General features: G+C 36.2%; 2 pseudogenes; both read right to left on the bottom strand.

Moving 5' to 3' along the window:
• Window positions 1-3,484, bottom strand: part of LOC140516656 (ras-related protein Rap-1A pseudogene) — a 14,577-nt pseudogene extending 11,093 nt beyond the window's left edge.
• Window positions 3,485-29,843: 26,359 nt separating this feature from the next.
• LOC140525107 (proteasomal ubiquitin receptor ADRM1 pseudogene) lies at window positions 29,844-31,232 on the bottom strand (annotated as a pseudogene).
• Window positions 31,233-72,089: the final 40,857 nt, after the last annotated feature.

The raw sequence follows: 72,089 nt of genomic DNA on the forward strand, positions 1-72,089 counted from the left end.
CTTACTTTTTTGAAAAATCTGTAGAATTATCTAACAAAGGATAAACTAGAATAAATATGTGAAGACAGTTAATTGTTTTATTATTTTAATTTAAGGGAAACAGGAAGAAGTTTTAAGTACATATTCTTTGCAGTGTAAGGAAATATTTTGTAAGGAATGAATGATTTACATAAGTGACTGAATTCTTAGAAAAGGCTTCTGGTGACACCCTTGTCCTCAGAGGATTGCTGCCTCTTTCCATTTCAACCCCAGCTGTTGGTCTATTAGAGAAAAATGCTGAAAGTGAATGATATTAGTTTCTTGCCCTTTTGATGATTGATATTGCGTCTCTAAACCCATGCTGGAAACAGCAATTCTCTGGAAGATGATTAGAAATGACAAAAGTGAAGGTTTGCAATTCTCCAATTCTCTCCTAGCTAGACACATACTTACAACATTGTTTCCACAATAAATTTTAGTTGGAATCTTCATTTCTTTCACTTACTCTTTTTCTCCTCATGCAAATAAGGCAACAAGATAGAGAATAAGCACCCCACATCTGTGTAGACTTTTTGAAATAGAATTTCTAAATAAATCCTTTAGAGAAGGGGGAAGAGCAATGACTGCAGCAATATACAGGATACTCTGAGACACTTACTTGGGGCTGATAGATAAATTGGAAGTATTAGGAAGTAGCTCTTCAACTTAGTGTTATATAATCAGAAGAGCACACAAATAACAGAGAGGTTGAGTAGACATATAATAGTGATCTTGAAATCAGAGCATCCATACCTTGTTGTAAGCTGATTAAAGTACTTGAAGATGAGGCCAAGATTGAGATTGAGCCTGTCATGTTACATTCCATGTCTCTATGTTTCAAAAGAGACCAGACTTCTGGTTGTAGAGTCAAGATGGTTGGGTAGAGGAAGCAGCTGAAGTCTCCCGATATTGAAGTCCAAACAACTTTAAAATAACACCTCAAATTGAATCAAGGAGCGGTAGTGATATATACATACACACACTCATACACATGTACTATTGACAGAGTTTTGAGCTGACCCGAACATTGCATAGAACAGTTTGAAACTCTACCCAAAGAGCTTTAAAACTCTATATATCCTTTGAACCAGCAATATCATTGCTAGGACTGTATCCCCAAGAGATCAAAGAAAAGAGGAAAGCACCTATATGTACAAAAATATTTATATATAGCTGTTTTTATGACAGCAAAGAATTTTAAACTGATGGGATGCTCCTTTTGGGAAGTAGCTGAACAAGTTTGAATACTGTTATGCTAGAAGACTTGATGAACTGGATGGTTTCAGAAAAGAAACATAGAAGACAATAACAGATGCAAAGTGAAGTGAGCAGAAACAGAACATTGTACATAGTGACACCAATATTGTAATAATGATCAACTCTGGAAGACTTAGCTACTCTTATAAAGACAATGACCCAAGATAACTCCCCAGGATCCATGATGGAAAGTGCTATACGTTTCCAAAGAGAACCAATGAACCAAAGTGGAGACTGAAGTACACTTTTTCACTTTCTTCGTGTTTATTCCTTTTTATTTTTTTCAACATGTATAATAAGGAAATCCATTCTGTGTGGCTTTTCATGTGAAAAAATGACCAACAACGCAGATATCTGACTATGTTTATGACAACTTTGTTACAGAGTCAGACAGAGAATTGGAAGGGTCCTACATTGGAAACAGTCTCATCCCTTTATTTTCCAGGTGAAGAAATGAAGCTCAGTGTGATTATTGCTTCAACACCATGATATGGTGAACACTTATTAAGAGTTTGCCAGCACAAAACACAATGCTAGATCCTGGAGGAGAAACAAAATTTACCTATTAGATGTATCTTGTTCTAAAGGATGTAGTAATCTACTTGACTGAAAAGACTCTGATGTAGGTATTATGCATAATTTCATATGATAAGAACAATAGGAATTTAGAAAACAAAGAATGATCTGGTTTCAACCTTTGAAATTTTCACGAGTTAAATTCCCAAAGAAAATTATGCTCAGGTTCTTGGACCCTTTTGACATTTTGGTGAAGTGTATGGACTCTTTTATATAAACATATTTTGATGCATACATGAGATTACAAAGGAAACCAAAATATTAAAATATAGTTATCAAACTATAAAAAGCCCACAGACTAAGATTAAAATATTTTGGATAAGAAAATTTCAAAGATTCTTCTCAGGATTAGATTTCTGATTTTTAGCATAGCCCCAGGAACCTACTGGGCAAAAGAATGGAGGTGAATCAAAGGAACTCCATCACCTTAATGGAAAAATAAACTGATTCATAGTAGATGTTACAAGTAATAGGTTAGGAACATTATTCCTGCCTTTTAAGCGTACCACATTAAAAAAAATCAAATCACAGAATCTGGATGAATTCAAATACAATACCTAAGTCAAATCCCTGACTTTTTAAATGTGGCACACTTTTAAGGCAAGGAAAATATTTCTAAACTGTTACCAATAACACATACTGTGTATTTTTTGGTTTTCACTAGGGATTATAAAGTTCCAATGATTCATCCTCTTCCTTTTTGTAGGGATGGATATTGAGCCTATATGTGCACACTCAAAAAACAAAAAATTCATTTTTAAAAAGTGAAATAAAAAATTAGTAAAGTTAGTGTCTTAAAGGAAAAATATCTTTCCCAATTCCACACATTTGAGTCCAATGACCTACTTTTACATATGAGTAAACTAAGGAAAACAAAATTAAATTACTTATATCAGGCCAAACAGCTAGCAGGTGTAAGGTTAACAAAAAGAAAATATGATTACTTTTTTCAGAATATGAATATATAAATAGCAACAACAACTGTTTATAATAAACAGGGAAAAGATAAATGGGAGATATACTAGGTTTAAAATTTACCTCTAAGAAGTTCCTTTTTTCCACTCAAGGTAATTAGAAGCTATTGAAAATTTGTAAACTGGGGAGTGACAGAGTCAGACTTGTACTTTAGAACCAATGTTACAGTAACTTAGCAGGTTAGGTTCTTGAAGTTTTTTTTTTTTTTTTTTTGCATATACGGTGTACAATTTTCTGCACATTGTGTTATTGTTTATCATTTATTTTTGAAGAAACATTACAGGTGATGTCTTGATTTACAGGTGAATTGAATTTATGAGGCAGAATTGCCTAAAATTGTCAGCCTCACTCTCTTTTCCAGAGTCATTGAAGTCCAGTGGAAGGACAAAAGTCAAGATGACTGGCAATGGTGCAAGATGTCGTGGATGATCTTGGCATCCTCAATGCCTCACCAAGCTCTAAGTGCCTGCTGCAGCCATCTTCATGGCCTGTGGAACAAATTGCTGTCTTTTGCCAACCCCATTCTGCCAGAGGAAGCTTTCACACACTTGGGGCAGAAAACCCCCTATTTCAGTGATGGGTCCAGAGCCTCTCAGTTACCCTCAACCTGGTTTAGCCAGTCTGTTGAGACAGTTTTAATGAAGTGTGGTCGCTGCATGTGGGACAGCTTCTTGAAGTCACAGGTGAGAATTGGGTGACAGGTGGACACGAAAGGTGGATGAGCAGCCCTGAAAAGGGCTCAGAAAGCTCTCACACCAGAGGTATTAGTCCTGCCTGAACATTTTAACCTCTGTTTGCCTCAGTTTTCTCATCTGTAAAATGGAGATAATAATAGCCTACCTCCTAGTGCTCTTGTGAGAATGAAATTAAATATTTGTAAAGTGCTTAGCATAGCGAGAGGCACATAGTATTTCCTATGTCAATTTTATCTGTTGTTCTTGCTATATACAAAATCTACAAGTAATTTTGAGAGTGGAGTTACTAGTAGCTATTCATTCTCTACCTGTGTTTGGGCAGAGAGTATACACGGGGGAACATGATCTTTGTGTCTATCCAACAAGAACATTATATTCTATAGATATTGGTTATTATCATATTAGTTTCAATCTACTGAGGAGTCATTACAACAGGCATGTGAATTTTGTGTTTTGGTTCATCAAAGTACAAGACTACCGATAAAATACAAAATCTTTAGCTAACAATATAACACCTTCACCATCTGGCTATATCCTACTTTTCTATTCTTTTATCCTATCATTCCCCTTCATGTACTAGATTTCCCATACACACCTCTTTGCATCTCTTACTGTCATGCCTTTGCACAGGTGGGTCATAGCTGAGATGTACTCCTTGCTCCTCATCTCATCATTGCTTCCCTCAGACATAATATGTGTCACTAACCCAGTACAGAAGCATCATTCATTTTCTCAGACGCCAATATTCTCCTTGATCATTAAAAATCATCAATTCCCTTCTTTCCATCCTTCCTTACCACCTGCCTCAATGTGGAAGCCTGTCATTTCTAGGGAAACCAAGGTTTCTATCTGACTATATCCCTATTAAAGTATGACTTGACTCTGTAGATTCATAGAAGGGTGATATTCAGGTAGAGGAAATGAAAAGCCAGATATTCTGAGTTTGGACATTGTCTTTGGGCCATCTTGTTTCCATTTTCAGACATAAGTAAAATGTGTTGACCATTAAAAGAAAAAGTATTTACTTAGAGATCAGATCAATGTATGTCTCATCTAGAATTTCTATTTCTTTTTGAGGATATTGAGCAACGATAACATTTACTCATTTTTGTTGTTATGACCTACCCTAGGCCTATTTCCATACCTCATCAATGTGCACAGATGATCCTGAGTTCTCAGAACCTATGCCAAGGGAGAATAGTCTGGAAGGTGACAGAATCATAAATTTAAACTTGCAAGAGACACTAAATCAACTCTCTCCTTTTATAGATGAGGAAATGAACATCAGAGAGGGAAAACACTTGCCCAAGGTCAAACAGTAAGTAACACGAGGTTAGATTCAAAATTGGCCCTTCTGACTGTGCATCCTGATTTCTTCCATACCCAGGTTTATTTTTACATAAATGGCCTCTGACATCTCCTCCAGCTTTGAGATCTGTAATTCTGTGACCATGCTAGACTACAAAATGCAATAAGGCGTCATTGAAAGAAGATTGGTCACACCAACTCATAAAGGTAACCATACACAATGTGTTGGATTTGCTGTCTGTGTTGGTGCAAGTACATCTGTTAGAAAAGCAGCAACAACAACAAACCATAGCAACAATTGCAATAATAACAGCCAGTATTTATGTAATCCTTTGAAGTTTACATTTTTTTTTACAAATGTCTCATTTGATCCTCACGATAACCTTGTGAAGATGGTGCTAATATCATTCCCATTTTATGGATGATGAAACTATGTTTGAAAGAAATTAAATAACTTGCTTAGAATAACATAGCTAAGAAATCTAAAAAGTTTACAATTTTGATAAAAAAATTTATCTAAACCTAATTTCTAACTAAGGTTAGGTTCTTTGTATTCAATACATAGTTTTTATTTCCCTACTTACGTATAGGTTTTCTCTCCCATCAGAATGGGAGTTCTTGAGGGCAAAATCTGCTTTTTTTTTTGGGGGGGGGGCTGTTATTGAAACCGTAGCTTTACTGTAGTATTTGACATATAGCAAGTCCTTACTAAATGGTCGTTGATTGATTGATTTAATTCAAAAGATCAAATAAGAGATTTGTAAAGTAGTGTATGACACATAGTAGGTGCTATCGAATGTTAGCCATTATTACTATTATTATTATTTAAAGAAAATCCAATGTAAAGTCATTACTAAAAATGCAAGATATAATAAAACCAATGTCATATTTTGGGATCCCCAACCTGAATGCTGACTAAGCAGCCACCTGGAAATGTAAGTCATGCTCTCCAACAGTTTATCAGCCTTCTTGCAGTCTTGCTGATTTCCCTTTCCAGGTTCCTGAACAACTGACAGTAGAGGAACATCATTTCTACTTTAAAACCCCATGGTAATTGGAAATGAGCGCTTTGCTGCTCTTGTCATTGGAACAAGTGACTGCGGAGCCATTTGGGGCCTCGCATCAAGGCTTCTGACAACATTCTGTTAGATGGAAATTCTCCACAGTGTTACTGCTGTACTTTTCCCTGACTGCCCTGGGCTCCAAGTCAAACTTCTTAGCTCTTGACAAGGAGAAACTTTCCCAATATTGACATTAGCAATGGCATCAGTTACTGAAATGAAGTGAGAACTAATTTTTTCATGTGTGTTGGCTGAATTATTTTTTTTGATTTATCAAATTAACTTCAGATCCCTTCCTTCAATTGCATGGAAGGATACCAAAGTAACAAGATGCTGAACCTCTTAAAAATATAGAATTACACCAGAACTTTATTTCAATTTTGAATGGCAAAAGTTTAATATGATCATAAATCCAGAGCTATAAGGAACAGCTAGGTAGCACAGTGAGTAGAGTACCAGGCCTGAAGTCTGGAAAACCTTATCTCAAATTGGCCTTATACAATTATTAGCTGTGTGATCTGATCTTGGACAAGTCGCTTAACCATGTTTGCTTCAGTTTCCTCATCTGTGAAATCAGCAAGAGAATGAAACGAGCAACCCCTGCAGTATTTTTGCCAAGAAAAATCTAAATGGGCTCACAAAGATTCAAACACGACTGAAAATCAACTGAACAGCAACAGAAGACACCTTGACCAACATTGTAATTTGACAAATCTGGAAACTGAGAACCAGAGAGATTTAGGCAATTTGACCAAGGTTACCAAGGTAATAAATTACAGGACCAAATTCTCTGTCTCCTAATTCCACACTCTTTTCATCATGCTACACTTTTCAGAAATCTTGGTCCTGTAGGACAAGAGAAGTGATCCTTGTATTCCTTCACAATGGATTACTGTGAATTGTAGAGGAATAACCTTGCAAAAATTTCCTGTTTAGGATAGAAGTTACATATGGCTAAGATGTGTCTCATGTAATACCATTTCTTAGAATCATAGAACATAAGTTTGTTGGGTTTTTTGTTTTTTTTTGAGAGATCTTAGAGGACAATCTATTCCAATTTGACCCTGGACAAGAATGTTCTCTACAATATGCCTAATCATTCAGTATTTGTCAGACCTCTAATAAAAAGGATTTCCCTATTAACCTTGGCCAGTCCATTCTCTACCTCTCATTTTTAGGAATCCTTCCCACTCCTATGCTATCCCTCCACACAAGAGAGCTTTTTGTTGTTTTGTCCACTTATTATTGCTTGCTCTGTCTCTTGGAATCAAACAGAGGAAACCCAATCCCTCTTTCACATGCTAACCTTTAATATATATATTAGAAAATGTCTGCTAGATTTGAACTATGCGAGAGGAGTTTTCCTAACTCCAGGTCTTGGCAGTCTATCCATTGTGCCATCTAGCTACCTTGATTTCTAATATATCTTTTACAATGAAGTAAGAATTCTAACTTGGTTTTTGATGGGTGAAAAGTGGCTTAGAGTTTTAATTTTTTATTCAACAAACAGATATCCTATGTACAGTACTAGAGACAATTAGGGTTGGGCATCACTCAATATTATTTTCTTATTTCAGTATTTCAGAGAAATGTAACATTTTTAGTATGGATATTATATTCTTTGAAATGGTGACTTATACCTTTAGACCCGGAGAGATCATTAAAAATTATTATGGGCAAAAAATACATGTGTCATTTGGCAGCCAAACTGGTGATGAGCCAACCAAAACTTAGCTAAGCTGTTTATCAGACCACACACTTACAGACCATTAAAAGAGTAATTGATAATTATGATAAATTATTATTATAACATAAAACACTTTATGGATTACAAAGTTACATAAGTATATATGTAATATATATATGTATGTATATACATGTATACACACAGTCTCTTTTGATCCTCATTTGATAATTTATTCTATTATTATACTCACTTCAGAGATGAGGGAAGTGATATGAAGTTATTCTCCAATACTAATACAAATAATACCCAAGCAGATTTTCCTAACTTCAAATCTCACCCATTCTCCACTACATCTAGCTGCTTATATTCAAACAATGACTTTCCAGATTGATAACAACTGCCAGAGTTTGTACATGACTGGCTTATGTATCCTATAATCCATCCCCATGTCATGGTAAAACACAAATGTATAGTGTTAACGATTCCTGCCCCTACACTTATTCGCTATAGAGTAAAATTCTGACGTCGTGTAAAATATCCTGGAGTTATCATGACCCAGTTTGTTTATGTCCTAATTAACTCTTTGGTAAAATGCATTGTTGGAATCAAAGGCCCGTAAGATCTCAGCCAGATTTAAGTCTGTGATTTCCAGTATTTTTAAGATTTGCAAAAATCAGTACAAAATAATATAACACATGATGTGAAAAAAAAATGTGAACCCATTCTGTTACCACATTCAGAGATTAAGGAATTTGCCATGCAGGGGTTTGAACTTGAGTTAAATTTAATCAGATGGGTAAGATGTGAACAGGCATGGGGGAGGGAAAGAATATCAAAGGTCTAGGAAACAGTGTGGAATAAATTCAGAAGTCAGAAGTAACTTCACAAGTATAGGAGGAGAAGAAAAATAAAGTGGTCAGATTGCGAAGGGCTTTCAATATCAGTACAGAGACTTTGAAATTTATTCCACAGCTGAGATGCAGTCTTGGGCAGGTATTGAGCGAAGACATAGGACAAGAAATATCCCTCTCTAATACAAGGTCAGCTCCTTGAAGGCAGCTGACTCATCTTTCTATTTGTACCTACTATATGACAGACCCTGTTCAGGGTTTCTTACATAGCAGATATTTAATAAATACTTATTTGTGTCCATAAACTGGAGAATGACTAAAGTAATAATTGAGTAATGATACAAAATCAAATCATTTCAATGAATAATAGGACAGAGGATTCTCTCTCTTTCTCCATCTCCTAAATCCTCTTCTCCTCTTCATACTTGTGTCAAGAAATGGCTTTTCTTTCAAAGAGATGTTTGTAGGTAACAGCAGTACAAATAACGACTCATGGTTCTCATGAGAAAGGTTTATTCAGGTCTCTGCAGGAGAGGGAAGTGCAGGTTTCAGGGTAAGTGAGCCCTCTCTTTGAGTGTAGATAGGCATATAGACAGCAGATCAAGCCAGAGGCAACCACGGCTCCTCAATGGAACTAAACTGGGACACTCCACAGGAAATTAAATGAAGGATAAACCACCCTGCTGGACTTCTGAGCTGCCAAGTCAGCCTTTCTTCTTTAGGCCAGGGGCTTCTGGAAAGGTTTTTGTCTATAATGGTTCTCATTGACAGCAAGTATTACTCTCCTGAGGATACACATTGTAACAAAGGCCTCTGCCTCCAGAGACACTCTACTTCATCTCATATGGTTCTTTAGAAAGCATAAAAATGATCTAAATAACAATTTTGTGCTAGGATCAAAGATAAAATTTTAGGATTATCTCCTAAATCATTTGTCTGTGTGATCTCTTGCTAAGTACTTAATCTCTCTAAGACTCAGTTTTCTTAGATGTAAAATTTAGGAAGCTGGACAAAAATTTAGTGGAACTAGATTAATTATTATGAAATAAGTTATTAGTATTTGAATGTGTCTTGGTCCCATTTAGTTCTCTAAGTTCCCTTATTACAACAGTATATTTCAACGTGTGAAATAACATGCATTAAGTTAGAAAGGAATCCAATTATACTAAAATACAGTTAGACAGACAAGCAAGTAGACAGATAGATAGATAGGTAGGTAGATAGATAGATAGATAGATAGATAGATAGATAGATAGATAGATAGATAGATAGATAGGTAGGTAGGTAGGTAGGTAGGTAGGTAGGTAGGTAGGTAGGTAGATAGATAGATAGATAGATAGATAGATAGATAGATAGATAGATAGATAGATAGATAGATAGATAGATAGATAGTTCAAGGATCCCTGATTGAATGAGCTCTAAAAACTGTTTTCCTGGTCCATGATTTTTTTTTAATTCCTGGGTGATATCATTTTCTACTCTCTTCACTTTTTCCTTTATTCATGGGCTCAGATGTCTAGGGGTAGAAGAGATCTTGGAGAATATCAAGTCCATTTCCCTCTTTTTATATATAAAGAAATTAAGCAGAGAAAGATTAAGTGATGTGCTCAGGACAAACAGCTAGTAATTTTCTGTGGCAGTGTGGCAGAATCTGAACTCAGGTCTTTCTAATTCCAAGTCCGTCATTCTATTCACTAAGCCATAAGCCATATAATTGCCTATTTCTCCCCCCCTCTCCGTCTCTCTGTCTCTCTGTCTCTCTGTCTCTCTGTCTCTCTCTCTGTCTCTCTCTGTCTCTCTGTCTCTGTCTCTGTCTCTCTCTCTCTCTCTCTCTCTCTCTCTCTCTCTCTCTCTCTCTCTCTCTCTCTCTCTCCCTCCCTCCCTCCCTCCCTCTCTCTCTCTCTCTCTCTCTCTCTCTCTCTCTCTCTCTCTCTCTCTCCCTTTTCTCTTCAGAATTCAATACCCTACAACAAAATAATATTCAGGTTAACTTTGCACTTTACTTCATGAACCACACAAATATGTCTCTTCTATCTTGTAGACATGTTCTGGGTTTTCTTTTCTCTCCTGTTATTTACATCATCCTCTATGCCTTCCTATTTCCTCCAGTCTGGTGAATTCTAATTCTTGCATTTAAGTCCAACTTCAGTATCTCTCACTGTAGTTATGAAGAGTGCCCAGATCTACTACATTAAGTAACGATGTAATATGTAATCTATATTTTTCCCTAGAAGTTCATGTGACATGGAATCTTCAGTTTGTATCCCTTATAAAGTAATACTTCATGTAAATGGATCTTGAAGACAAATATTCTTCCTTTCTTGCTTACTTCTTTCCTCTCTTCCTCCTCCTGCTCCTCCTTCTCTCTCTCTTTCTTTCTCCCCTCTCTTGTTAAGAGCCAGGAGAACAATAGATCCTTCATATTTTCTGTCATGTTCAAAAAAATGTCCCCTTCTGATGCCGTAGTTTCCAAGGGGGACGAAGAGGAGGTAGGGCAGCAACTCCTGTCATCACCCCCCATTTTGCTAATGAAACACACATTCCATCACTGCTTGTCAAGGTAGAAAGGTATAAAATGTTTAAACACTTTAAGTGAAACACATAGTCCACCACTGCTTTCTAAAGACCAGTCTAATACTGATCAAAAAAGTTCATCTCCAATCTGAGGGAAGAATGATGAATTTTTAGGAATCAAGTCCATTGAACCCAAGGCATTTGAACAGGAATTTCTTATTTATTTTAATTTTAATTAATTTTTTATAACAAATACACAATAAGAAAGAAAAAGAAATACAAGTTTAAATATTAAAATATAAATACAAAATAAGAAAAGGAAAAGCATTGTTAAGTGTATAACAGAATATAAGAGAGAATTCAAAATATGCAGCAAAAAATTTCCATTTCAAGAAAGCCTATATTATAAATACAACACATTGTGTTCAGAGATGTCAATCTTTTCTTTGCTTCTTTGTAAGTTTTCTTTTGTTCTTTGCTGTGCGTTTCTTACCTTGCTCTTCCCCCCTTCCTTAAGAAGGAAATCTAGCCCATAAGTGCCGTTATCTTTTGCAGTTTCAGTGATCAAAATTTACATTCCTTTGGGCCTGGTGTTTGCAGATAAGGGTATGATAACCTCTGTGGACAGAGGGAGTGGAAGAAAGGAAAGGAAGGGAGAGGAAAAGGGAAGAGAAAAGAAGGGAAGAGAAACGAAGTGAAAGGAAGATAAAGAAGAATGAACGAAGGAGTTGTATTGTCTAACAGGAACTGGCCAGTTGGGTCCACAGAGGGACAGCTCTCCTGCTTCTCAAAGGTTGTTGTTTGCCCTTTGTTCTTGAAGAGAACCATGACATAATGAAGGTGATACCGTGACTTGCAAATAATTGGATTCATGTAAGGGAGAGCTGTGTAAAATCATGAGCCTCACTTATTCCTCTGGAGCTATCTGGATCCAGTGGCAAGATATAGATCAGGATAACAGGAGATGACTACCAATGCATTAGAAGAGCATGGGCTTTTTAAGCTAAGGTTTTTCCCAGATCTCGGATGACTGAGGCAATTCCCATTCAGAGACTAAGGCTAGGTTAGAAATGAGACAAAGAATGGCCTCTCTTGCTTAGTTTAAAATAAAAAGTCTGGGAGAGGAAAACCCTCAGAAGCAGCTAGGTGGTACAGTGGACAGATCACTGTGCCTAGAGTCAGGAAGACTCATCTTCCTGGTCTCAGATATTAAATATCTATGTGATCCTGGCAAGTCATTTAACCCTGTTTTCTTAAGTTTCTTCATCTGTAAAATGAGCAGAAGAAGGAAATGGCAAACCATCCCAAGAAAACCACAAAAGAGGTCCAAAGAAGTCAGACAAAACTGACCAAAAAATTTCACAGATTAGTAAACTGAGCTCAAGAAAAGTTGAGAGACTTGCCCAAAGTAAAATAATTAGTAGTTAACGAGGTAGAATTATACTTCATTTCTTCCTGACATGAAGGCAAGAAAATTGAAACATGGAAGGGGCCATAGAGACCATCAAAACCATCCAAAACACATTGTAGTAGTAGTAGTAGTAGTAGTAGTAGTAGTAGTAGTAGTAGTAGTAGTAGTAGTAGTAGTAGTAGTAGTAGTGGTAGTAGTGTAGTGGTAGTGGTAGGAGTAGCAGCAGCAGTAGTAGAAGTACTAGTAGTAATATCAACCATATGTGTGTGTGTATATATGTGTATATACATATATACATATGTGCATATATGTATGTGTGTGTGTGTGTGTGTATAGGGGTGGGGGGTTATATAACTATTATATGCCAGGCACCATGCAAGAGCTTTACAAACATCTTAATTGATCCTCAAAACAACCTTGGGAGATAAGTGGTATTATCATTCCCATTTTGCAGATAAGGCAACTGAGACAGAAGTTAAGTGACTTGCCCAAGGTCATATAGTTAGTAAATGTTTGAAGCTTTATTTGAACTCATCTTCCTCACTTCAGGCCCAACATTCTATCCACTTCATCACCGAGCTTCTCCTGAACGAACTGAGCTCCTAGTAAGTTATATGATGTGATCAAAGTCACTGTACAGAAAAGATGCGATCGCAAATTCTCCTACTAAAAACCCAATCTTATATTCAATGTAATATATTGCTTCATGGCAGGTGGGCTATTCTAGGTGTGAAGGTCTCAGAAATTGCCTTGATTTGCCTTTGGTTAGAGGAAGGGGCCCTGGCACCAACTTCCCTAATAACTTGTCACTATTGGCTTTGTTTTCTTTCTCCAATTCCCCTGCTTTGCTCTCTTAGGTGTCTTTACTTAATTCACATGGCCAGCCTTTGAACATATCAAATACAAGGAGTGGGTTTGCTTTCTGCACTGACTGACTTCTCTGAATTCTCTCTAAATTCCCTTTGAATCTCAACAATAGAGAGCAATAATTCCTATGACAGTCAAATTCATCATGACTGAGGGAGGTCAATAATTGAAAAACCAGCTGGATACACCCTTGACAGTCAACCATCAAAATATATCATATGACAAAATATTTCAGACTTAAATTTCCCAGAATTCAGCAGCTCACTCCCTATGCATGCATATCTTGGCTTTGAGCTGTAGCCCTGGGATTCAATTACACAGACTCCTAACTTACTGTTTGTTGCCTGATAGATTCTGATTGTTTATGCTCCTTTAAGATATATTAAAGTGGACTTCTCTTGACCTTCTTTCCTTGAAAGAGGATGTTCATCATTTCCTTATTGGTTTTACTCTTCAGTTGTGCCAGTAGACATGCATATAAGCTAATTAACTCTACATTGCTATAGGAGGCAAACAGATTCCTAAATCTTCACCAATCCAAAGGGCACTCTGCTATTTTCTCTTAACCACTCTGATCTGCTTCTCTAATTTCATAAGGGGAAAAACGCCCATCTGAGTGCCATACAGTGCCTAGTTCTTCCAGTGCTTTGAATAGACTAGATTGTTTCCATAGTGTGAATCACATCTAATAAATGCATATCCTCAATGATTTTCACTGGGTTGAAAAAAAAGGAAACTATTAAAATTGAGTCTAATGACTACATAGTGCTATCTCTATTACAATTTTTTTTCATTTATTTAACCTTTTAGCATCTATTCTTCAGTACCAGAAAACACACTAATTAGTACCTACTATTTTTAAAACAATGTTCATTTAAAAACCTGGCCAGCTCTGACTATCTTGATTATGATCCTAACAATTAACATAAGCTAACAATGTTATGAATATAAGGATGATAATAATGATGGCAACATAAGCTATTAATAGCTAATACTTACATAGCCCTTAATATTTGTCAGGCACTGTGAAATATACTTTAACAATTGTTATCTGATTTGATCCTCACAACAACCCTGGAAGATAGGTGCTATTATTGTACCGTTTTGAAGATGATAGAACTAAGGCAGGCAGAGGTTAAGTTATTTGCCCATGGACACACAGGTTAGATTGTGGCTGGCTTTGAATTCAGGTCTTCCTGACTGTAGGCCTCCACTCTATCCACTTCACTACCTAACTGTCCCAATGATCAATCTGTCATGGATGACAGTAGAGTTAGTGATACATGGCCTTGATCACCAGAAGGCAATATCTAACAGAAAAAATGAGAAATACCAATACCCCACTTATTAAAAAGCTGCTTTGGAGGTGGTGGTAACTACAAAATGGACAAATCACAACAGCCTATGAAATGTGTTAAAGATATAGATATTATATGCCAGTATGACTTCAGATAGAAGTTGAAAAGATATCTTGTCAGTTGTCAGCAAGGACTTTATGCTATGTACAATATCTTTGGATATTTTGTATCATAGGTCAATGCAAGGATATAGTTAAGCAATAACTCCATCCTTAAAGTTAAAATTAAAATTAAAAGAAATTACTACTATTTGAAGAGGGAGAAATTGAAGCAGATAAAGTCATTGAAAATCTTCACTTATGCCAAACTCTAAAAATTCTACCCAAGGGAAAAAATGATCAGACAATGTAAATATGACTTTTACTTGCTACTGGCTAAGGACTGCAAGGATCATTCTTTGAGATCCAAAGGACTAGTGAGTCATTGAGATGGCTGGTGAGTTCATATTGTCTTAGGCAAATTTGCATCTCTTTCTACCATCTCTCTTTTGATACAGTCTTACAAGCTCTTGAATAAAAACTCTACAAAGTGGCATTTCTTAAAATTTATGCAGAGAAGGAGAATAGTGCCAGACTCAAAAGTGAACTTCTTGTAGGCACCATGTAATCATCCCAGATTTCATGCCAATTTCTTTTGGAAAAAAGGGAATTGTGACCATTATATGAAACTTTAAAAAATTGTGCCAATACTGCTTTAAAATCATATATTACTAAACAGTCTTTGGTGCAAGATTAGGAGGCATGGAATCCTCATGGACATAAACTAAAATTGAATACTGACAATGCTCAAACACTGAGAATTCTAAGCTCACAGCTCGCAATGCACAAGAGAGAAATGTGTATCCATATGGCACTGGTGAATACGTTGCCGTTTTGTTTATCTTTTAAGTGGTGTGACAAACATAATTATACCATGTAAAGATTACAGAAGAAAAGATAGGACTGAAGAAGGAAAGTTGAAGTATTCAAGAAGTATTTCTAAGGATATTCATTAAACAGCACAAAGACTGAACTGATTTGAGAAAGCTATTGAAGACCTATAGAAAATAATGGGACATTTCATCAGTCTTGACATTAAAAAATTTGAATCTCAAAGGTTAACAACAACACCAAAAGAAAGATATGGAACAAAATCTGGAAATAGAAATATAAGAGAATTTCAAGAAAATTCTTAATCAGTAATTGAAAATGAAAGTCAAAAAAATTAAGACCATCGAAGGAGACAAAGTGTGAAGACAAAAATTGAACTGAGGAAATCATAAGAAAGACATTGACCCTGATGTAGAAGGAAGTGGGCATTTCCTTTGTTCTATATGGTCAAATAAAAACGTAGTTGAATGTATAAAGTGAAAAGTCAATTAACACATTCATTCATTAATTTATTTAACAAATGACTTATCAGTGGCTAATTTACTACAGAATCTTTTGCTGAACTTTTGAGGAGATATTAAATTTAAATAATTTTTAGTCCTTGCCTTCAGGATACATGTAGTTTAGTCAAGGGTTAAGACATAAGCACAGATTACTGTGAAGTACAATATTAATAAATACATTGGAACAAACAAGTTTATTACCTTACTTGATCCTCACAACAATCCTGGAAGGGAAATGATATGATTATTCACGTTTTGGTGTTAAGGAAACTGAGGCAGACAGAAACTAGAAGGTCACACAGCTAGCAAAAGTCTGAGCCCAGATTTGAACTCAAATGTTACTGATTGCAAGTCCAGTGATCTATTGGCTACCATTTTTGTGCCCCTGTAGGTGAAACTAGGTGGCACAGTGGATAGAGTGCCTATCCTGAAATCAGAAATATTCATCTTGGTGAGTTCAGTTCTTGGCTCAGAAACTTACCATCTGAGTGACCCCAGACAAGTCACTTAACCCTGTTTGTCTCAATTGCCCAGCTGTGAAAAGAGCTGGAGAAGGAAATGACAAACCACTCTAGTGTCTTTGCCTAGAAAACCCCAATATGGTTAGGTATGACTGATGCTTCAGCGAGTTACAAAACAAAAAAGTAGGCAAATTTAAAGAAAAAGATTGTTGCTAATCAAGAGATCAAAGGTTTCAAGTAAGCAATGATGTTTGTGTTAAACCATAAAGCTTGGATATTTATCAAAGAGGAAAAGAGTGAGAATTGTTCCTATCCAGAGGAATAAAAACACCTTGAAGATATGCACTGTTCCGCATGCTTGGATACTATTTCTCATTTTTTAAATTTTTATGGGACAGAATTTTATTTGATTGGAAATCACCCCGCATCCCCACACACACACCTCACACACTGAAATTTAGATCTTTTGGTGGTTCTCAAGAGCTGAATTTAGCAATGAAAGGAATGATGCATATACAATGAGAAGATGAGCCTTTCCCATTTGTAATCAAAGAAATGAAATGTTTTATTAATTCATACCATGAGAATTAATATTTTAAACAGTGTTATAAAAGGTGACAAACATAAATTATACAGAGCTAAGAGAAAACAACTATTGTTTATACAATTGTAAATTATTCATTGCAATCACAATCTTTAATTATTGTAATTGTTTTGCATAAGGTTTTGTTTAATGCTAAGTCAGGACTATGAAATTTGATTTTTTGCACTTTTTCTTTTTTGTAATTGACAATCCAAAGAAGCCGCATGTTATAATTCTAACTTACTAATGGATTTTCTAGCTGTCCTATAGGATTCAAGCCAACCTTAAGGTTTTCTTTCCTTATTTGTTCTCACTTTGTGTCTCACAGTACTATTACTGGCATCTAGTGTTTATTGTTCAAATCAGAGAGCAAAAGGAATAAATGTGAAATAATACAGACTTGACTATCTGTAAAACTCTCCTCGGCACCCAGAACATATTTCATATGATCTTGTTGAGTCCACTTTGATTACTTTAATCTTTCATAAATCCAAAATTTCTAATTGATTCAACACTCATCTATGAAGGGCTTGCTATGTTCTACTCACTGTGTTAAGATCTTCACATATAAAGACAAATGAAAAATACATGTCCTGAAGGAGCTTAGGTGTTATCAGTAAGGAGACAACATTGAGCTATTTCATTTAACTCAAGATGGGTCAAATATATAAAAGACCAATTTCTGATTATACATTGAGTTCTTCTCTTCTAAATTCTAAGTATCGATAGAACACACAAGTTCATCCTTTTCTTGTTTTTCCCTTCATCTTTAAGGAGTATTTTATATCCTCAAAGAAGCAAATATATTTTGCCTGAATGTTGTGAATACTTTGCAACCAAATGTCATTTAAAATTCCACAGGGTGCAAATTAGATACATCTGAAAATGAATTTCATACTCATGAGTGGTAATGGAAATGAAAAATGGCATCCTTGTCATGTGAATCAGAGCATGATGTAGTGGCTGAAGTGTTGGATTTGGAAGCTGGAAGAATTAGGTTGGGATTCTACTTTAATCACTAGTAGAGTGACTCTGGGCAAGTCATTTAATCTCTCTTGTCTAGATTTCTTTATCTCTAATAGGGAAAGGAAACTGTACCTACCTGTCAGGGTTGTTGAGAAAATCCAGAGGCAATGCATATGTGCATTGCAAATCACAAAGTACAGGAATATTAATCAACAACAGTCATTTAACACACATGTATTAGGCCTCTACTATATACCAAGCGCTTGATAGAGCAGTACCAGGTAGATTTCTGTCTTTAAGTGCCAGTTTCTATCACATGGTAACTGACTCAGAAAGACATGTAAGTCAGAAAATTATATGTCTCCAATCAAACATTGTATATGATACTGTTACCAAAATATTTCAGAACCTGATGGCCAAGATAATTCTACTCAATGGACCTTTCTGTATTAAGTGAGATGAGTACTCTGATTCCAGAAAAACAGTTGATCAGTGATTTCATTCAATCCAATCCAGAAAAAAAGAGCATTCATTAGCACTTCATTTATGACAGGTATCTTGAAAAGTTTTGAAAACACACAGGCAAAAAAAAATGAAAGCAATTGTGACTTACTTGAAACAGGGAGTAGGTGAATAGGGTTAAAATTTAGAAACATGACCAGAAATGAAGAGAATTAAGATTGCAAACATATTTTGGAAGAAAAAGAGAAGTAAATATTCTATTCCAGAGGTAGTAGGGAGCCACTGGTATTTCTTGACTAAGGGAATTACAGACTCACACCTGAGCCTTAGAAATTTCATTGTAGCAGCTATGTGGAGAATGATTTGGAGACAATAGGAGACAGGAGGCAGGGAGACTAATCAGAAGGCTCTTGGAACAGTCCAAATAAAAGATGATAAGGATCTGAGCTAGGTAAAAACACTGGAGAAAACGGCAAGAAGTGTGGGGGAGATTGATGAGACATGACAGCTGACCAAAAATAAGAGAGTAAGAGGAAAAATTCAGGATGACTTTATTCTGTGAACTCAGTTGCATGGAAGAATGGTAGTTCCCTGGATGTAAAAAGGGAATCTTGGAAGACAGGTGGTTTTTTGGAGGGGAAGTTTATGAGATTCATTGGAAAAAAAGGTACCTTTATTCAAAGCTTTTCTAGCATGATTCAAACTTACTCAAGGTTGTGCTCTAATGACATAGATTTGTGAAGTCAGTGTCAAATCCATACCTCAGTAAAACATTGTAGTACTATTCCTTGGAGGGAATAGATTTTTTTTAAATTGCAGACATAGAAATCTGTGCATACCTATATCCAAAGAGGCTTTCACACAAAATTTTTGGTAGTCAGTCATGTCTTTAATGTCATCCTGAAAGAAAAACTCTGGAGAATATAGGATACAGCTATGTTTACTATTTATTGATTTTTTAAAGTAACTGCAAACAGAATATATACATATATATGTGTGTGAGGGTATGTATATATGTATATATGGGGCGGCGTCTGTGTGTACACAGAGACACACACACACGCGCACACAGACACAGACACAGACACACAGACACAGACACAGACACACACAGACACAGACACACACGCGTACACAGACACACACACACACACACACATACACACACATATATATTTATGGAGAGAGAGAGAGCCTTAAAAGATGTCCCAAACAAAGGATCTCTCTTACATACATTAATCTTAAGATTCAATGACAACTACCAAGCTAACTGTTCCACACACTGCTGACTACTTGAATCAAACACCATGTAAAACAGGAAGGTATATACTCCCCTGAGGTCTTTTCCAGTATTATAGTTATTACATTAAATTACATTAAATATTAGATATTAATTATATTGAATATTAGCTATTTCCAGTATCTAAACACAGTGTTTACTTGCTGCTCATGAATTTCCCTAAATAGTCTCAGTCAATTAAAGTTTTGGCCTTGGAATCGGGATAATCTGAGTTAAAATCTTGCCTCAGATACCTAGTAATTATGTGACCCTTAACCTCTGTCAGTCTCAGTTTCTTTATCAGTAAAATATCAATAATGATGATACCTACTCCCTAGAGTTCCTTTGAAGGACCAATGAAATAACACTTCTAAAGTATTTTAAGAATATTACTTATTATTTTAAGAATATTCCTACTGCTGCTGCTGCTACTACTGCTACTATACTATGATAGCTGCTACTGTTGCTACTGCTACTACTGCTGCTACTACTACTACTACTACTACTACTTCTACTATTAATACCACTACTACTACTACCACTACTACCACAACTACTGCTACACTGAGCTATGAAACATTTCAACGCTTCACCAGAAAAGTCATTGGCCTAATTATCCACACTGCACGCACATAGTCACTACATTTTATTTCAGGTCTTTGTCATGACTCTTCTGGACTATTGAAATAGCATCCCAATAGGCTTTCCTCTTTCTAGCCTCTCCAATATCTATTTCATATAGCTTTCAAGGTAGTATTCCTGAAACAACAATCAAAGTCATCCTTGTACCCCTAAATTCTCAATAGTTCTTTATCTTTAGGCAATAATAAAATCTATACTCCAGCATTTAAAACATTCTCTAATTCTGCCTAATTTTATTTAAAATTAATATCACATATACCACCTCCATTACAAATATACAATTAATAGAATATGATATAATGTAATGTTTTTGCTATGTTATATTATGTTACACTTTGTTATAAATGATAGGATAGGATAGGATGGGATGGGATATTTATTATCTTATCTTGTCTTCTTCCACCATAGTCCATTTCCTGCCTCTGTGTATTTGCATAAGTGACCCTCTATTTCTAAAACATCTTCCTACCTCATCTTGGCTTTTTGGAATCCCTCACTGACTTCAAATCATTGCTCAGGTGTCATCTCCTATACGGTTGCAGCAAACTTGTGTCTCTTCCTTAACCTTGTCAAGATATTTGGAGATACCCTGTTTCTTAGAGCTAAGGTCGAGCAAGCAGGCTATTGGCATAACAACAATCCTTTGTACTCTGGATGTTCTCACCCTCTGGTAAAGTGTATTGCTTGGACCAGAACCAGGTGATCACTGAGGGATTTATACCCCCTATTTCCCAAGGACTTGAGGGCCAATGTGTTGTACCCTAAAGCCATTCATCCCCTCTCTCCGTAGACTCACAGTCCTCATGCTTCTAAAACAGTTAAGTGAACTGAACCAGATACTGCACTCCACATTAACTCTAGCTCTGCATGTGCCATGAGACAGTCTCAACTCTGAGACTGCATTGTCTGTGAATGAAGCAGCCATGGGAATTGCTACTCAAGACCTAAGAATGATTATGTCATTGTCCAGCCCACTTATGTACATAAAGTGCTCCCTTGTCCTCATATACTAAGCCCTACTTATTAGGAGAGGAGGCTTCCACTTGGAAGCATTTCCTCACTTTAAAATTATGCTTTTATTTGTGTGTTGATTTTCTTGCCTCTGGCCTGCTTTGTGTGGCTTCAGCCACCCACAGGTTAGAGGCCGGTTCTGGTACAGATGGCAACTCTGAGGTTACCCTCAACTTAAAAAAAAGATAGAGGTTGGAGTGGCTCTAGAGCCCAATTACTTTAATCTGCCCCCCTTTTATAGATGAAGACACAGAATTCCAGAGAGGCCAAAGTACAAGGTACACAGATTAAAAGTAACGGGTCAAACTTCAACCCAAGTTCTGACATGAGTCAGTGATTTTTTTTTCCTTCTGTACTATGTGTAAGCAGCTTGCAACAAATTACCAATAAATTAACCAATTAACAGTTATTAAGCATCTTATATGTGCCAAGTAATATTTTAAAGATGAGGAATGTGGTGGGGAAAAAATTGGCCCTGCCTCAAAGAGTTGGATACAAAGGCAAAAGTGACGTAACACCCTCAAGAAGTTTACATTGGGGATATAATATATACATTTATAAGGATATTACAGAAATATAGTCTGTTTCAGAATACAAACATGTATATAATCAATCAATTTATAGTTTCTACTTGAAGATTTACAAAAGATTTTATATCTAGTATCTCATCATTTAAGTGTCTATTATATGCCCAGCATAGTGCTAGGTTCTAAAACATAAAGCCAAAAGAAGACACAATTCCGGTCCACAAGATTTTCTTTACTTAAGTGAAACCTTATGTATCTACATCTATCTATCTATTTCTACACACACACACACACACACACACACACACACACACACACACACACACACTATATTCACTATAAATAGTGAATTTATACATAATTTATATACATATATTATATATCATATATGCTATATATTATATATTTTCAAAATATGTGTGTGTGTGAAAACAAGATAGTTACAAAGTCAAAAATATTTTCAAGAAATAAGCTACTATCTGGGGAAGTAGGAAGAACCTGTAGGACACAATACTTTAAAGGGATTCAGATGCTCCAAAAAGTTTAAACTTCTAAAGTCCCTTGCAGCTCTATATCCTGTCAGATCATTTTTCCCTTCGTCACCACAGAACCAATTTCCTACCATGCTAAAAATCTAATGCATTGTCTTTTTTCTTTTAATGCCATTTCTTATCCACTGTTTTTAATATAGAATTTTATGCATTTGAAAATAGAAGGGATTTGGGGCTTATATGACTAGTATAAGTATTAGACTTGTACAAATTCCCAACCAATTACTATCCAGTCTTAATTTGAAGAACACAAATAATGGGGAACTGGCCATCTTTGCATTTCTCACTTTCTTATGCTACTTTGAGACTTCTCTGACTAACTTCTCAATCATGCCCCCTTCTACACCCCCCATGCTTTTCAGCTTCCTTTTGTGTTTTGTCTTCCCCATTAGATTGTAAGCTCCTTGAGAGAATATCTATTTTTCTATATATATATTTTTATATATTTGTATCCTAAGTATTTGGCCCAGTGCCTGGAGATAGTAAGTACTTAATAATTGTTTATGAATTATTGACTTAGGCAGGAAATTGGTCTTTCCATCCAATGAGCAAAGATAAAGACAAGCAAAAAAATTATCAAGAACCACTGTGATTTGGAATTAGCTGAAGAAAAAGAAAACAGTTTCTTTGGTCCTGATTACATGTACCTAGAGATGATCAGTTTTCCTCAAAGTATTATGTGGCAACCCCTATGCAATTTTGAGAAGAAATAATTTATTTGAGGGACTATCAGCTGTGGTGGAAAGCACACAGATCCGTATTGAAATGGCATGACTGAGAAACGTTTGTAATTTATTAGTTGCATGAAACTAGGAGAACAGTTGTTGAGACTCTATATCCCATCTTCCTCATGTGGCATTATTTACAGTATTTACCTTTCAGGGTTGATGATGGTTGACTAAATATGATGGTGTAGGTTAATGCTCTGTAACTATTGAAGTAACAGGTAAGTGTGATTAGTTATTCTCTGTCATTATTAGTGAAAGATCACTGGATAGAATGTTGGTCTTAAAAAATGGAAGACAAATTCAAATTTTGCCTTAGATATTTACTGTAGGTGTGACCTGAGGAAAATTGACTCAAGACAAAACGGGGTTTACACTTAAATACAGAATCATAGATTTAGAAGTCATTTAGTTTAACCCCATCATTATACATATATTTCTATGTATTATACATATATGTCTATGTACCATACACAACAATATTATACACACATATGTATAATACATACATGTATGTGTATATATACATGCATACATATATGTATACACACATGTGTGTGCATATATGTATGTGTGTATATATAAAATGAGGCAGACAGGATAAGTGGCTTGGCTGGGATTACAGAGCTCGTAAGTATCTGAAGATAGATTTGAAGATTTGAACACAGTCCTCCTGACTATAAATCTACTTCTCTATTTATTGTATCATGCAGCTTCTCTTCTTGTCTGGAGAATTAAGAGAGATAACATCTTTAAAGTGTTCCATAAACCATAAAGTAGACAGACTTCTGAGGAAAATACCAAGATGGTGAAGTAGAAGGAGCACTCACCTGAACTCTCCTTGTATTCTCTCCAAACAAGTTTAAAAAATGCTTGAAATAAAATTTGGGGGTGGTAGGGTCCACAAAAAAAGGTCAGAGTGAGACATTCTTCCAAGATAACAGGACTTGAGAGTTTAGAAAGAGAAATTTGTGGTACTGGGTTGGGGGCTGATCCTAAGGAAATGTGGATGAAATAACAATGGTGAGACTAGGTGGTGACAATAGAAGCAGCAACAGCTTTGAGCACTCTAAAGCCAGACAGTTAGGGAACCTGGCAACTGGTCAGAATAAGATTATAGGGGTCCGCTGTGTGAGAATTGGATGCAGGAACAGAGGTTGTTTCACAAACCTATTTCCCATACTCACTCCTGGATCATAGTTCAAAGACAGAAACTAGCACTTTTGGTCAAGAGCGAGTGAAAACCTTGGGAAGCTATATTGCTTGCGATTACTGAGGAACAGTTATTATTTTGTTGCCAAGGGATCAGGGACCATGAGGAATTTTGTCACTTCTGGTCTTTAGGGAACAGGAACTCTGAGGTGCAGTGTAAATACAATCCCAAGGGATCAGACAACCTTCCTGGGCAAGGAGCACAATCCAAACCAAGAAAACAGTGAACCTCTCTCTCCCCACATCATACCACCTTTGTAATGCCAAAAACTTCTAAAACTCCAAACTAGCTCTGAAAACAGCAGTGCAAAAAAGTCAGAACCTCAAGACCCCTCAACCTCTTACACATACCAGAAACAGAGCCCAACTTTAACATTCAAAATCAAGAAATGGGGGGGATGAGCAAAAAAGGGAATATGATCATTAAAAAGCTACTGTGATGATGGAGAAGATACATAAAAAAAAGCAAATTCAGAAGAAGATGATTAAGTCAAAATATTTGCGAGCAAAGTCTCAAAGGAAAAATAAGGGAATTGTTGATGAGCCCAATAAGAGTTCCTGGAAGAGCTGAAAATGATTATCAAACTCAAATAAGAGTGGTAGAAGGAAAATAAGGTAAAGAAATGAGAGCAAAGGAAGAAAACTATGAAAATATAATTAATAACTTTATAAAAGTATACAAAATATACTGAAGAATATACCACATTAGGAAAATGGAATTGACCATATAGAAGAAGAGGGGAAAAAATCCATTGATGAAAATCACTCCTTAAAAAGGACAATTATCCAAACAGAAAAAAGAAGTATGAAAGGGCAGAAAGAGAATTCTTTATTTAAAATTTGTTGGAACTATGTCCAAAGGACTATGAAAGCATGCATAACCTTTGACCTAGCAATACCGGGTTTATATCCAAAAAGAGATAAAAATAAAAAGGACTTATATGTACAAAAACATTTATTGCACCTCTTCTCTTGGGACAAAGAATAGGACATTGAAGGGATATCCATCCATTGAGAAATGGTTGAACAAATTTTGGTATGTAATTATGATGGAATACTATCATGCTATACTGTGATGAACAGATATTGTGTTATATTGTCATAAACAGAATGCTTAGAGAAAAACCTGGAAAAACTTAAGTGAGCTGATGTAAAGTTAAATGTACAATGTACAAAATAAGAGCAATATTTTAGATGATCATCTATATTCTCAGCAATACAGTGATCAAAGACAACTCTGAAGGACTTGTGATGAAAATATTCTATTCATCCACAGGGAAAGAACTGATGGTTCTGAATACAAACTGAAGTATATTTATTTTACTTTATTTTTCTTATTTTTTGTCTATGTTTTCTTTCACAACATAACAATTATGGAAATGTTTTGTATGACTACCCACAAATAACTTAAATTCAATTGCTTGCCTTCTAAATGGGATGAAGCAAGGAAGAGAATTTAGAACTCAATGTTTTACAAACAAATGCTAAAAATGTTTTACATGTAAGTGGGGGAATATAAAATACTAAATGAATTTAAAAAAATACAATTGGACAAGTGGAAGTTAATGTTTCTATGAGACATCAAGAAACAAAACAAAGTCAAAAGAATGAAAACTTGGGAAAATTTGTGAAATATCTCATTGTGGAAAAATTATCTGAAAATGGATGAAAAAGAGATACTGTAAGAATTACTGAGATACTTGTAAACCATGATCAAAGAAAGAGCTGAGACATACCATTTCAAGAAATTATTAAGGAAAATTCTCCTGATATTCTAAAACCAGAGGATAAAATGGAAATTGAAAGAATCTACCAATCACCAACTGAAAGAGATCCCAAAATAAAAGCTTCTAGTAATATTATTGCTAAATTCCAGAGTTCTCAATTCAAGAAGAATATATTGCAAGCCATTGGAAAATACTACTCAGATATTATAGAACCACTCTCAGTATCACAAAAAAGATTTAGGAGCTACTACTTTAAAGAACGGGAGGGTTTGGGTATGATATTCTGGAAACAAAAGAGCTAGAATTATAGTTAATAATCACCCACCCAATAAAATTGAGCAGAATCCTTCAAGAGAAAATAGACAATTAATGAAATATAGTACTTTCAAGCAATCCTGATAAAAGGCCAGGGTTGAATAGAAAATTTGCCCTTCACATACAAGACTTAGAAGAAGTATAAAAAGATAAACATGAAAGAAAAATCATACGGAATTCAATAAGGTTAAACTGTTTACTTTTATATGTCAGAAGATGGTACATGTAACTTCTAAGTACTTTGTCATTACCAGTGGAGAAAATTTCTATGTAGAAATAGGGTGCAAGAGTGAGTCAACTAAGTTGGGAAAATGTATAAAAATGTATAGGTGAGAAGGGGCAAGGGAAAGGATAAATGAGTAAAATTATCTCACATCAAGGAGGCACACAAGGAAGAATTATTACTGTGGAGATGAAAGGGAGTGTGCAATGCTTGAATGTCACTCACATCTAAATTGGTTTAAAGAGAGAAATAGATACATACATACTTACATATGCATACATATATAGAAGATAGATATATAATCTACATCTCATTGGTAATAGAAATCTATCTTATTCAACGAGGAAATAGGAGGAGAAGGGGGAAAGGAAAAATGGGGTAACGGGGCAGTGATAAAAGAGAGAACATATAAAAGCAGAACAGACTTTAGAGCAGGGACAGTTTAAAGGGAGAGAGAGATAAATATAAAATGGAGGTTGGAGAGAAATGTACAGTTAGTATTCATAACTGTGAAGAAAATCAGGTGAATTCACCCACTGAACCCTAGAGAATCTCTTAAAATTTAATTGAAACAATCAACAATTTTAGCAAAGTTCCAAGATAAAAAATAAAATTACATAAATCACTGCCATTTCTATATACTGTCAACAATATTCAGCAGGAAGACATAGAAAGAGAAATTCTGCTTAAAGTAACTACTGACAATATAAAATACTTGGGAGTGTACCTGCCAAGTCAAACCCAGGGATTATGTGAAGACAAAACACTTTTCACAAGCACAGACCTAAGAAGTTTGAGAAATGTTAATTGTCCATGGGTTGTCTTTTTGTTGCTGTTTGGATATTCAATTGTGTCTGACTGTGATCTCATGGACTATAGCAAACTAGATCGTTCTGTCCTCCACTATGTCCTCAAGTCTGTCCAACCTTACGTTCATTGCTTCCATGATGCTATCTATCCTTTTCATTCATGCAATTTTCTTTTCACCTCAATCTTTCCCAACTTTATGGTTTTTTCTAGAGTCCTACCTTTTCTTTATGTGGTCAAAGTATTTAGGTTTCAGCTACAATATTTTCTCTTCCAATGATTAGCCTGAATTAATTTAAGCATTGATTTGATCTTTGTGTTCTTCAAGGGACTCTAAAGTGTCTTCTCCAGCAGCAAAATTTGAAAGTGTCAAGTCTGTGGTACTTAGCTTTCATTATAGTCCAAGTCTTGGAGCCACATACATATTGTGACTAGAAAAACAACAGCTTTCACTGTACAGACCTCTACATTACAGAAGATAATGTCTTTGCTTTTTAATATGCTGTCCAGCTATAGCTTTCCTTCCAAAGAGAAAGGGTGTTTTAATTTCATGGCTGTAGTCACCATCTGCAGTGATCTTTGAGTCCAAGAACACAAAACTGACATTGCTTCAATTTCTTCTTTCTGTATTTGCCTGGAAGTGATGGGGCCAGTTGTAGAGAACTTAGGGTTTTTTAATTTGTTTTTGTTTCTTTTTCTTTGCTTGTTTTTAGATATTAAGCTTTAAACCAGATTTTACACTGTTCTTCTTCCCCCTCATCAAGAGGATTCTTAATTCATCACTTTATTCCAGCAGAGTGGTATTGTCTGCATATCTGAGATTGTTGATGTTTATCTCAGCACCCTCATTTCTGGCTTTTAATCCATCCAGTCAGGCATTACACATGAAGTACTCTGTATATAAGTTAAATTAATGATATATACAATACATAATTATAGGAAAATATGGCCTTGATTTATTCCTTTTCTGATCTTAAAATTAATCAGTTGTTCCATGTTTGGTTCTAACTGTTGACTTTTTGTTCACATGCAGGTTCTTCAGAAGACTTGTAAGATGATTTGATACTCTCATTTCTTTGAGGACTTGTCAAATTTTGTTGTGATGCACATATTTAAAGACTTGTAGTCAATGAAGCAGAACTAGAGGTTTTTCTGGAAATCTCTTGCTTTCCACAGAATCAAAAAAATTTTCTCTCTAATTCCTCTGCCACTTTAGAAACTAGCCTGATGCTCTGGTAATTTTTGCTACATACGCTGCTGAATGCCCAGGTTGTGGAACCATGCATAGTCTTGCAGGTATATGAAATAAATGCAAATATTAGGTAATTTGAAGATTCTTTGACATTGCCCTTATTTAGAGTTTATAACAATTCAAGAGATTGAATCACAGGACGTAAAATGGATAGTTTGGATTACATGAGATTAAGTTTTTGCTCAAACAAAACAAATTTATCCAAAATTCAAAGGAAAGAGGAAATGGGTAAACTAGATTTACAGCAAGTTTCTCTAATAAAGGACTCATTTCTCAAATAGGGAACTAAGCCAATTTTATAAAAGTGGGAGTCATTCCTCAATTGATAGTCAAAGGATGTGAACAGACAGTTTTCAGAAGAACAAATAAAAACTATCAATAGGTATGTAAAGTGTTCTAAATCACTACTGATTAAAGAAATACAAATTAAAACAAACAACTATGAAATACCACCTCACATCTATCAGACTGGCTAACATGACAGAAAAAAATCACAGTACTGAAGGGGATATGGAAAAATTATGACACTAATTGCTGTTGGTGGAGTTGTGAACTAGTTCAGCCATTCTGGAAAACAATTTGGAATTACTCCAAAGGACAATGAAACCATGCATACATTTTTCTCTAGCAATTCCACGGTTAGATCTGAATAACAGAGGTGAAAGAAAAAGGAAAAGAGCATATTTGTACAAAAATATTTAAAGCAGCTCTTTTTGTGGTGTCAACAAAAATGGACATCATAGGCATGCGAACAATTAAAACTTGGTTAAACAAGTTGTGGCATATAATAGTAATGGAATATTTTTGTACTACAAGACATGATGAGCAAGATGGTTTTTAAAAAAGCTGGAAATATTAATATGAATGTATGCAAAGTGAAGTGAGCAGAATCAGGACATCATTGTACAAAGTAAGAGCAATATTTTAAATACTATCACCTGTACAAGACTTAGCTACTCTCCTTAAAACAATCATCCAAGATAAATCCAAAGGACCCATAATGAAAAATGTTATCCATTACCAGAGAGAGAACCAATGAACTCTGAATACTGATTGAAATATACTTATTTTACATTATTTTTCTTTTTTCTTGTTTTTTTTTCTTCCTTTGTAACCAGGCTAATATAGAAATAAGTTTCCCATGACCACATTTTTAATTTTTATTTATTTATTTATTTTTTTTATTTTTTGGCAGATAAAAGAAAAGTCCTTTATTTTGTGGGCTGAATGTAGGTATGAGTGTATGCAATAAACTAGTGACACTACTGTAGTCACTTAATTACTAAGAATTTCCAATATCTTAAAAGACAGCAAATAATTTAATCTAAACTCATATCTTCCTCTTCGTCTTTCTTGTCCTTTGCATCTCCTTCCTTTTGGTCTGACTTGACATTGTTCTGCATGGCTTTGGCAAATGCTTCAACATCAGCCTTATTTGCTGCATCTACAGCTTCAGTTGGTAAACCAAACTGACTCATAAGTGGGCCCAGCTGTCCTGAGGCTAAGGCAGCACTGAACATACTTAATGCCTGCTGAAACTGAGGAGAGGTCAACGTGTTCTGAGTCTCTTCTGCAGTCTGTGGAAGAGATTCTCCAGAGGGAAGATAAGGCAGCAACCACTCTTGGACTTCAGCATTGGCCAGAATAGGAGCCATGATCTCTGGAGTTAGTACAATGGCCAAGTCAACTTGCCGTCCGCCTCTTGCCCCAGATGGCACATTCATAGTAGCTAAAATGTTCTGAAGGTCAGTCAGTTGAATGGGCTGGGTTGGGCTTGTTGCTGTGCTGGTTCCATTACCTGAACTTGGTGCAGGGCTTGGACTAGTTGCAGAGGCAATTGCTTGAGCACTGGGTGCTCGTGTAGCATGAGCAGAAGAAGAGGTGGAAGATGGGGTTACAGAAGCTGACTGGCTCCGGGAGCTTGACAAAGAGCTGCTCGTTGGAGGCCCTCCACTCCCCAGTAAGCTAGCCAGACCTGGACCTGTCAGTGCACCAAGCCCACCAAGTCCTCCCAAGCCAGTTGGTCCAATAAGTTCCATAAGCTGGTTATGACTCATGTTACCCAGAAGGCTCTGCAAACCACCTTCACCTCCAAGTGCTGAAAGTTCATGGCCTCCACTTCCACTTGCACCCAGAGCTCCTGGCATAGGTGGATTATTCAAATATTCATTTACTTTCCTGCAATGTTCTTCATCCTTCTCAGTCTTAGGCTCCTGCATCCAAAAGAAGAGTTGCTTTGATCCTGCCTTGAATTTTAGTACATATACTCTACCAGTAGTGCACTGAGGTACTCTCTTAAATTCACAGTCATCAGGAAAAATAATTAAGTCATCTTCTACATTCCCAGAAGTCCTATCCTTCCAACACAAATGAATGAGGAAATCATCAGTTTGCTGAATGTATACAAGCCCTTTCCGTTTATCTGGGGTAACTGTAGTTCCTTTCAATGACATTTTTCCTGCTTGAAACTCCACCAAGTATTTGCTGGATGAGCCCCGGGAGCCTGGGACTATGCTTAAAAGAAAGCACCTGAAGTCATTCTGAAACTGGAGCCTGGGGCATGGACCGCGGCAGGAGCAGCGACTACGGCTCGCTCTTCCTCCTCTGCAGCTGCAGGCCCTGACCACATTTTTTATTGATTTCAAAATGCCTTCTCATGGAGGAGGGGAAAAAGAGAGGGAGGTTGATGATTTGAAAGTCAATTTTTGGAAAGAAATTAATGTTAGCATTTTTTACATGTAATTGGGAAATTTTTGCTATATATACATATATAAATTGAAAGTGCTATATAAATTCTAGTTATTATTTTTCACTCAACTAATAACAGAGGGAAAATCAGATAGAACACATAACTGAGATTCCTCTCTTTGTAAGGGGGTACCTCCATGGAAGGTAAGCATAGTAAATGTATAACTGCTTGTTGTATGAATGAGCAAACGTTAATTAACAAATTGCAATAGGGATGCCTCTATCCCCCTCCCTCACAACAAAATTACATAACATGCCTCTTTATTTTGTTCTCAAGCACTGACACTATAAGAGGTTTTACCATAAATCATCATCGTATCAACTGGTTTTTGTTTCTCCAGCATCACTGGAGACTAGTGATGGATAAAAGCAGAGATAATAGTGATTCATTAAAAGGTAGCTACCATGTCCTTATGTAAAAATCTGTAAGCTTTAGGTGGAGCATAAATCATATGGAATCTTGGCACAGACATATTAGAAGGCCATTTTGAGTCACATGCATTGGCAATTGTTTTTTGCATCAGCCATAAAGTTTTATATATGCACCTATTTCTCATGCAAATAAGAACTTAGACTATCTATTTGAAACTACCTTGTGACCAGGGAAGACATTTTTCCACCTGCTGCCTGACTGGTCCTTCTCATTACAGTGGCATGTTGCATAAAGACTTTGTTGGACATAGAAAAACTTAATCTTTTAATAATGGTAATACTGAAAGAAATTGCTTTCCTGAGTCTATAAAAAATGGGGAATTGAGTCTGTAGTACTGTGATTACTTCCCTGCTGTTTAGTTTGTGTCTCCCTTACTCCCATAGAAGACAAGTTGACATTTCCTTTCTATTTTCTTTTACTCTTGACAAGATATGTCGCCAGTTCCAATTCTGTTTAGTGACTGGTGTTCTGTTGGTGAATTAACCTAATTCTTTTTTTTTTTCTTAACCAAGCAGAAGCAACCTTATTATGGTGCTTGTCCTAGAAGATATTTTGCAGAGGGTGGGGAGGGGACACAATTCTAACAAGAGCCTGACTTAGTTTCATACTGAGTAATATTATAGAGCATCATTGAGAAAATGATATTTTGGATTGTTGATGATGACAATGTTGCTGCAGCTGTTGCTGTTTTCCTTCAAATAAACAGTTTTCAAGATCATCAAGTGGATCCATGCCATATATTCCCAGTAGAATGGGACAGTGGAAGGGAAGATCCATTTTCTTTTCCTCTAAAATATGCAACGTTCATAGGAATCAAAGATCCTGGCTTTAATCATGGGATCTCCCACTTGCTACCTATAGGATCTCAGATAATATAACCACACAAAAGTAGAGAAGAGAGGAACTTGGTTCTAGGGTGATGTACTAAAATATAGGTAATTAATAGCCCTTGCAGTACTTCAGCAGCCTGGAAACAAACAAACACATTAATGCATTAGGAAGAATACATAGTTAAAATAGGAAGCTACCAGATACTGACTATGGGCAACTGGGTGGTATAGTGAATAGAGTGCCAGGAAGGAGTCAGGAAAATTCATATTCCTGAGCCAAATTTGGCCTCAGACATTTACTAGCTGTGTTATCCTCAGCAAGTCACTTACCACATTTTCCTCAGTTTCCTCTTATGTAAGAAGAGCTCCAGAAGGAAATGACAAAACACTCTAGTAACTCTGTCAAGAAAATCTCAAATGGGACCACAAAGGCTAGGGCATAGCTGAACAACAAAAAACTACAGATTCTGGCTCATATAAGCTGTCTTACTTTATCCATACCATGGTAGTTTATCCAACACTGGTCTTGCACCAGTTTCATGAGGTTGTAAATGCTTTGCCCTTGAAAAAAGAATATGCTTTTTTTTTCTCTCATGAAAAAGGAATTTGTTGCATTTTCTTTGAGTGTGAGACCCTTTTACCTCAAAATTATCCTTTAGACTTCCAGAGTGCTCAGTCTCTTTCTGGCAACTGCAGGGTTAATGGTTCCATTAAGGAATCTGAGGATGAAGTTAGCAGTAACTGATTTTGTCATGAAAGAATGAGTTTGTTGACTTTGTCGTATGTGAAGATGGAAGGATTTCAACTTGAGGTCTTCCTTCATTTTCATCTTTCTTTTCTTTTATTCTTTGTCCTCTTTTCTTTGTTCCTTCTTCTCCTTTCCATCTTTATTTCCTTGCATTCTTGGATTCTTTTTTTCCCCCATCCATCCTTCCTTCCTTCCCTTTTTTGTCTAATTGAACCCAATTGACAAATGATTTTTGATTATGTGAAAGAAGGTAATTAAGTACTTTGAGCAGATATGGAACAACTTTAGAAGATTAAAAAAGCGAGTCAGACTATGAATTAAAGCACCACAATTTGCTTGTTATGCAGAAAAGACAATCAAGGTATAACCTGGTTACCAAATTACCCACAGATACCTCTTTGGGATCATAGGTTTGTATAGTTGGAAGAGACTTTCAGATCATCTTAAGAATACCTCCTTTGATTCTATTACAGACTCTAGATTTCCTCAGTGTGGACACTTGCTTTGCTCATTTACATTGATGCTTTTCATGCTTTCTCAATTTGTCTGAGAAATAGCCTTTTTCCCCTACTTATCTTCCATCCATAATAGTAGAAAGTTTCCTATGTATCCCTTAGAACCTTGGGAAGAAAATTATAACTAGAATAATTCAGTGGCAGACTTATCTAGGATGTCAAATCTATTTATTTATTCATTTGTTCTTGGTTAGTCAATCAGGGTGAAGTGACTTGTACAGGGTTAGACTACTCTTAAGTGCCAAACTTCTGAGGTTGTATTTGAACTCAGGTCCTTGTAACTCTAGGGACAGTGCTCTATCCATTCACAACCTAGCTATCCCCAGGAATGCCAAATTTAGAGGATTCTGACAAGACTTGATTTTCTTTGGCCCTAATGGGGAAAAAAAGACAGAGCAAACTATCAGTGAGAACAATTTTTTCTTCATTGTTTTGATCAGCATCTGTAACTTCATTAAGGTAGGTCATTTCCTGCATGAAAGATGCATCCAAATCAATGACACTTTAGTTATTAGAAACTTTCTATGTATTTCAGTGTTAAGAACTGGGGATACAAATCGAGGCAAAAATAGTATTCAGTCATTCATGGATTCATTCATTCAGTCAGTCATGTCCAACCATTTGTGACCCATGGAACATAGCATGCCAGACCCTTCTAACCTCCTCAAACTCTCTGAGTGTGTTCAAGTTCGTATTCATTAAGGTAGGTCATTTCCTGTATGAACGCTGCATCCAAATCAATGTCCACATGTTTAAGACTTGATAGATGGGCTTTCTTTACATTAGTATATGATTTAGAGTGTGTTTTTCTCACTACAACTAGAATTATGTGTCTTTGCCACCGACCTGCCCAGAAACAGGTTCACTCAGGTCAGGTATAAGTTGATACTCTTCCATTCTCCCATTCAGTTGAAATAATTTGCTACTATGGACGTTGAGTGTGTTTTGTGGTGGTTATCTTAGGAGAAAAAGAGCTCTACTTGTTATTAATGAACCACACATTTTGTCAATGTATTGTCTTCCAATCTTTAGACATGGATAGCTTATCTCTCTCTCCAGGGTTTCCAATATTCTATGTATTTCATGGAAGAAACTGATACAGAAAGCAACCAGTCCTAATTCAGTGGGGATCACTCGTCATTCCATTCCGAGATAGATTCCCAATTTATTTTATTCTTTTTCTAGTTATTGAAAAAATGAAATAAAAAATTATTCTATATTAAAATAATTAAATGAACTGTGTATTCTTATTCTCTGAAATGTCTGTTTACTGATTCCACTTATGTTTTGACTTAAATAAATGGAATTGTAGAATCAGAGTAGAAAAGGTATTAGAAAACACTTTTTCTGAGTTCTTGCAAATAAGGAATTTTATTCAGAGATGAATAAAATGATTTGTATGGAATCACCCAGCTGGCAAATCACAAATATGAGATTTGAATATTTATTCAATTAATCAAAACCTAACACTTTTCCCTTTGTACTATGTGATCCTTCTACAAATATATAGATATATGAATATAGATACTCAAATGAAATGTATGTGCATATACATGTATCTACATATGTATATGCACATGAGTATACATATATAACATGTATGCATAAATTCATCTGTGTGCATCCATGTGTCTATTTGAGTAAAAATAAATAGAAAGATTGCAAAGTGCAATGGAAACATCTAGAATTTGATTAAAAAGACAGGAGTTCAAATATCCTTTTTAAATTCATCATTTGTTATCCTGTGCAAGAACTCAAGTTAAAATAAAAGGTAGTGTACCTGTGTGTCCTCATCCTTTGTTGCCAAAGAACACCATGCCATCAGAGAAATGATGACATGACTTACACTTGACTTTGTTTTGACTGAGAGAGGGCTGTGCAGGTCACCAGCCTCACTTCTCCTCCAGAGCCATCTGAATCCAGTGACCAGATATTCATCAGGATGACTGGATATGACCCAGGATGAGGCAATTGGGGTTAAATGCCTCGCCCAAGGTCACACAGCTAGTTAGTGCCAAATATCTGAGGTGAGATTTGAACTCAGGTCCTCCCAACTCCTGCACTGGTATTCTATCCACTGCACCACCTAGCTGCCAAGTATTTCTGAAATGGCTATTTGAAGAAAAAGGTTACCCTGGCATCTCAATGCCAGAGAGAAGTTCTTTTAATTCTTTCTAAACTGGAAAACGTTAACTTAATAGACCATTAGTATGTTCATGACTTTTTCATCATGTATTGTTTCCACTATATATTTTAGGGAAAAAATGAGGTTTAGGAGGACAGTATAAATTGACAGAGGAAAAGGGCAGACACTAAAAACTAATTCAAGAGTTGTTCATTGTATAAGGAATGTCATCTAAAACGAGCATAAACCTTGAGAGTTACCATATTCAGAGGAGTCCACTTAAGCACAGAACTTTTCTGACACCATTGAAACTACTGACAACAATGGCATATAAATGTTTCTCATAAATGAAAAGCAATTACAGTGTGGACCATGAGCCATTTTATTGAATGAAAGAGAAGGAAGAAGAATAGAAAGAAATGGAAAAGGAGGAGGAGAAACAAGGAGTGGAGGAGAGAGACAGAGGAAAGGAAAAGGAGGAGAGGAGAAAAGAGGAGGAATACAACATTTCAAAATGATTCTAATTTCGGAGCTCAGAAGTACAAATAAGGATTGGAGAGATATGGAACTCTAAGGAACTTCTTCAGGGAATGTTTGGAAATTTTAAATAAAACTCCTGGCGGACAGAATGGAGAAGATTATAGTAAAATACACATTGTTTTCAATTCTGCAAAAAATGCTTTAAGTGTGTTCATCTTGGGCTTTTAGGTTACAAAAATTCTATGATTAAAAAAAGGTCAGAAAATTTCAAGGAAACACCCGAATGGATTTTAAGTAGCCCAAAAGAATCCCAAGAGGAGTTCATTAACTTCATGGGTTTCTGAAACACTGAGCATTCCACTAGTTTGTAGGCATTCAATTAAAGTTAATATGGTGACTGTCACTTTTTAAAAACAAATTATCTATGAAGTTGGACACCAGGAGGTGTAGGTATAGTTACTTTAAAAACAAGTGATTCATACTCATTAGAGAAAAAAAATATGTAAGAAATATATAAATTCACATGTGGAGCCAAGATGATGGAGTAGAAAGACGTGTATACTTTAGCGCTTTCCCCACAGCCCATAAAATACCTGTAAAAAAAGACTATCAACGAATTCGAGAGCAGCAGAAGCCACAGAACAACATAGTGAAAGAGGTTTCCAGCCAAAGGTAACCTCGAAGGCCAACAGAAAAGGTCTATCTCACTGGACACTGAGAAGAATGGAGCAAAGACCTAGCTGCGCAGCACTGGGAGGAACAGGACCCGAATAAACCTCCTGGGAAGAATTCCCAGCAGGGAGGGTCCCAGATCCCTCAACCTACAAGAGACAAAGAAAGCTGCAAAGTTAGTGTGGGATGGCTTTCCCAGCTGGGTGAGATGGGAGCGGGATCCCGCCAGCAGAGGTGGTGGCAGCAGCAGCAGCAACAGTGGGCAGTGGCTGTGGAAGCAGCCTGGGTCCACTGTCCAGGAAGCTCAGCTTAAAGCCTGTGGGGGAACTGAGCAGTTGATTTGAACCTCAGCCCTCAGTGACAGCCGCCCCCACTCAAAGACCCAGGGGGAATTGAGCAGCTGATCTGAATCTCAGCCATGGGCATGGTACTGGGGGAGGAGGAGCACTAGGACTTTCCTCTTGACAAAAGATTCAGAAGTCAAGGAAATGGCTGGGAAAATGGCCCCCCAAAAAAGAAAAAATAAGACCATAGAAGTTTGCTTTCTTAGTGAACAGGTGTCTCCTCCCATTCTTTTAGGTGAGGAAAAACAAAGCATACTGCCAGAAGAAGTCCAGGGTTCTGACTCCAGTACCTGCAAAATTAGCAGGAAATGGATTCAAGCCATACAAAAGCTTGAAAAGCAAGTTAGCAATTTGCTAAAGGAGAACTGAAAAAATGTTGAGGAAAATAACACATTTAAAAATAGGCTAACTCAATTGGAAAAAGAGGTCCAAAAAGCCAATGAGAAGGAGGCTTTAAAAAGCAGAATTAGCCAAATAGAAAAGAAGGTTCAAAAGTTCACTGAACAAAATTGTTATTTAAAAGAGAAACTGGATTTCGGGGAAGCTAATGACTATGAGATAAACTAAGAAGTTAAAAAACAAAACCAAAAGATTGAAAAATAGAAGATAATGATCCAGGAGAGACAATTTAAAAAACATGGGACTACCTGAAAGTCATGATTAACAAAAGAGCCTAGACGTTTTCTTTCATGAAATTATCAAGGAAAACTGCCCTGACATTCTAGAATCAGAGGGCAAAATAAATGTTGACTGAATATACCAATCACCACCTGGAAGAGATCCGAAAAGAGAAACTCCTAGGAATACTGTGGCCAAATTTCAGAGTTCCCAGGTCAAGGAGAAAATAGTGCAAGCAACTAGAAAGAAACAATTTGAGTACTGTGGAAATACAAGCAGGATAACACAGGATCTGGCAGCTTCTACATGAAGGGATCAAAGGGCTTGGAATAGGATATTCCAGAAGTCAAAGGAACTAGGATTAAAACCAAGAATATGTACCCAGCAAAACTGAGTATAATCCTTCAAGGGAATAAATGGTCATTCAATTTTCCAGCATTCATGATGAAAAGACCAGAACAGAAGAGAAAATTTGACTTTCAAACATAAGAGTCAGGAGAAGCATGAAAAGATAAACAGGAAAGTGAAATCATAAAGGACTTTCTAAAGATGAACTGTTGCCATTCCTACATGGTAAGATAATATTTGTAACTCTTGAATCTTTTCTCAGTATTTGGGTAGGTGGAGGTATTACACATACACACACACACACACACACACACACACACACACACACAGAGTACAGCTTGAGCTGAATCACCAGAGATGATATCCATAAAAAAATAAAATTAAGGGGTGAGAGAGGAAAACATTGGGAGGAGAAAGGGAGAAATGGAATGGGGCAGACTATCACTCATAAAAGAGAGAAGAAAAATTTTGTTCAATGGAAAAGAACAGGGAAGAGATGAGGGGGGAAAGTTAAGCTTACTTTCTTCACATATGGCTTAAGGAGGGAATAACATGCTCATTAAATTTGGTGTGAAAATCTATCTTACACAATAGGAAAGTAAGGGAGCAGGGGACAAGTGGGGTGAGGGGGATGGTAGAAGAGAAGGCAAAAGGGAAGGCAATGGAGAAGGGAGCAACTAGAAGTAAACACTTTTGGAAAGGGACAAGGTCAAATGAGAGAATAGAAAAGAAAGGGGCCGCAGGGTAGGATGGAGGGCAATATAGTTAGTCTTACTCAGCAAGACTATTATGGAAGTCTTTTGCAAAACAACACATATAAAGTGTGCGTTGAATTGCTTGCCTTCTCAGTGGAGATGTGTAGGGAGGGAGGGAGAGAGAGAAGTTGGAATTCAAAGTATTAGAAACAAATGGTGAGAATTATTATTGCATATAACTGGGAAATAAGAAATATAGGTGATGGTGTAAAGAAATTTATCTTACCCTATGAGAAAAGAGAGAAGATGTTGATAAGGGAAGGGTGGAGTGTGGTGGAAGGGAGGATACATTGAGCGAAGGGGTAATCAGAATGCAAGGCATTATGGGGTGGTGGGAGGGGAGAGATGGGGAGAAAAAATGGAATGTAAAATTTTGTGGAAATGAATGCCGAAACCTAAAAATAAAAAAAAATATACAAATTGAACAGAGTGCATATTTTAGTCATATTTCATGGGAAGAAAACATAAGATTATCACATCCGAATTGAGTAGAGTTGAGAAAATATGGAGATGGATTTTTAAAATGAATGAACCCACAGAAGGAATAATACAACCATCTATTGTTTTAGCAACATTTTATACACAACTATCCAATATAATAATTGTAATTTAAAAACTAAAGTCAATACAGGTAATGTTGGGAATTATTGCTAATTAAAAGTGATTTTATTGATGGACTTTTTTTAGCAGGTGTTGGAGGGTAATTAGGAAATTCAGTATAGAAATGTTTTCTCTCATTTCCTTTCCATTAATTATTTAGGATTTGCTTTTCATATAGTGGAATTCAATTTCCTATTTGAATGATCTGAATTCTGCTAAAAACGAAATAGATGCTGTCTTGTAAGCTCTGTACCTCTGCATTAGAGCATAAGTACTTGCAAACTATAGTGGTGAAAAGGGTGAAAAAGGTAACAAGAAAAGAAAAGGTAAACATCATCTAACAATATGCCAAGCAAATGATTGTACTAAAACTCACTTTCTTTACATCATACAAATTAAAAAAATATTCCATGCAAAGGAAATATATATTCACATATATACATGTATGTCTATATACAGATATACATACATGCTTATGTATGTGAGTGCAAATATGTATGCATATTTTTGTGTGAGTGTGAATTCTCACGATGAAAGTCTCACAGAAAAATAAACAAAGTAACTGAAGAAAAAAGACACAAGAGAAAGCATAGTATGATGAAAAGGTTTTATGCAGCACAAAAAAGTGAAGATTAGATTCTGGAAAAAATGGGATGAAAAGTTCAAAAAATTAGATCCTGGGATATGAGAATGGAACACAAGAAATTCTTGGGTAGGTCATGTATTTAATTTTTAAAAAGTAACAAGATAGATAAAGATGGGAATAAGAACTCCTCCAGAAGAATTTAGAAAAAAAAATAGATTTAAATCAGAAAAGATTAAACACTTTACAATTATAAAGTTTGAAAAATGCTTTCAAGTTTTAAAATTAAAAAAAGAAAGAATGACTAAGACACAATATAAAACTTCAGCTTTATAATAATAGATACTTGTCCCATATAACACAAATGGGAAAACCAGAACACAATATGTGTAGAAATAAAAATGAATATCTTCAAAGATAAAGTTTTTAGAGAATGGGTGGGGAACCTGTGGCCTCAAGGTAACATATGACCTTCTAGGTCCTTGGGTGGGGTCTTTTGACTGAGTGTAAGTTTTACAGAATAAATTATTTTATTAAGAGGATTTGTTATATGAAATTTGGATTCAGCCAAAGAGTTATACTTGAGATCCTAGAGAGCTACATGTGACCTCAAGGCCACTAGTCATACATACCTAATTTATAAAGAATTTAGAGCTCTTAATTATTGATCTCCCAGAATTGGCCAGTGAAACCAAAGTGACAATTATTAAATTTCTAGAAAGCATTACACAGCTAGAACACATTGGAAAGAGACACTAAATTGCAAATACAGAGAATATACAGACCACTTGGAATTAATCTCAGTTTTTACTCTACTGGTTGTGTGGTCCTGAATTAGTTCAGCTTCAGTTTTGAAGAGATTTTATGAATAGTAAAGAGAAGGGAATTTCATTTTGGGTAAGAATAATTTATGCCACACAGAACCATTTATCCACCACATTAAATGAAGGATGTGGCTTAAGTGGCAGCACAAAAGATGCTAATTGCATTGTACCTCAAGGATGGAACAACCTGGAATGCTGAACCTGCTCTTACATTAATGAAAATTATCTATTAATGAGATTGTAGATTTTCAATTATTCTTTCAAAGAAAGGCATAAATAAGCAAGATTTAGGGTAAACCTGGGTTTCACTCTCACTTCTGATACTAGCTAGCTGTGTCATCCTGGAAAGCTTGATTAGTTTCTTTAAGATTCAATTTGGTCACCTGAAAATGGAGGCAATAATAATTTCAATACTTAATCACTGCATTTGTAAGAGGATAAAATGAGGTAATATGTACAAAATGCTTTCAAACCCAGATAGAACTACTTATTTCACTTGAAGTGAAAAATTACAGAAAAAGTAAAAAAAATACATTTCCCATTCCAGACAATAATATCACCAAAATCATGTCATAAATAGGACAAGTTTATATAAGTCATACATACTTAAGTGGAAACCAAATGACAGTTCTGGGAACCAAGATGGCAGAATAAATAAATCATATAACTCATACTCATCTCAAAACAACCAGAAAATAGCACACCCAAACAAATCTTGGTAGAACAGAAGCAGCAAAATGATGGGGTGAAACAATGTTTGAGCTGAATAAACTTGGAAGAAGAGCAGGAAAGATCTTTCTCACTCAGGTGAAAGGGGAGTACAGTCTAAGACAAGGAGCTTTTCAGTAGTCCAGCAGCAAGTCCCATTACAACTAAACAGTGGGAGATCTTGAACCCCACTGCAATTGAGCAGGCAAACTCAAGATCAGAACTCGTCACATGCCTCAGGATAGCCAGGAAACAGACAGAATTCAGCTCCAAGAACCACCACCTCCTTCATCATAGCCCTGGTCAAACAACTTCCAATGCTAAGACCTCCATATGCTTCAGGGTAGCATGTTGCAGTGTAGCATGTAACACAAACATTTCAATGGCCTCAGAAAACAAAAAACAGCAGCCCTAGGACAGCAGCTCCCCAGGTAAATTAACAGAATTCTGCTGTCTATAAATGCACCAGACTCACCACCACCACAACGTCAGTGTAGCACCAGACACTAACATCCCATATGGGCCTCAGGGCAACATCAGTACAGTCACTAGGAACAAATCTTTGAAACAAGAAGCATGAGACAATGCCTGTTCCACTCAGAGCAGTGCAGAGTTCAAATCTGAAAGAAAAGAAAAAGGCCCCAAGATGAGAAAAATAACAAAAATATATCTAACCATAGAAAGTTATTATGATGACAGGTAAGATCAAAACACAGAAGAGGGCAGCAATGTTTAAACACATATGGGCATAACCTCAAAGAAAAATGGGAAGGGGTTTCAAGTCCATAAGGAATTCAGGGAAGAGGTCAAAAGAGAGCTCAAAAATCATATAAAAGAGGTAGAAGAAAAATTAATTGAGAAAAGAAATGAGAGTGATTCAAGAGATTTATGAAAAAAGAGTCAACAGCTTGAAAGAAGAAAACAGCTGCTTAAAAAGTACAATTCACCAAATGGAAAAGGAAAAACAAAAATCCACTAAAAAAAACAAATCCTTAAAGAGTAAAACTAGCCAAGTAGAAAAGAAAGTACAAAAGTTATTCGAGGAAAACAGCTTCTTAAAAGTTAGAATTGAACAAGTGGAGCCTACTGATGCTATGAGGAATCAAGAATCAATCATTTTTTTAAACATGAAAACATAGAAGAAAATATAAAATACGTAATGGAAAAGAAAAAAACTAACCAAGAAAATAGATCCAGGGGAGATAATATCAGAATCATTGTATTACCTGAAAGTCATAATCAAAGGAGGACCTGAATAGCACTTTTCAATAAATTATCAGAGAAAACTACTCTCATATCCTGGAACCAGAGGGCAATAGGCATTCAGAGTAATTACCTAACACCTCAGTAAAGAGATCTCCAAACAAAAACTCCAAGGAACATTATAGCCAATACTTAAGAACTATCAAGTTAAGGAAAAAATAATTCAAGTGACCAAGAAACAACAGCAACAATTAAAATATTGGGAATCTACAACCAAGATTACAAAGGATATAACAAATGCAGCATAAAATGATTAAAGATCACAAAATATGATTTTCCAGAATACAAAAGAGCTAGGACCATGACAATCATCCAGCAAAATTCACCATAATATATCAGGGCATTAAAAAATGATCATTCAATAAAATAGAAAGATTTCCAGCTTTCATAAGGGGAAGACCAGATTCAAATTGAAAATTTCATCTACAATATCATGACTCAGATAAAATTTTTAAAAAGTAAATACTAAACTATATACATCCCCACATGGGAAGAAGATACTCATAAACTTTTTTTTAAATTAATTTATTTAAGTTTTCAACATTCATTTCCACAAAATTTTGAGTTCCAAATTTTGTTCCCATTCTCCCCTCCCCCCACCCCAAAACGTCAAACATTCTAATTACCCCTATCACCAATCTGCCCTCCCTTCTAACATCCCTCCCTTCCCTTACTCCCATCTTCCCCTTAGTCCTGAAGGGCAAGATAAATTTCTATACCCCATTACTAGTATTTCTTATTTCCTAGTGGCAAGAACAGAACTCAACAGTTGTTCCTAAAACTTTGAGTTTCAACTTCTCTTCATCCCTCCCTCCCCAACCATTGCCTGTGAGAAGGCAGGCAATTCAATATAGGCTATATATGTGTAGTTTTGCAAAGGACTTCCATGATAGTCATGTTGTGTAAGACTAACTGTATTTCCCTCCATCCTATCCTGCCCCCCATTTCTTCTATTCTCTCTTTTGACGTTGTCCCTCCCCAACAGTGCTTAGCTCTAATTGCTCCCTTCTTCCATTTGCCCTCCATTCCATCATTCCCCCCACCCTTCTTATCTCCTTCTCCCCAACTTTCCTGTATTGTAAGATAGGTTTTCATACCAAAATGAGTGTGCATTTTATTCCTTCCTTGAGTCGAATGTGATGAGAGTAACCTTCATGTTTTCTCTCTCACTTCCCCCCTTTTTCCCTCTACTGAAAAGTCTTTTACTTGCCTCTTTTATGAGAGATAATTTGCCCCATTCCATTTCTCCCTTTCTCCTCCCAATATATTCCTCCCTCACTCTTTAATTTCATTTTTTTAGATATGAACCTACCCTATTCAACTCAGCCTGTGCTCTCTATCTGTGTGTGTGTTTGTGTGTGTGTGCGCATGTGCGTAATCCCACCAACTACCCAGATACTGAAAAAAGTTTCAAGAGTTACAAATACTGTCTTTCCATGTAGGAATATAAACAGTTCAACTTTAGTAAGTCCCTGATGGTTCCTCTTTCCTGTTCACTTTTTCATGCTTCTCTCGATTCTTGTGTCTGAAAGTCAAATTTTCTTTTTAGCTCTGCTATTTTCACCAAGAATGTTGAAAGTCCTCTATTTCACTAAAAGAGCATTTTTTTCCCCTGAAGTATTATACTCAATTTTGCTGGGTAGGTGATCAATGACTTGGGCATGCAGCTGAAAAAGCTAGAAAAATACAAATAGAAAATTCCCAAGTAAATATCAAATTAAAAATACTGAAAATCAAAGAAGAGATTAATAAAATTAAAATTATGAAAATGATTGAACTGATAAATAAAACCAATATTTTGTTTTATGAAAAATCTAGTAAAATTGATTGATCTTTAGTCAATTTGATTTTAAAAAAAGAAAGAAGAAAACCAAATTACTAATATCAAAAATGGAAGAGGTGAACTCACCTCCAATGAGGAGGAAATTAAAACAATTATTAGAAATTACTTTGCCCAACTTTATGCCTATAAATTCGACAATTGAAATGATATGGATGAGTATTTTAAAAAATACAAATTGCCCAGATTAACAGAAGAGGAAGTGGAATACTGAAACAATCCCATCTCAGAAAACGAAATTGAACCTGCCATCAATGAACTCTTTAGGAAAATATCTCTAGGACCAGATGGATTTACAAGTGAATTCTAACAAACATTTAAAGGACAGTTAATTCCAATTCTACATAGACTATTTTTGAAAATTGGGGAAGACGGAGTCCTCTCAAATTCTTTTTATGATACAAATACAGTTTTGATACTTAAACCAGGAAGAGACAAAATAGAGAAAGTAAAGTGTAGACCAATTTCTGTAATGAGTATAGATGCAAAAATTTTAAATAAGATTTTAGCAAAACGAATACAGCATCTTATTATGAGAATAATACATTATGATCCGATAGGATTCATACCAAGAATGCAGGGCTAGTTCAGTATTAGGAAAATGATTAGCATTATCGACCATATCAACAACAAAACTAACAGAAACCACATGATTATCTCAATTGATGCAGAAAAAGCTGTTGACAAAATACAACACCCATTCCTATTAAAAACACTGGAGAACATAGGAATAAGGGGAACTTTCCAAAAAATAATAAGCAGTTTCTACCTAAAACCTTCAGCAAACATTATATGCAATGGAGATAAGTTAGATGCATTTCCAGTAAGATCAAGAGTGAAACAAGGATGTCCATTACCACCACTATTATTCAATATGGTACTAGAAATGTTAGCTGTAGTAAACAGACAAGAAAAAATTGAAGGCATTAGAATAGGCAAAGAAGAAACTAAGTTGTTGCTCTTTGCAGCTGATATGATGATATACTTAGAGAATCCCAGAGATTCAAGTAAAAACTACTTGAATAAGCAACTTTAGCAAAGTTGCAGTTTACATAATAAATCCGCACAAATTTTCTGCATTCCTACATGTTAATAAAGAAGTCCAACAGCAAGAGATTGAAAGAGAAATCCCGTTTAAAGCTAAGGTAGACACTATAAAATATTTGGGAGTTTACCTGCCAAAACAAACCCAGGGACTATATGAACACAATTACAAGACACTTTTCACACAAATAAAGTCAGATCTAAGTAAGTGGAAAAACATCAGTTGCTTGCTACCCACAATCCAATATAATAAAAATTACAATTCCATCTAAATTAATTTACTTATTTAGTGCCATCCCAATTAAACTATCAGGCAATTATTTTCTAGAGCTGGATAAAATAATATCAAAATTCATCTGGAAGAACAAAAGGTCCAGAAGGGACTAATGAAATGAAGTGCTAGGGTAGGTGGCCTGGAGCTACCACATCTCAAATTGTATTATAAAGAAGCAATTATGAAAACCACTCAGTTTTGGCTAAGAAACAGAAGAGTAGACAAGTGGAGTCGTCTATGTACTCAAGATACAGTAGGCAATGAATATAGCAAAGTACTGTTTGATAAACCCAAGACCCCAGCTTCTGGGGTAAGAACTCAAAGATCATTTGACAAAAACTGCTGGGAAAACTGGATAACAGTGAAGTGGAAACTAGGCAAAGACCAATGCCTGACACCGTACACAAGAATAAAGTCTAAATGGGTACATGATCTAGGTAAAAAGATTGATATCATGGACAAACTGGAGGAGCAAGGAATAGTGCATTTATCAGATTTATGGAGAAAGGAAGAATTTTGGACTAAAGAAGAGATAGAAAGCATTATGAAGTGCAAGATGGATAATTTTAATTACATTAGACTGAAAATTTTTGCACAACCAAACCCAATGGAAGCAAAATTCAGAGGGATGTTGTATATTGGGAAAGAATTTTTACAGGTAATCTCGAGGATAAAGACCTCATTTCTAGAATATATAGAGAACTGAGTCAAATGTATAAAGATACAATTTATTCCCCAATTGACAAATGGTCAAAGGGCAGGCAATTTTCAGAGGAAGATATTAAAGATATCTATTACCATATGGAAAAATGCTCTAAATCACTTTTGATTAGAGAGATGCAAATCAGAACAACTCTGAGGTACCACATCACACCTATCAGATTGACAAACATGACAGAATTGGAAGATGACAAATGTTGGAGAGGATGTGGGAGAGTTGGAACATTAATTCATTTTTGGTGGTGCTGTGAGCTCATCCAACCATTCTGGAGAGCGGTTTGGAACTATACCCAAAGGATTGCAAAAATATGCATACCCTTTGACCCAGAAACATTGCTCCTAGGACTGTATCCCCAAGCCATCATAAAAATGGGAAAGAGTCCCACATGTACAAAAATATTTATCACAGTACTCTTTGTAGTGACCAAAAATTGGAAATCAAGGGGATGACCATCAATTCGGGAATGAATGAATAAATTGTGGTATATGAATTTAATGGAATACTATTGCACTATAAGAAATGAACAACAAGAAGACTTCAGAGAAGCCTCAAAAGACTTATATGATCTGATTATGGGGGAAAGGAGTAGAACCAGGAGAACTTTGTACACAGCATGACCACGGTGTGCAAGAGTTTTTTCTGATAGACTTAGAATTTCATAGCAATTCAAGGACTTAAAAAAAATTCCCAATTGTCTTCTAAGGCAAAACGCCCTCCATGTCCAGTGAAAAAACTGTGGAAGTCAATTGCAGAATGTAGCAGATCATTTCTTTTGTGTGCGTATTATGTTTGGTTCGTTTTACAATTTCTCCCATTCATTTTAATTTTTCCACACAGCATGACTCTAGTCAAAATGTATTTAATAGGAATGTACATGTAGATCCTATATAGAATTGTATGCCACCTCAAGGAACAAGGGGGGACCTGTGGGGTAGGTAGCAGAAGAAAATCTAAGTTTTATGGTAGTCATTGTAGAACATAAAAAAGAAATAAAATAAAAAAGAAAAAGCGTTTTCTTGCCTGTTCTATGAGAGATAATTTGCCCCTTTCTATTTCGCTCTTTGTCCTCTCAATATATTCCTCTCTCACCTCATAATTTTATTTTTAGATATCATCCCTTCCTATTCAACTCACCCTGTGCTCTGTGTGTGTGTGTGTGTGTGTGTGTGTGTAATCCTTCTAACTATCCAAAAATTGAGAAAAGTTTCAAGAGTTAGACATATCATGTTTCCACGTAGTAATGTAAATACTTCAGCTTTAGAAAATCCCTTATGATTTCTCTTTCCTGCTTGCCTTTCATGCTTCTCTTGATTCTTCTGTTTGAAAGTCACATTTTCTTTTTAGGTCTGGTCTTTTCAGCAAGAGTGCTTGAAAGTCTTCTATTTAATTGAATGTTAATTTTTTCCCTTGAATCATTATACTCAGTTTTGCTTGGTAGGTGGTTCTTGGTTTTAATCCCTGTTCCTTTAACTTCTGGCATATCATATTCCAAGGCTTTTGATCCCGTAAGGTAGAAGGTGCTAGTCTTATTCTATCCTGATTGTATTTCCACAATAGTCTAATTGTTTCTTTCTAGATGCTTGCAATATTTTTTTTCCTTGACCTGGAAACTCTGGAATGTGGTTACAATATTCCTAGGAGTTTTTCTTTCTGAATTTCTTTCAGGAGATGATTGGTGGATTCTTTCAATATTTATTTTGCCCTCTGGTTGTAGAATACAAAGGCAGTTTTCCTTGATAATTTCATGAAAGATGATGTCTATCATCTTTTTTTGGTCATGGCTTTCAGGTAGTCCCATAACTTTTAAGTTGTCTCTCCTGGATCTATTTTCCTGGTCAGTTGTTTTTCCAATGAGATATTTCACATCATGTTCTATTTATTTCATTCTTTTGGTTGTCTTTTGTAATTGCTTGGTTTTTCTTAAAATCGTTAGCTTCCATCTGCTCCATTCTAATTTTTAAAGAACTATTTTCTTCATTGAGCTTTTGAACCTCCTTTTCCAATTGTCTAATTCTGCTTTTAAAAGCATTCTTCTCCTCATTGACTTTATGGACCCCTTTTTCCAATTGAGTTAGCCTATTTTTCAGGGTTTTATTTTCTTCAGCATTTTTTTTTGGGGGGGGGTGTCCATTAGCAACCTGTTGACTTGCTTTTCATGATTTTCTTGCATTGCTCTCATTTCTCTTTCCAATTTTTCCTCTACTTCTCTTACTTGATTTTCAAAATTTTTTAGCTCTTTCATGGTCTGAGACCATTGCATATTTATTTTGGAGGTTTTGGTTGCAGAAGCCTTGACTTTTAGGCCTTCCTCTGATCAATGTTCTTCCTCATTCGAAAGGATGGAAGAAAATACCTTTTCACCAAGAAAGCAGCCGTCTATAGTCTTATTTTTGCCCATTTTTGCTCATTTTCCCAGCCATTTCCTTGACTTTTGAGTCCTTTCTCAGGAGGAGCATATAGTCTGGGGACCTGTAAGTTTTCAGTTCCTCCAAGGTGGCACAATCAAGGGAGAGGAGTTACTCCTTTGTGGGCCTGTGTTCTGCTCTGGGAGCAACCACAGGCCCTCTGTTCTGCCCATAATCTGCCTGCAGGGTTCCCTCTCCAGAGACTCCACCAGCTAGGCTGCCAACACACTTCCTCAACCCAGTAGAGTCACTCAGGGCTGAGACTCAGATCAGCTGCTCAATTCCCCCAGGGTCTTTAGGCAGAGGGCTCAAAAAATGTACTCTGCCTCTACAGTGGCTGCTGCTGGTAGTTCAGACAGTGTTCCCTTCTCCAGGGTGAAAGAACTTTATCACTGACCTTTCAAGCTGTCTTTGGTTTTTGCTGATTGAGCAAACTGAGAACTGCTGCTGCCAGTGGCTCCCTGAAGTCTGGGTCCTCTCCCTACCATGCCACATGGCCTGCACTAGGTTGTGCTCTGCTCCACACCTGGTATGATTGACCTTTCCTGTCTGCTTCCTAGGTTGTCTTGGGTTGGAAATCTCTTTCATTCTCTCGTTTTGTGGCTTCTGCTGCCCTAGAATTTTTTTTTTTTAATTTATTTGACATTCATTTTAACAAAATTTTGGGTTCCAAATTTTCTCTTTTGTCCCCTCCCCCCCCAAACACCAAACATTCTAATTGCCCCTATGTTCAATCTGCTCTCTCTTCTATCATCCCTCTCTGCCCTTGTCTCCATCTTCTCTTTAGTCCTGTAGGGCCAGATAACTTTCTATACCCCTTTACCTGTATTTCTTATTTCCTAGTGGCAAGAACATTACTCGACAGTTGTTCCTAACATTTTGAGTTTCAACTTCATCTCCCTCCCTCCCCACCCCTTCCCTTTGGAAGACAAGCAATTCAATATAGGCCAGATTTGTGTATTTTTGCAAATGACTTCCATAATAGTTGTGTTGTATAAGACTAACTTTATTTCCCTCCATCCTATCCTGTCCCCCATTACTTCTATTCTCTTTTGATCCTGTCCCTCCCCATGAGTGTCAACCTCAAATTGCTCCCTCCCTCCCATGCCCTCCCTTCCATCATCCTCCCCCATCCTGCTTATTCCCTTATCCCCCACTTTCCTGTATTTTAAGATAGGTTTTCATACCAAAATGAGTGTGCATTTTATTCTTTCCTTTAGTGGAATGTGATGAGAATAAACTTCATGTTTTTCTCTCATCTCCCCTCTTTATCCCTCCACTAATAAGTCTTTTGCTTGCCTCTTTTATGAGAGATAATTTACCCCATTCCATTTCTCCCTTTCTCCTCCCAATATATTTCTCTCTCACTCCTTGATTTCCTTTTTTTAAGATATGATCCCATCCTCTTCAATTCACTCTGTGCACTCTGTCTCTATGTGCGTATGCGTGTGTGCAAGTGTGTGTGTGTAATTCCGCCCAGTACCCAGATACTGAAAAGTTTCAGGAGTTACAAATATTGTCTTTCCATGTAGGAATGTAAACAGTTCTACTACAGTAAGTCCCTTATGACTTCTCTTTGCTGTTCACCTTTTCATGGTTCTCTTCATTCTTGTGTTTGAAAAACAAATTTTCTTTTCAGCTCTGGTCTTTTCATCAAGAATACTTGAAAGTCCTCGATTTCCTTGAAAGACCAATTTTTCCCCTGAAGTATTATACTCAGTTTTGCTGGGTAGGTGATTCTTGGTTTTAGTCCTAGTTCCTTTGGCTTCTGGAATATCCTATTCCATGCCCTTCAATCCCTTAATGTAGAGGGTGCTAGATCTTGTGTTATCCTGATTGTATTTCCACAATACTGGAATTGTTTCTTTCTAGCTGCTTGCAATATTTTCTCCTTGACCTGGGAACTCTGGAATTTGGCCACAATGTTCCTAGGAGTTTCTCTTTTTGGATTTCTTTCAGGTGGTGTTCTGTGGATTCTTTGAATATTTATTTTGCCCTCTGGTTCCAGAAACTCAGGGCAGTTTTCCTTGATAATTTCATGAAAGATGATGTGTAGGCTCTTTTTCTTCATGGCCTTCAGGTAGGCCCATAATTTTTATATAGTCTCTCCTGGATCGATTTTCCAAGTCAGTTGTTTTTCCAATGAGATATTTCACATTATCTTCCATTTTTTCATTCTTTTGGTTTTGTTTTTTGATTTCTTGGTTTCTCATAAAGTCATTAGCCTCCATCTGTTCCATTCTAATTTGGAAAGAACTATTTTCTTCAGTGAGCTTTTGAATCTCCTTTTCCATTTGGCTAATTCTGCTTTTGAAAACATTCTTCTCCTCATTGGCTTTTGGAACCTCTTTTGCCAATTGAGGTAGCCTATTTTTCAAGGTGTTATTTTCTTCAGCATTTTTTTGGGTCTCCTTTAGCAGGCTGCTGACCTGCTGTTCATGCTTTGACTGCATGTCTCTCATTTCTCTTCCCAGCTTTTCCTCCACCTCTCTAACTTGATTTTCAAAATTCTTTTTGAGCTCTTCCATGGCCTGAGCCCATTGAGTGGGCTGAGACACAGAAGCCTTGATTTCTGTGTCTTTGCCTGATGGTAAGCATTGTTCTTCCTCATCAGAAAGGAAGGGGGGAAATGCCTGTTCCCCAAGAAAGTAACCTTCTATAGTCTTATTTCTTTTCCCTTTTCTGGGCATTTTTCCAGCCAGTGACTTGACCTCTGAATATTCTCCTCACACCCACCTTGCCTCCTGATCCTCCCAGCCAGCGCTTGGAGACTTAGATTCAAATGCTGCTCCCCAGCCTCAGGGCTTTGGGCGGGGGCGGGGATGCTATTCAGTGTGAGATTAAATTCAGATGCTCAGGTGGGGACAGGGCTGCCTCACGGGCTCAGTTCCCTCAGGGGGTTTATGCAGAGACCTTCAACAATGGATCCAGGCTCCTGCCTGCTTGGGGAGCCCTGGTCTGCCGCTGCCTCAGCTGCTGCCTCCCGAGGGGGCCTGAGTTATGGGGGCACCCCACTCCCCTCTCGACCTGCCAAAGAGACCCTCTCACCAACCCCCCTGACCTGTGGGTGGAGGGACCCACCCGGTCGCTGGAGATCCCGTCCCTGAAGCCCACTTGGATCTGCTCCTCTTGGTGCCGCGGGCACGGCAGGGCCGTGCTTGGCTCCCAGTCCCGGCACCCAGTCCGCAGCAGGAAGGACCTTTTGCGAGAAGTTTGCAGGTCCCTCTGGAACAGAAATCTCCTTCACTCCACTTTCTGTGGCCTCTACTGCTCCAGAATTTGCCGTGAGTTCCTTTTTACAGATGTTCTATGGGTTGTGGGTTCGGAGCTATGTGTATGTGTGTCTTTCTACTCCGCCTTCTTGGCTCTGCCCCTGGAAAGTCTAGAATTTGTTTAGAGTCATTTTGTACACGTAATTTTTTCTGCTAAGGGGGGAGCTTCTACAGGTCCATCTTTCTACTTCACCATCTTGGCTCTGCCCCTGAAAACAATTTCTATAAAGACAACTACACTGGACACAAAGCCAATACTGAAAGGTTTAATAACTCTGGCCAAAGCCATGGCCAGCCATAACTCTAGGGACCCTATGATGAGTCAAGTTACCCATCACCTGAAAGAGAGATAACTAACACAAAGTAAGGAAATATGCATTTTTCGACATGGAAGCTGTGGAACTCTTTTCACTTTTTATGCTATCTTGTTACAGTTTTTATTTGTTTGTTTATTTTTAATCTGTTATTAACCTCCATTACTTGGGGGAGTGGCGTTCAAGGAAGAAGGTTTGGCAATAAGGATGTTAGAAGAGAGAGAGGGACAGAGATTATTTTTAATAAATATGTTGTACATACAAATACATATACTCATATCTGTGTATGTATAATTACCCAAATAAATATAGAAATAGATATATATATGTGTGTGTATATCAGCAATGTGAACTGGAGTTTTGTGATTTTGTGTATAATGTTCTTTCATTGTCTTAAAAATATATATCTTGTTTATTGAAACCAAAAACAGAACAATTCTAATAATATGTTTGGCTTTCCTGTGTCCCATTCTGAATGTTTTCTATTCATTTATGTATATTTTAGAAAGTTTTATTTATTCTCATATTTATTTTTTGCCTTTTTGTTGGGCAATATTCTCATTAATCATCCTCACTCTCCCATCCAAAGAAATTGAAGTTCTTCTCCCTTCATTTTACCAAATAAATATTGGTACAGTCATAACTTAGTTTTAAAGGAAGGCATGTTACAAGCTTTTGTTCCAGTTAGAAGGGGTATGAATCAAGGAAGTCCAAGGTCTAGCCAATTATTTTGCATCATATTTGCTGTATCAGACACATTAAAAAGATTATGATAAAGAAAATAATGGAATAATATTTTTATCTGCAGATGATATAGTTTACTTAGAAAATGCTAGATATTCAACAAAAACAAATAATTGAAGCTATTAATACTTTCTGAAAAGTAGTAGAATATAATATTAATGCAAAAAAAAAACAACAACATTTCTTTTTAACACAGTGCTAACATAAATAAGGAAGATGAGGCTTAAAAAAAAAAAAACTTTAAATAACTGGAGAGGATATTCTCATTCATCTAGTAGCTCTATAAACATAGCCAGATGAGAATTTGCAAAGAAATAAGGAGATACTTAAATAAATGGAGAAATATCCACTAGTGAAAGCTGGGAAAAGGAATGACAATCAAAATTACTCTATGATAATTTATTTCCTTGGTATTTAGAACTCAGTGATAAAGCAGCTCAGTTCACCAATGCTAAGCATGCACTTCTCTGTAACTAAAACTATGAGGAAGCTGTCTAGGGCCATGAGAGGTTAAATTACCTTTCTAGTATCGCATAAACACTTTTTCTCAGAGGTAGAACTTAAAACTACTTAAAACAATGCATTCCCCACCTTGAAAACAGTTCTCCATCCATAATATCACTCCAGCCCAATGACTTAATGTAAAAGGCATTTAACTTCGGAAGAAAAGATTAAGGGTTCTTATCCCTTTTGTGATATAATAATAATAGTATTGGTAATGCCAAAAGTACTCTATATGTATGCTATACATCCAAATTTACAAAGATTTTTTAATAAAATTAGAAAAAATGCAAATGCTTATGGAGGACTGTAAGGGCAATAATATCAAATAAAAATGTTACCAGATCTTGTATTATATTACGAAGTATTTGTTTAAGTTAACAAGCATTTATTCAGAAAGTGAAAAATCAGTCTAGAAATAGATGACATAAAAAACAATCAGAAGCAAATATGTAAACAACATGCTTTCAATAAACTAAAGAAACCCAAGGAAATCAAGACCAAGAAATGAGAAGAAACTACATGTACAAGGATATTCATACCCGTGATTGTTTTTTTTTTTTTCTGCAGCAAAGAAATTAAAGAAAACTAATGTCAGTCAGCTTGGAAGTGACTAGATAAATTGTAATATTTGGATGTAATGAAATTTTCTAATGTCACAAGAAATGAGGAATGTGTTGGATTCAGGGTAACACTGAAAATCTTTCATGAATTGATATAAAGCAGAATAAGCAAAAATAGGATTCTAAATTATATGATGAACAAAATAATGAGGGATAATCTTGTGTAATGATGGTGGAACTCTGACCTTTTCAGTATCAAATCATGGTTACAAAATTTTAGTGATGAACTATCCACTTATTGATAGGGAGATGAAACACTGGAGGTAGATTGAGATATGTAATCAAACATAATTAGCTTGTTTCACTAAATATATTTTTCTTAAGGAAGGTCTTCTACTTGTAAGAGGGGCAAAGATATTATTGGGTAGGGATAAAGAAGTAGGGGGAGCATCAATAAAACATTATTTTTAATGCCAGCCAAAAAGTAAATGAAGTACAACTAGTTGACACAAATTTTCTACTGATATTCAAACAGTGTACATTTATATTGTTAAAAATTTACACTAGAGAAGTTATTGGTTTCTTTTAAAATCTTCTTTACTATTCTTTACCTCTTGGCCTGCTTGTGTAAGTTATGATGGTTACTTTTACAATAAAAAAATCTAAAAATTCAGACTGCTGAAGCAGTTACTGGGGAAGGACTTTAGTCAGAAGGCACATGCTCAACTATTGAAATCCCCACATGGAAGAAGCTAGGAAGAATGCTTCCCAAAAGGAATGATAATGTTTGAGGAAAGGTACCTTCTCCTGAATTCAGAGATGCATATACATTACACAACTGACTCTAATCTGCTGGCAATGTGGAAAGAGATGGCCTGTCAGTTAGTCTTGATGCTAAAACTGAGGTCTATTCAGAAAATATTCACCAGCCAAAGTTACTTTTGGTTACATTTTACTTGCTCTACTTTGGTAGAGTGAGGCATCATTAACACTGTAAATTACCTAAAGGGTGAGGAGGCCTCATGCCCTTTTCTGGTCCCAGTACAGCCCTTGTTAAAGTTGCCTGTGAAGGTATGACATTGCTGCTTCTGTATCTGTTATATCTACTTCCAATATTTATGTGGAGACTTATACAGCCTTGTGATTCTAAAAATGTGAGAATTTCAGACTGCCAGAAAGGGAGCTGAGGCCCATGCAGGGTTTCCCAGTCACCTCAGCAGTTAGGAAGTAAGGAACAAAAGGACTTATTAAGTGCCTACTATGTGCTACACACTATGTTAAGTGGCTTATTAATATTGTCTCTTTTGATCCCCAAAAGAACACTGAAAGAGAGGTCTTTTATTATCTCTATTTTCAGGTCAGGAAATTGAGGTAGACTTCATGTTACATAACTTGACCATAGTCACCCAACTAATAAGCGTTTGAGGTTCCATTTGAATGCACCTTCTTGATTCCAGGAGCTGAACTTTAACCACTGTGCCAACCAACTGCTTCAAATCTCAAGGAACGACCTGAGAGACTATAGTCAGCAGTAATGGAAGGGAGGATTTATCCTGTAGCTCTGCCATATTTGGTAATAAATTTGGGACCAACGCTATGTAAAAAATCCTTTATGTTTGAGCCCATTCCCTCCATGGACCTAGGTAGTAAAGAGGAAAGTGCCTCCTCCCACCACCCTCCAACCATAATCACTGGGGCAAATTATTTGTACTTCAGTTCTTGCTTTGTGTTTTAGCAATATTAACTGATATTAAGTGGTTTGGAACTGGAGAAGTAATTATCAGAGTTCTACAATGAGAGAAACACAGTCAAATGGGACCTGGAGAAGATAGAAAATTAAAAGGCCATCCTACTGGTCTTCAAGGGTATCTCTAGAACCCTGAGAGGATGATATACTGAGGTTTGTTCTAGGAAAGTGATTCTAGAGTTGAATTACAAATATCTCATAAAAGATCGACTAAAAACATCTATGGAGAACTGTTAAAACTTTATAAGATTAAAAATAATTTCCCAATATAAAAATGCTCAAAGGACATAAGCTTTTGAAAGAGACAAATACTCTGAAATAATATTGCAACAAGTAGTAATCATAGACATACAAATGAAAAAGAAACTGGTATTATTTCACACTGATTGGTGTAGAAAAGAAGATAAATGGAGGAAACAACAATCAACATTGGGGGTTGGGCTGTCAAATAAGTCATTCTTGTGCTAGTGATGAATATGGGGATGTGTTCAACTGATCGTAGGGTCACGGATGCAGAACTAAAGGAATATTATTGATCATTTTATCCAATACTCTCATTTTAGAGATGATGAAACTAAGGTCTACAGAATTAATGTGATTGGATGAAAGGTTCTACAGTTGGCAAACTATAGAGTCTGGATCTGAAGTCAGGTTGCCCAAATACAAATACATACTTTTTTCCATTGTATTACATTGTTCTGAATAAGAATTGGACATTTCTCAATATGGTTTTTATGTCATTACTGATTTTAACCCCACTGCCAGAAGATTAATGATGGAAAGAAAATACTTAAAAGTGCAAAAAACACCCATAGCAGCATTAATTGTGAAAACAATGACTCAAAAAAGCAGCTAGACTCAAATGAAATACCATGACCAATATTCATTCCAGTAAACAGATTATCAAACAAATCCTCCTGTATTATTGATACAAGAAAGAATGAAGCTATTGAATGCGAAAATTTCTGATGAATGAATGTTTTAATGTGTGTTGGTTTTGCTTTACTATCATTTTTTGACATGAGTCAAGGTTGCATAGCATTCAATTTGACTTGACCAAGTCCATATGAGTAGTGAGTGTAACAGGTAGGAGAGCATATGAGAGGTAGATGCTCTTTATTCTGTACCACACTGATTTAAGCAATTTATAATTAATAGTGTATGTTCTGCTTATATGTAGTGCATATACTTATATAAGTACTTATCACGAGCACGTAAATTTTCTTCGAGTAGAGAATATCTTGTTATTTGTATTTGCATCCCCAGGGTTATAAATAGTGTTGACATGAAGATAATTGTAGTTTTGTTGATTGATTATTCTATATTTCTAAAATTTCTGATATAATCCAGGTGTGTGCTCCCTGAACAGATTACCTTTCTTGAAAATCATAGATCATCTGTACAAGTTTCTATGGAGAAAAACAAACAATAATGTGACCTGTGTAATGAATACCTCTTTCTCCTTGCTTTGCTAGAATTGGACTTCAGACTACACTCTATTGATCACATCAAATCATTTTCCCCACCAGGATGATAAGCTTTTGCAAAGGTTTCAATCCACTGATATGAGGAAGTAGCAATATTTAGATTAAAAACAAAACAAAATGTGGAAATTGCCAAAAATAAATTTAAGAAAAACAACGGGCTTGATGTCAGGGGTAAAAACATCCAAAACAGGATTTAGGTGTCCTGAAAGGTGATATATTATATTTTCTTCTACTTGATGTCTTCACATATAGGATGTATGATCACTTCTTATTTATGTTGTGGAAATTCTTTTAAAGTGTATGAATTAGAGGTTCTCTAAGGTCCTTTCCAGTTTTACAGTGTCATGATTCTGTGGGATAGTTTTTAAGAACCAATGTCATTCTTTACTCCTCTTTCTTTTATCATTATGTGGAATTTGAAATTATTTAGACTTTTTGTTTTAAAAGGAATGTGTCATTCCCTTCAGTTTCTTCCAATTAACTTTAATATGATACTGACTTTAAAGAGCTAGTATTATTGCTTCCATCTGTCTATTTAATATTTCATTACTACAGCCATCACATACTAACGATGTTCACATTAAAATCACAGGTAGGTTACAATGATTACTGACGAATCAGAAGTACTTGTCCAGCTGTGTGAGGGGCATGGGTAACATTCTCAATTCTTCTAATGAGTTATGTGTAAGTTTCTATATTCATAAGTCATTGAAATACTAACCATATGCTTTGTATTTTATTGCCTCATGCCAAACTGCAAACTTCCCATTTAAAGATATTTGTACAGTTACATAACCAGTGCTATTTACAAGCTGTTCAATCTCCGTTCTCTTTGAGATATTCAGATAACCAAACTCAATCGGCTTTTTGCAAGAAAAAATATGCAAAAGGTCAGTGAAGCAATTAACATCTTGCATTATATCAGATCACCTTGCATACTAACTACCATTTTGTTTTAATTATAGAAGTCCAAGCATCCACATCTCAAGGGATATTGTGAGTGGGGCAGAAGCAGGCAGAAGTTTCCTCAATGACAAAGAAAGATAAAGTAGATGAAGTGGTGGCAGAAATTCCCACAGCCAATTTTTTAATGTACATACCATATTATATGCATGCAAAAAAAAAAAAAAAAGAATGGTTCCCTCACAGTGCTGAGCAAGGAAATGGCAGATGCCTAATTCTCCCTGGGCTTTAGTTTCCTCAAATATAAAATGGATTGCATTGCATAGATGATTTCTAGGGTCCTTTACAGACATATTTTATATGGCCTAATTTCTCATTCAGAAATATCATTCTGTGTGGGGTTTTTTTTTTGGTTTGTTTGGTTTGGTTTGGTTTTTCACTGAAGTAACATAGAATTCTCACATCTTATAGCTTAAGTTCTCTTGAAGTACTGACATTTTGTCTTATCCAGATCTATGTTCTAAGATCTAAGTACACCTCAACATTCTGCTCTATGATTTGAGAATTCAATTATTACATTCTAAGCTAATTATTATCAATTATTCAATTATTCCATTCTAATCCTTGTAAGACAAGGATTTTGAAGCTATAATTGGTAATTATTTTTATTTGATAACTTTTAATATGATAGTTTCCTTTATAATCATTTATATTAATTTATATAATCATTTATATATATACATATATGTGTATAAATAGTATTTTTACAAGAAATCCACGGATTTCATCACACTACAAAGGAATCCATGACCCAAAAAGGTTAAGAATCCTTGGTTTAAGGTCACTTCCACTTCTCATCACTTATGTTCTATGGTCTGAGGCCTTTCCTAGTTGTTGTTTTCTTTTTGTACTCAGCATACCAAGGCCCTCTCCAGACTGATATTCACTGTTCTCTGTGTGGATGTCCTTTACAGAATTATTTCCTTACTCTTAAGTTGTCTCCAGATGAAATATACCACATTCTATGCTTTAATGTGACTTCTAGCTAGGCCTTTATGGGTTATTGTAGTCTAATATTCTTCCAACTCTCACATTTAGTATTCTAAAGTATGTTACAGGTTGTGGCCTGTTGTATCTCTAGTAGGCCAGCTAAAAGCGTAGTGTTCAGAATGGTGCAATTAAAGTTGGGGAGACCTGAGTTCAAATATTGCCTTAGAATCTTACTAGCTGCATGATCTTGGACAAGACTCTTAGTCATTTTCAGCCTGGATTTCCTCATCTGAAAAAGGGAATAATAATAGCACCCACATTCCAGTGACATAGTAATGTGCCAAGCACTGAAAAGATAAAGAAAAGCAAAAGAAAGTCTCAGCCTCCAAAAATTTCATAATCTGTGACTGAAAACAGCATAAACAAAGAAATTGGGAGGGGGAGGGTAGAGACAACATGGTGGAGTAGCTCTCTCCAAAACCCCTCAACAAGTCTGTACAAAATGACTCTAAACAAATTCTAGAGCAGTAGAAGTCACAAAATGACAAACTGAAGCAAATTTCCAATCCAAGACAACCTGGAAAATGGACAGGAACTGTCTATCAGACCAAATTAGGAGTGGAATACAGTTCAGCTTGGCCCATGCCAGTGGAGATGGAGCTAGAGCATGTTTAGGGGACTTAATCACTGGTGGTAGTTGTAGTTTCCAGACTTCTAAACCCACAAACATCACACAGCTTTGGAGATCAGTGGGAAGGGTTTCTTATCTGACTGACAGGAGAGCCTGTTCAGGCCACAGCCCTAGCTTCAGGGTAGCTACAGCTACTGCTGCAGGAGAGGCTATTTCTGGAGCCTCTCACTTAACAAAGACCTCAAAAGTCAAGCAATTAGCTGGGAAAATGAGCAAACAAGGGAAAAGAAACAGACTATAGAATCATACTTTCTCAATGAAGAGGTATTTTCTTACGTAATTGGTGATGAGGAAGACCAAAACAAACAACCAGAAGAAGATAACAAAACCAAAGCTCCCACCTTCAAGAAAAAAAAAAAATGAATTGGTCTCAGGCCATAAAAGAGCACAAAAAAGAATTAGAAAATCAAGTAACAGAGGGGGGAGAAATGAGCATTGTTTACGCTTCATGTTCATCAGATTTGGTTCAAGGAGGGAATATCATACTCATTTAATTATAGAAATATAACTTGCCCTATAGGCAGTAGAAGGGGAAAGGGGAAATGGGAAAGAAAAGGGAGTGGGGTAAGAAGGAAGAGAAGAAGTAATAAGAGAAAGGGGAAATAAAAGGGATGGGGGCTGATGGGAAAGAGGGAAGATTGGGGGAGGCAATGGTCAAAAGTAAAACACATTTGAGGAGGGAAAGGGAAAAAGGAAAAATAAATAGAAGCATAAATGAGGGGGAGGAATGGGATGGAGAGAAAGAAACAGATAGCAATCATAACTGAGAATGTGAATAGGATGAACTCTCCCATCAAATGGAGGTAGATATCAGAATGGATTAAAAACCATAATCCTACAGTATGTTATTTTCAAGAAACTCATTTGAAGCAGGGGGATTCACACAGGATAAAGCTAAAAGGGTGGAACAGAATATATTATGCGTCAGCTGAAGTAAAAAAAGAAAGCAGGAGTAGCAATTCTAATCTCAGACAAAGCAAAAGCAAAAAGAGATCTAACCAAAAGAGATAAGATAGGAAACTATTTTCTGCTGAAAATGCACCATAGAAAATGAAATAGTATCATTGCTAAACATATATACACCAAGTGGTATAGCACCAAAATTCTTAGAGAAGATGAGGGAGTTACAAGAAGAAATGGACAGCAAAATTATATTAGTGGATGACCTCAACCTCCCCATCTCTGAACTTGATAAATGACAATAAAAATGAAAAGTTAGTTAGAAGAGTTAAAAAAAGAAGTTAAGGAGATGAAAAGAATTCTGAAAAAGGTAGATAAGATAGACCTGTGGAGAGAACTAAGCGGGGACAGAAAGAAATATACCTTTTCCTTAGCAGTATATGGCACATACGCAAAAATTGATCGTGTACCAGGGCATAAAAACGTCACAATCCAGAGCAGAAAGGCAGAGATAGTCAATGCATCCTTTTCAGGTCATGATGCAATAAAAATTAGATGTTACAAAGGGTCATGGAACAGTAGACCAAAAATGAATTGGAAACTAAATTATCTAATCCTAAAGAATGAGTGGGTCAAACAACAAATCGTAGAAACAATCTTTAACTTCATTCAAGAGAATGGCAATAATTAGACAACCTACCAAAACTTATGGCATGCAGCAAAAGCAGTTCTTAGGGGAAGTTTTATATCTCTGAATGCTTACATGAATAAAACAGAGAAAGAGGAGATTAATGAATTGGGCATACAATGAATAAGCTAGAAAAAGAACAAATTCAAAATCCCCAATTAAATATAAAATTAGAAATACTGAAAACCAAAGGGGAGTTTAATAAAATTGAAATTAAGAGAACTATTGAACTAATAAATAAAACTAAGAATTGGTTTTATGGAAAAAACAATAAATTTAATAAACCTTTCATCAATTTGATGTTAAAAAAGAAAGAAGAAAATCAATTTACCAATATCAAAAATGAAAAGGGAGAACTCACCGCCAATGAAGAGGAAATTAAAACAGCAATTAGAAATTACTTTGCACAACTGTATGACCATACATTTGACAATATAAGTGAAATGAATAAATATGGTTTAAAAATATATAAATTTCTCAGATTAACAGAAGAGGAAGTAAAATACTTAAATAAGTCTATGTCAGAAAAAAGAAATTGGACAAACAATCAATGAGCTACCCAGGAAAAAGTTTACAGAGTGAGAAGGATTTATGAGCAAATTTTATCAAAAATTTCAAGAATAGTTAATTCCAAGAATATAAAGAGTATTTGGGGAAATTGGTGGAGTCCTGCCAAATTATTTTTCCAACACAAATATGGTTCTGAGGCCTAAACCAGGAAGATCCAGAACAGAAAAAAAAATTATAGACCTATTTCCCTAATGAATATAAATGCAAAAAATTAAATAAGATATTAGAAAAAAGGTTGCTACCACTTATCATAAGACTGATACAGCATGATCAGGCAGGATAGGAATGCAGGACTTGTTCAATATTAGGGCAACTATCAGCATTATTGATCATATCAACAAAAACACTAACAGAAAACATATGATTATCTCAACATATTCAGAAAAAGTTTTTAAAAAGTACAATCCCCATTCTCATTGAAAACATTGGAGAGCATAGGAATAAATGAAACTTTTCATAAAATAAGAAGCATTATCTAACTAAAACAGTCAGCAAGTATTATATCTAATGGGGGATAAGGTAGATCAAGTGTGAAACAAGGATATCCATTATCACCACTGTTATTCAATATGGTACTGGAAATGTTAGCTTCAGCAATAAGAGAAGAAAAAGAAATTGAAGGAATTAGAATAGGGAAAGAAGAAACTAAGTTCTCAGTCTTTACAGATGATATGACGATGTACTCAGAGAATTCCAGAGAATCAAGTAAAAAACTACTTGAAATGATAAACAACTGTCAAATTTGCAGGTTACAAGATAAACCAACATGAATCATCTGCATTTCTATATGTTACTAACAAAGTCCAACAGCAAGAGATAGAAAGAGAAATTCAAATTAAAGCTATGGTAGACACAATAAAATATCTGGGAATCTACTTGCCAAAACAAATCCAGGGACTATGTGGACACAATTACAAAACACTTTTTGCACAAATTAAGTCATATCTAAGTAAATGGAAAAACATCAGTTGGTCGTGGGTAGGCCAAGGTAATATAATAAAAATGACAATTTTACCTAAATTAATATACTTATTCAGTGCCATACCAAACTACCAGAAAATTATTTCCTAGAACTAGAAAAAATATCAAAATTCATCTTGAAGAACAAAAAGCCCAAAATATCAAGGTAATTATGGAAAAAAGTTCTGGGAGAAGGTGACCTAGCCCTATGAAGGAATATGTCATATCCCTTGAATAAAGTAAGTTTACTCTGTCCTTTTGGTGACCTCTCAAGGAACATAACATGCACGAGTTGGCCATGCCTTAATGTTTTGGGAACTAGCCATTCCCGGAACACATAGATAATACTTGGAGGATCTGGCTAGTCCTCCCAGTATGTGATTAATTAACTTATATCTTGTGGCCCCCATATGATATCTCCTTGATGGACAAAACCTGTATTCCCATGGCCATGTGCCTGACCAGCTTGGAACGGTGTGCGGAGCCTTTGGCAAAAAGCCTTCTTTGTCTAGGTCCCTATAAAGTCCCCCCGCCTAGTGTAAGTCCTCAGAATCTCACCCATGGAGAGGACGCTCTGCCTGGAACCTCTGTGCTCCCAATTCGGACCCTGAACTCTGTATCCCGGGATTCCCCAGCTGATGTAATTCAGGTGTTGGTGCTCCTCGAGTTGGTGATGTTTTCTTTTTCTTTTTCTGCTATACTGATTATTATTATACTTATTACTCTGTGCTTATTGTGTATTATCTGTTGTATTGAATGTAATTACAGACAGTCTATAATTAAACTACTTTCATTTTTAAAGCAGTGTGAGAGTGTTATTTACAGGAACGAATCCAAACCCCTAAAAATCACAAAACACCCTCCTAGATCCCACATTGTATTATAAAGCAGCAATCATTAGAATCGCTTGGTATGGCTAACAAATAGAGGTGTACATCAGTGGAATAGGTTAGGTACACAAGACATAGTAGTCAATGACTGTAGCTGTCTACTGTTTGATAAACCCAAGGACCCTAGCTTCTGAGATAAGAACTCACTGTTTGACAGAAACTGCTGGAAAAACTGGATAATAGTGTGATGTAACCTGTGCATAGACCAATGCATGACACTATACACCAGAATAAAGTCCAAATGGTTTCATTACATAGGTATAAAGGTTTATATTATAAAAAATTAGGGGAGCAAGAAATTGTTTATTTGTCAGATTTCTGGAGAAAGGGGAAATTTATGACATGTGATAGAGAACATTATGAAGTGTAAAATGGATAATTTTGATTACGTTAAATTGAAAAGTTTTTGCACAAGCAAAGCCAATGCAATGAAGATTAAAAGGGAAGCAGAAAGCTTGGAGAGAACTTTTGCAACTAGTGTCTATGATAAAGGTCTCATTTCAAAACTGAGTCAAATTTGCAAGACTGCAAGTCATTCCCCAATTGATAAATAGTGAAAGGATATGCACAGGTATGAAGGCAATCAAAATAGGATCTTCTGCTGTTTTTGTTTTAGTATAATCAAGTGCCTGTCATTGAATATTGCCTTTATCAATCAAGAGTCCTTACAAGGTGTAAAGTACAGAAACAAAAATTTCTTTAACAAGAAACAGTATATGTTTTTGCATTGTTAATTATTTAATGTGATTAAAGATTTTCTCCATCCATTAGTGGGCCTGTCCATTAAGAGTAGTTTGGTTAGGGAAGATTTGTGGGAAACACCAAGACTTTTGGTAATGAGGCACTTGTTCTCAAAGATTGTGATTCCCTCTGGCTATGAAAAAGGTATAAATACTCTGAATTGAGATTTTACTTTGGGGCTTAGTTTTTATAAGAAAGTTGGAGTGTCAGACAAGGATGCTAGGAAGTCACTTTAAGGCAGTCCCTGGCTTTGAGAACCCAGATGTCATGCTTCCCTCTCTGGTAACTATGATCAGACAGTAGGGGTACAATTGTCTGTTGAATTCATGCAGAGGAAGTCATATCTGTTGATCTTTCGATTTCTTTGTATTTTATCTGAAATTCAGAGTGCTAACTACCTGAACTAACTGAATAATATATGTACTTGGTTAAAGGGAATGATACATCTTGATTAAAGTAATTATTAACCCCCTCAAAAGCATTCATTTTATGAATGCAGATCTAAGACCCTATATTAGCAGCTTCCATGTGACTGTTGGGGTGATTACTGCTATAATAGACAGTTTTCTGACAAAGAAATTAAAGCAATCAACAGCTATATTAAAAAATGCTCTGAATCACTATTGATTAGACAGATGCACATCAAAACAACTCTGAAGTACCATATCACACCAACAGATTGGCTAACATGACAAAATGTTGGAGAAGATGTGGGAGAGTTGAAACTATAATTTCCTACCATTCCGGAAAGCAATTTGGTACTATGCTATAAAAATGTGCATATTCTTTGACCCAGCAATACAACTTCTGGGACTGTATCTTAAAGAGGAAAAAAAATGGGAAAGCATCCATATATACAAAAATATTCCTAGCAGCCCGTTTTGGGTGGCCAAGAACTGGAAATTGAGGGGATACCTATCAATTGGACAGTAACTGAACAAGTCGTGGTATATCAATGCAATGGAATACTAATGTATTATATGAAACTGTGAATGGGGGTGGAGTAAAGATTGTAAAGTAACAACAAGGACTTGCTACAGTTAGCTCCCTTCCCCCCAACTCAGTTAAATGTCTATAAAAATGATCTGAACAAATTCTGGAGCTCCAGAAACCACAGAATGAAGGAGCGAAGCAAATTTCCAGATCAAGACAGCCTGGAAGTTCACTGGAAAGTGTCTATCACACCACGTTGGTGGCAGAATGCAGTCCAGTATGGGTCAAAGCAGCACAAATGGGACCTGAGCAAGCCTTGGGGGTCTGAATCTCTGGCACTTGTGGCAGTTTCCTGTCTTCTCAACTTAAAAATGCTGAGAACAAATTGGAAAGTCAGTAAAATAAACCTGGAGGATCTGCGTGAGGCTGTAAAGTGGTCGGACCATAGCCCCAGGTGACAGAGGGGGTGGAGGATCCCCCAAAGAAGGAGCCCATGGCAACAGCAACAGGGGCAGGGGTAGTGGCAATGGTAGCCAATGTTTCTGGAGCTCTAGGCCAACAGATTATGGAGGGATCAAGTGCTATACAATACACCCACCACCACCACCACTGGAAGAAGAGATCTACCCTGACAGAGACCTCAAAAGTCAAGTAAATAGCTGGACAAATAAGCAAAAACTGGAAAAAAGAATCAGATTATGGAATTTTACTTTAGTGACGAGGAAAATCAAAACATACAACTGGAAGGAGAGAACAAAGTCAAAGTTCCCACACCCAAAGACTCCAAGAAAAATATGAATTTGTCTCAGGCCATTGAAGAGCTCAAAAAGGATTTTGAAAATCAGGTAAAAGGAGAAGAACCAAGATGGTGGAGTAGAAGGATGAACTTACTCTAGCTGTCCCCCTATATTCCATAAAATGTCTGCAAAAAACGAACTCTAAACAAATTCTACTGTAGCAGAAGCCACAAAATGACAGAGTAAAAAGGATTTCCAGCCCAAGACAGCCTAGAAAGCTAACGGAAAGGGTCTCTTGCACAAGGCTTGGACCACAGAGCAGCCCAACCTGGGCCATGCAGCACAGATAGAACTGGAGCAGGTTCAAGGACACAGAATCATGAGTAGCAGCTCTGGTTCCCAGATTTATCAACCCACAAATGCCAAGGACAACGTCAAAGATCAGTAAGAAAGATTTTTCACCTGGGTAAAGGGGGAGCCTGGCCTGGTCTGGGAAAGGCAGTGGCAGGTACTGGGGCACAGAGTCCACTTTTGGAGACCTCAGCCTAAAGAACCTGAGGGAATCAAGCAGCTGATCTAGGACTCAGTCCTGAGTGGTGGTCCTGGGTTGAAGGAGAGTGCTTCCAAGTTGGTAGTGGCAGTGGAAAGGGAACAATACTCACAGTTCCAGAGAACAAAAGAGTGCTTGTCTCACTCGTCTCATCTCACAGACGAGAGTGCAGGTGAAGACAGGAGTAAACTCTTGTCCCGTGATTGTGCCACCTTGCAGGAACTGAGGACTTACAGGTAGGTCCCTAGAGATATCTCAGAGAACAGATGAAGAAAACCTCTGAAGCCTAGGGTAGTATACATCCACTTGACAAAGGACTCAAAGTCAAGTAACTGGCTTGAAAAGTACCCCCAAAATGGAAAAAATAAGACTTTAAAAGGATACTTTCTAGGAAAAAAGTTATTTTCTTCCATTCTTTCAGATGAGGAAGAACAAAGTAGATCATCAGAGGAAGACATAAAAGTCAGGGCTTCTACATCAAAAGACTCCAAAATAAAATATCCAATGATCTCAGGTCATGGAAAAGTTCAAAAATGATTTTGAAAATCAAGTAAGAGAGGTGGAGGAAAAATTGGGAAGAGAAATGGGAGTAATGCAGAAAATCATGAGAAGTGTGTCAAAGGCTTGCTAAAGGAGATTCAAAGAAATTCTGAAGAAAATTACACCTTTAAAAATAGACTAACCCAAATGGAAGAAGAGGTCCAAAAGGCCAATGAGGAGAAAAGAGCTTTAAAAATAGAATTGGCCAAATGGAAAAGGAGATTCAGAAGCTCACTGAAGAAAATAGTTCTTAAAAAAAATAGAATGGAGCAGATGGAAGCTAATGACTTTATGAGAAACCAAGAAATTATAAAACAAAAACAAAAGAATGGAAAAAATAGAAGAAAATATGAAATATTTCATTGGAAAAAAAGTGACCTGGAAAATAGATCCAGGAGAGATAATTTAAAAATTATTGGTCTACCTGAAAACTATCATACCTACACATCATCTTCCAAGAAATTATCAAGGAAAACTCCCCTGATATTCTAGAACCAGAGGGTAAAATAGAAATGGAAAGAATTCACGAAGAAAATTCCTAGGAATATTGTAGCCAAATTCCAGAATTCCCAAGTCAAGAAGAAAATATTACAAGCACCCAGAAAGAAACAATGCAAGTATTGTGGAAATCAAGATAACACAGGATTTAGCAGCTTCTATACTGAGGGATCAAATGACTTGGAATATGATATTCCAAAGGTCAAAGGAAATAGCATTAAAACCAAGAATCACCTACCTGGCAAAACTGAGTAAAATATTTCAGGGGAAAAATGGAATTTCAATGAAATAGAGGACTTTCAAGCATTCTTGTTGAAAAGACCAGGGCTGAATACAAAATTTGACTTTCAAATACAAGAATCATGAGAAACATGAAAAGTTAAACAGGAAAGATAAGCCTTAAGAAACTCAGTAAAAAGTTGAACTTTTTACATTCCTATATGGAAAGATGTTATTTGTAATTCATGAGACCTTTTTCAGTATTAGGGCACTTAAAGGGAATATGCAAGTATATGTGTGTGTCTGTGTGTGTGTGTCTGTGTGTGTATGTGTGTGTGTGTGAGCTCTGATGTGTAATGTACATACATACATATGTATATGTATGTGTGCATAAATATATATATATATGGAGGTGTGTATTGATATGTATGTCTGTGTATATTATATATGTCTTGTATGTGGGTCTCTCTCTGTGTGTATATATATATATGTATATATATATATACATACATACATACATACATACATACATACATACATACATAGACAGAGGGCACTGGGTGAGCTGAATATGAAGGGAGAATACCTAAAAAAAATAAAATTAACTGTTGAAAGAAATATACTAAGAGTAAGAGAAAGGGAGAGTTAGAATGAAGCAAATCATCTTGCATAAAAGAGGGAAGATATAGCTTTTACAATTGAGGGGAAGGGAGAGAGATGAAGGGAAATAGGTCAGCCTTACTCTCATGGGATTTGGTTAAAGGAGGAATAACACACACTCAATTGGATATGGACATCTATTTTACCCTGTAGGAATGGAAGGGTGAAGGGGACAAGAGAGGGAAGATAATGGAAGAGACAGGAAATTACGGAAAGAGGTAATCAGAAGCAAACACTATTGTGGGAGGGCAGGTCAAGAGAGAGAATGGAGTAAATTGAGGGCAGGATAGGACAGAGGGAAATGTGGTTAGTCTTTTACAACATAAATATTATAGAAATACTTTGCACTGTTACACATCTATGACCTGTATTGAATTGCTTGTTTTCTCAAAGAGGATGGGTGGAGAGGGAGGAAGAGAATGTGAAAATCAAAGTTTTAATAATGAATATTAAAAATTGTTTTAGCATGCAACTGGAAATTAAGATATACAGGCAATGGAGTATAGAAATCTATTTTGTCCTACAGGAAAATAGAGAAGAGGGAAGGAAGAAGAATGGGTAATGGAAGGGAGGGTAGACTGAAGGAAGGAGTGAATGAAGTGCATACTGTGCTGGGCTGGGGTTGGAGAGACATGGAGAAAATTTTGAATTTAAATTCATATAGAAATGAATGTGGAGAGCTGAAAACTAAATAAATTATCTATTAAAAATATAAAACCAAGTAAAAGAAGCAGAAAAAAATGGGGAGAGAAATGAGAATAATGCATGAAAATCATGAAAAACGAGTGAACTGGTTGCGAAAGCAGACCTCAAAAAATGCTGAAGAAAAGAACAATTTAAAAAATAAACTAACCCAAATGGCAAAAGAGATCCAAAAACTCAATGAGGAGAAGAATACCCTAAAAAGCAGAAGTAACCAGGTAGAAAAGGACTTTCAAAAGCTCACTGAAGAAAATAATTCCTTAAAGATTAGAATGGAGCAGATGGAAGCTAATGACTATGAAAAATCAAGAAATCATAAAACAGAACCAAATGAATAAAAAAATAGGAGACAATATGAAATATCTCACTGGAAAAACAACTGACCTAAAAAATAGACCCAGGAGAGACAATTTAAAAATTATTAGACTACCTGAAAGTCATGATCAAAAAAAGAGCCTAGACTTCATCTTTCATGAAATTATCAATGAAAACTGCCCTGATATTCTAGAACCAGAGGGTCAAATAGATATTGAGACAATCTATCAATTGCCTCCCGAAAGAAATCTCAAAAGGAAAATCCTAGGAATTTTGTAGCCAAATTCCAGAGCTCTCAGGCCAAAGAGAAAATTTTGCAAGCAGTCAGAAAGAAACATTGTGGAAATACAATCAGGATAAGACAAAATCCAGCAGCTTCCACAGTAAGGGATTAAAGGGTTTGGAATGAGATTCTAGAGGTCAAAGGAGCTAGGATTAAAACCAAGAATCACCTACCCAGTAAAAATGAGTATAATATTTCATGGGAAAAAATGGATATTCGATGAAATAGAGAAATTCCAAGCATTCTTGACTAAATGATCAGAGCTGAATAGAAAATCTGATTTTCAAACATAAGAATTAAGAGAAGCAAGAAAAGGTAAACAGGAGAGAGAAATCATAAGCGACTTTCTAAAGCTGAATTATTTACACTCCTATGGGGAAAGATCATATTTCTGTCTCTTGAGATTTTTCTCAGCATTAGGGTAGTTGGAGGGATTATATACATATAGACAGAGAGCACAGAGTGAGTTGAATAGGTAGGGATAATATCTAAAAAGTGAAATTGAGGAGGGAGAGAGGAATATATTGGGAGGAGAAAGGAAGAAATGGAACGGGGCAACTTATGTCTCATAAAAGAGGCAAGAAAAAGCTTTCTCAATGGAGAAAGTGAAAGAAAAGAGTGAACATTACTCCCATCACATTTGCCTCAAGGAGGGAATAACATACATGATCAATTTGGTCTGAAAATCTATCTTAAACTAGGAAGGAAGAAAGGAAGGAAGGAAGAAATAAAGAAAGAAAGAGAAAAAGTAAGAAAGAAAAAGTAAGAAAGAAAAAGAAATAAAGGAAGAAAGAAAGAAGGAAGGAAGGAAGGAAGGAAGGAAGGAAGGAAGGAAGGAAGGAAGGAAGGAAGGAAGAAAAAGAAAAAGAGAGTCCACAGGGTGAGCTGAATATGAAGGGGTGATATGTAAAAAAGAAAATTGTGTTGAGAGGAATGTACTAGGAAAAACAGAATAGGAGAGTTAGAATGTAGTAAATCATCTCACATAAAAGCTGTAAGAAAGAACTTTTACAATGGAGGGGAAGAAGAGGGAAAGTAAGAGGGAATAAGTGAACCTTCCTTTCATCGGATTTGGCTTCAGGAAAGAATAACATACACACTATTTTGGTTACGGAAATTC

The sequence above is a fragment of the Notamacropus eugenii genome, chromosome 1 (assembly GCF_028372415.1).
Source record: "Notamacropus eugenii isolate mMacEug1 chromosome 1, mMacEug1.pri_v2, whole genome shotgun sequence".
NCBI classification, from domain to species: domain Eukaryota; kingdom Metazoa; phylum Chordata; class Mammalia; order Diprotodontia; family Macropodidae; genus Notamacropus; species Notamacropus eugenii.